This window comes from Gadus morhua, chromosome 12 (genome assembly GCF_902167405.1).
Source record: "Gadus morhua chromosome 12, gadMor3.0, whole genome shotgun sequence".
Taxonomy (NCBI): domain Eukaryota; kingdom Metazoa; phylum Chordata; class Actinopteri; order Gadiformes; family Gadidae; genus Gadus; species Gadus morhua.
Window position 1 is genome coordinate 3,482,573 of NC_044059.1, and position 62,823 is coordinate 3,545,395.

Below are 62,823 nucleotides of genomic sequence, written 5' to 3' on the forward strand. Positions count from 1 at the left end.
AGACTCTGGCCCCGACCCGTCCTTCATGGAATCCATGAAAGTGAAGGGAAAAACCAGAGTAATAAGGTTTCCATTAGGTCCGCTACCACCGGGGGCGGAGCTACGGAGTTCGACTCTCCAATAAGGAGCTTCTCTCGTCCGTTTCTTATTTAAAAAAACGGCGGGAGTGCCATACTGGCAGACAAAACCAACTCGTCAAACGGTGAGCCAATAGGAACCTCTCTACTCCGCTTTCCATTTGGAAAACGGAGGGAGAGAAATACTGGCATTCAAGTCCAACTCGCCATCCGGCGAGAGAAATTTCAACGATGCCGCTTAAAAGAACATGCCTTCATTCCTAAGCCGTAGAAGGGGCACCAGACTCCAACACAGAGTTGCAGAGTGAGCCCCTGGACATGTAGAAACAAACAAAGGGGCCGGGGGAAGACCAAGACACAGCCGCGCAAATGTATTCCACCGGAACGCCTCTGAGTAGAGCCGTTGAAGCAGCCACGCCCTGTGTCGAGTGAGCTTTAACGCCCAATGGTGGCGCTAAGCCTTGCCGAGCGTAGGCTAAGCAAACACCCTCACATATCCAGTGAGAAAACCACTGTTTAGAGAGAGCCCGGCCCCTGCTAGCGTCGCTATAACACACAAACAACTGTTGCGTGGAGCGGAACGCGGCCGAGCGTTTCACGTACATAGCCAACGCCCGCGCAGGGCACAGGAGATGCAACTCCGCCTCCGCCTCACTAGAATGAGGCGGGGGGTGAAAAGCCTTAAGCACAATATCTCTCGACCGGAAAGAACCATTAATGTTCTTCGGGAGAAACGCAGGATTAGGTCTGAGCAGCGCAAAGGAGCTGTCCTCGTTAAACAACAAGCAGCTCGGGCTGACAGACAGAGCGGTCAGCTCACAGGCCCGCTTGGCAGAAACCAAAGCCAATAAGAGCACTGTTTTAAAGGACAGGGCATCCAAAGGGGCCTGAGACAGAGGCTCGAAAGGGTCTCTGGACAACCCCTGCAACATGGTGGGTAGATCCCAGCGTGGTGTAAGCACGCGCGAAACAGGCCTAACCCGTCGAGACCCACGCAAGAACCTCTTGACCAGTGGATGGCTGAAGATCGGTCCACCATCACAGCCCGCATGGCCAGCCGAAACAGCTGCCGCATAGACCTTGAAAGTGGAGAAAGCCAAACCTTTCTCCAACAAGTGCTGTAGAAACGCAAGCACGCTTCCCACCTCGCAATGGGATGGGACAGCTTGGTTCCTGTCACACCAATCAGAGAAAGCGCACCACTTCGCCGAATAGAGGGAAGAAGTAGAAGGCGCACAAGCACCCTGAATAGTGTCGATAACCGCTTCAGGCACACCTTTGCCCTGCAGGATCAACCTCTCAGGAGCCAGACCAACAACCGTCCCGATACATCGGGCGGGTGGTGCACCGTCCCGTGGGCCTGTGAAAGGCATACAAGAGAACCCGCGGCCAAGGTGTGTGCGCCAACGCATCCACCCCCAACGGGGGAAGATCCCGGGGGTCGAGAGAGAACCACCACTTGCAGAGTGTGTTCTCCCTGCACGCGAACAGGTCCACCTGCGCTGTCCCGAACCTCTGCCCCGTCAGTCTGACAATGTCGGGATGCAACCGCCGCGAGACATGAGGTCCGCCCCGAAGTTCTGGGCACCTGCGATATGCAGAGCTCTCAGACTGAGGAGATACTGATGAGCCCAGAGCCAGAGCTCGACCGCCCTTTGGTGGACAGCAGAGGAGCGCACTCCCCCCTGTTTGTTTATGTACGCCGCCACCGACACACTGTCTGTCCTGATCAGAACGTGGCGGCCACGCACCAGGTGAATGAAATGCAACAGCACTTTCCTCACAGCGACGAGTTCCAGCACATTTATGTGGACTGTAGGGGGCGTGCGCCACTCGCCTCCCACCGAGTGAGAGAGGCACGTTCCTCCCCAACCCGTCAACGAGGCGTCCGTGAAGACCACTACGTAGGACGTCACTCTGCCGAGGGGAACGCCCCTGAGAAGGGCGGAGGGGTTTCCCCAATATTCTAGGTCTGGTGACACTGAACGGGGCGGGAGGAGCACCCTGAGCTTGTGTCGCACGGGGTCCAACCGTTGGCGAGCAAACCACCGCTGGAGTCTGCGCATAAAGAGCAGACCCAGGGGAACCATGGGATGGGCGGCCGCCATCAACCCTAACAGGCGCATGGTGGACAGCGCGGTCACGTTTCTGAGAACGCGAAAGCGAGAGAGCGCCAACAGGACGCCTCCTCGCCGAGGAGGCGATAGCATCGCAGTCATGGTTGCTGAGTCTAGGCAAAGCCCCAAGTAGACTATCTGCCGGCCGGGGAGCGGGAAGCTCTTCTCCCAGTTAACCCAAGAAAGAGAGATGGTTTATCACCGTCATGGTGTCCCTCGCAGTTTCCTCTGAGTCTCTCAGAATAAGTAGGTCGTCGAGGTAGAAGAGAACCCTCTTTCCCTGACGCCTGAGCAGTCCCAACGCCGTCTCCTCACACTTCGAGAAGGTGCGCGGGGCCAGGGAGTAGCCAAATGGCAGGCACTGGTACTCGTACGCCACCCCCATAAAGGCAAAACTGAGAAACTTCGAACAGGGACGGGGAAGTAAGCATCCTTGAGATCCAGGGATGTGAACCAGTCTCACACATCGGAGCAGTGCTCTGATAGTGAGCATTCTGAATTTCCTCGCGGCAACGAATCTGTTGAACACGTGAAGATCCAGAATAGGTCTAATCCCCCCTCCCTCTTGGAAACCAGGAAGTAGCGGGAGTAAAACCCTGATGTGACTCATGGGGGGGAATGACAACGATGGCTCCCTTCTCCAAGAGACGGGCCACTTCCGCTGCCAGAGCCGCGCTTGCCGCCGGATCCCGTAGCCTGGTCTCCACCAACCCCATAAAGGGTGGGGGACGGCGCTTGAACTGTCTGGGATGACCCCATCTCACCGTGTTGTCCAACCACGATGGTAGAACGCACCGCTCTAGCCAACACGCGTAGCGGTCGGAGAGAGGGCGAGCTGACAGCTGAGAAACGCTGTCCAGGAATAACCCGTATTCCTCGGCCCCTACCGCCTCCACACAGTGTGTGGACCAAGGGGGGCATCCCATGAAAGGGAGGAGGCTCAGCGAGCGTGGTAGACGTCACAGAGCTAGTCAGCGAGCTGTCTAGACGCCGCGTTCGTGTCCGCTGAACAGGCGACGAGCCGTCTAGCCGTGGCACTCATGACCGCTGGCTGTAACCACAGCGCGCAGACCCGTCTTCTCGTCTTCCACAGACTGTAGAAGAGATGTAGAGGGGATTATGTAGGAAACTAGGAAACTAGTACAAGCGTCCGTATCCACAGGCTCGTTTAATGAGACTCCAGCCCGCCCACGAAGCTCAAAGGGACGCTGCTTCTTAGAAGCAGGTGAACCAGAGGTTATGTAAACACGCCGTCCGGCCGCCTGCTGGTGGGAGGAGCCCGTGAGAATCGCCCCGAACCGGGAACGATTCTCACAGACGGCCTGCTGGTGAGCGAGCACCTCCGAGAACCGGGGCCCAAATAGTCCATCCGCAGCTAATGGGCCCTGGACGAGGCCGGCCCGCTCTCGCTCCGGAACCGCGGTGTGAGAGAGCCATATGGCCCTCTGGATCATTGTGGCCCACGCCATATGCCGGCCGGCCGAAACGGCTACCGGCTGGCACAGCTGAAGGATGGCGCTGGAGAAGCGGGAAACCGCCAGCCATCTCGCGGCCTCCTCCGGGCCGTAAACCTCCCTGCAAGCCGACAAGGAGACCAGGGCAGAGGAGAGCAGGGCAATGTTGTTGACCGCCGCCGCAGACTGCGAGGCACAGACGAACACCCTGTCCATCAGGCCGGTGTCACACCAGATTTGTACCGGGTGCCAAATTTGTACCGGGCACGTCATCCTTACCTAATCCATTCCAAACCTGCCTGGCAACAGACGATCATTCATTGAGCTCGTTCATTGAGCGCGACAAGACAGATAACACTTATTTTACAAATTACATTTATTAGCGTTCCTAACTTTATATTTGTATTGTATGCATCTATTTCCCTACACAGTAATAGCTAAATGTTATGGGGATAACGTGAATAATAATAATAAAAAACATTTACCAGTTAGTAAATGCCTGCTCACCTATCTACCCATCTATCTATCTATCTATTATCGGCGCAGGAGGCGGGGGCAACCAAGGCAGCCACGGCGTGTTCAGCGCCGAGGCACCTTAAACACGCCCGGTGTCCGTCAGCCGGAGGGAGGGGAGGCGGGACAGGAGGCGCACTGAGGCCCTGAAAAGGGCCCGCCAGCTCTTACAGGAGCGCTCTCCATTGGCCCTGAAAAGGGCCGTTGGTCCGTGGCCTTGCCCACGCCGCTGCCACCGGTCATCTTAATGGAAGTCATATCTTTGTTTTCCGTTGATCAGTACAAATGCTGAAAGAAAAGGGAGGATGGGCGGCGGTTTGCGCCGCCTTATATACACGGTGCCGTGGGAATGTGGGCGTTGCCCATGTTGATTGGTGCATAGTTGACATTTTTCAGTGCGCGCAAGCACGCGCACGGGACAAGCCCATAAGGCGAAGCCTAGACGGCGTAGCCTACATGAAATAGAACCAAGCCCCCGGGAACAGTGCATACTTACCATACTTGCATACCGCAATCCACCAGTGCTCAGCGGCCAAGCCTGGTATTGCAGCAGTTTAAGCGGGCTGTGGACGGGTCCCTCGGTTCAATGGAGCCAGAAGTAGATATCTCAGTTCACTCCAATACAAGTGGGGAACAGGAATGTGTCTGCAAAAAATGTCTGGATATCAATCAAAGGCTCATAATTATCTTTATGCCATGTCCTAAAAAAATGCATGTTTTTTCTTTTCAAAACGCCACCTCAAGCGTTTTATTAGCCGTTCACTCTAATTATTTTTTGCTGGAGAAGGAGGGGTGTGCAGCTGAAAGGAGTCGTAGTGAAACATATGTTGTTTGGCATCTGAGAGGGCCTAGTTCAGTGCTCCTGCTCAATAACTCTCACGGTCCTCTGCTTGCATCATTTTGATTCACCATATATTGATCCATTTATTCAAAAGATCCAAAGACAAAGAACAGTTGCATTACGGTATCATTTTATATTATTGTTAATAGTCTAATTAACATTTCAGTAGCGTTGGTACTTTGCTTGTTTAGCTATGTATGACAGTTAACAATGTTGGTGTATTACAATTATTTATGTGTGTAGGCCACTCCAACTTCGTTGCTGGTTGAAATGTAACCATTTATTTGTACATAAGTACCGTAAGTAGTTATCGTAAATAGTTAGTCGGAAGGAGTATGTTTCTTAAGCATTGCGACACTTGGAGCTTGCATGACGGAGCACAAGTTGGCACAAGGTACTCAAAACTGAAAAAAGACATTGTTCAATTGCAGACTTGGAGCTTGCATAACTGAGCACAAGGCATAGTTTAATCGTGCATTTCTTTTTGAACAGCACATACGATCAGCGACCTCTGTAATTTTTGTACATTTAAATGTATGCCCATCACTAACTGAGTTTAGCTTTATCTATTATTACTTTTATTTTCTTCCCTTCTTTTCTTAATGTTATGTGTATTTAGTTTTTAAGATAAAACAAGAGAAACCCAAAAATATCTTATTGTCTCGTATTTATGTGCAAGTTTCATGTATTTATATGTTTTTTACATGTTGTTACTGTCTGAGTTTGTGAGTCTTTGTTCTATGTTCCCACTCTTGGCCTGCACCTTGACGTGGTGAGTGGGCTTTAAACTAACACAGGCCTTTTATATTTTTTTGATTGTTATTGATTGTTTGTCACAGTCTATCTTATTAATGATACAAAGCCTTAACTAAACCCCTTCTCTTCTGTTTGCAGAAACTGGAAACTTTAGAGTATATTATATTTTATCTTAAGTTAGAAAATCTTTTTTGTTTCCTCCCAGTCCATCATGCTCCTGTACTTGTCTGCCGTGCCACCATCATGCCTCATGCATCACCTCTCAGCGCCCTGCCCAGCTGCATCTTATTCCATTACTCCAGCTCTTTCCAGCTCTTTCACAAAAGTTACAAACATGCTCCACCCAAGGTTTTTTAATCTTTTATCAATAATACATGCAAGGTGTGCTTAAGTGGCCTGAATGGTGGCCATCAATAAAATGCATTTTATTATTATTTTTATTGATAGAACATTATGGCTCCATCAAAAGCAAAGTACACCTGCCATTTACAGTTATCATTTATACTATCCTAGACATCTTTAATCTTATTTACATAGGCCTACAGTAGGCCTGATTTTCCTTTGAGATTCCGTTCCTGTATTACTTGTTTTTGAAACCTGACGTGGTGGTACCATCATATCTGTTATTGCACCCTAATAGGTCCATGATATGATGTGGGGTCATTTCAGACTCCTTTGCTTCCTAACATCTTGTGAGTTCCCTGGGTACACCAGCTGATGGGTCTGTGTATATATTGGGCATTTGATTCTCGTTTCAGAAACAGAAATATATTAAAAAACAAGTGGTAATTATGATTTCTGTTTTAACATTCAAAAAGGTATATACAAGGTGCTTTTCTTATAAAGTAAAAAAGGAGCCAACTAATCTAAAATAATAATTGTTAAACATATAGAGAATCATCGGGGAATTAGTAACGTGTAGGGCCTACTTCCATGTTCGGTAAACAATGCGACGGCAATCACTCAGACCTCTCGCTTATGATGCTACAATGCTAAAAAACAAGAATATTTCTGCATCCGGTACGTCATGAAGTAGGACGTGGCTAGGGACCCATGATGCGGAAGCATATCTCTCCTTGATGTTAGCCTGCGCCATTGAGCAGTTTACATCGGAATGAATGGGCGCCATTTTGGAATCCATTGTCCATTTTATAATATGTTCATGCAAAAAACGCAAGCCCCCAGGAACAGTGCATACTTCCCCAATCCGCTGTGGACGGTTCCCTCGACTCAAGGGGCCCAGAAGTAGATATCTCTGTTCACTCCAATAAAAGTGGGGAACAGGAATGTGTCTCTGCAAAAAAAACTCCTCCTCAAGCCTTTTATTAGCCGTTTTATGTTATTATTTTTTGCTGGAGAAGGAGGGGTGGGCAGCTGAAAGGAGTCGTAGTGAAACAAATGTTGTTTCGGCCCGGCCTTCGAGAGGGCCTAGTGCACGGCTCCGTTAACTTCTCGTGTCTGAGGTTTTTCCTTTTACTTAACATGAATTACGTTGATGTTTTTAGGCGCTGTGGTGACTCTTTATCACCCAAAGTATTTTAGTGACAAAGGGATTTTTTAGACTGGTTCAGCTGCTGCTCAATGACTCTCACGTTCCTCTGCTTGCGATCATTGCGATTCACCATTTATTGATCCATTTATTCAAATGATCCAAAAACAAAGAACGGTTGCATTACGGTATCATTTTTATAATATTGTTAATAGCCTAGTAAACATTTCAGTTGTGTTAGTATTTAATTTTTCATTTCCTTGTTTAGCTATGTATGACAGTTAACAATGTTGATGTAGGCCTATTACAAATATTTATGTGGTTAGGCTACTCCAACCTCGTTGCTGATCGATATGTAACCATTTATTTGTATATAAATTATTGATAGCATTTTTCGTAAATAGATGGATGGAATCTGTTTCTTAAGCAATAACATTGAACTGTATGGTTTTCTAGGCCAACATACATTTAATATGTTGTTGGTATTATATGTTATATTGAGCAATCTTTCATATTTATGAAGTTAACTTATACTTCCATGGTCAGTAAACAATGCGACTGTGATCGCTCAGACTTCTCGCTTATGATGCTACAATGCTAACAATGCTAAAGAACAAGGATATTTCTGCATCCGGTACGTCATGAATGTGGCGTGGCTAGGCTCCCATGATGCGGAAGCATCTCTCCTTGATGTTGCCCTGCGCCATTGAGCAGTTTACATAGGAATGAATGGGCGCCATTTTGGAATCCGGTGTCCATTCTATAATATGTCCATTAAAGAACGCTACAACGGAGTCCAATGGAAGTGTCGCCACTCTGTTATATCTATCACTCTGAGTTCTGTTCGCTTTGCATTGGTTGAAGTGAGTAGGGGGAGTGGTTAAGTAGAGCATTCAGATTGGACGGTTTGAGTTTAGAGTTACCGTCATGCTTTGTATAATTTTTTTTACCATTATTGTTTTATAGGGACAAACATTAACAAATTTCTCCTACAGGGGATTGATAAAGTTCTATCTATTGAACAGAAAGAAACACTTGGTCATACTTTACAGATTTTAGCAAAGCATTGGCCTACTGAATGCCATATTTTAAGCATTGGACTAAATGCCACATAAATATATAATTATGTTTTTGCACGTTTGCAACGTTTAAAAGTTCAGCGAAAAGCATATGCCTCTACTGGTGTTGCTTAGGCCAATATCCATTTGAGGCAGTGTCGTTCCTGAATATTAGTGTTAAGGGCCAATAATGCTTACTATCATACATTAGTCACATTTGTAAGCAGTCACATATTGTGAGGCAGACGAGGTATTAGTGACCCCGGCCGCGGCGTTGTATCTCCAGAAGGACTGTCCACGCCGGGTGGTTGTCGATGACCCTGGGTGGAGATGGGGGCGGAGTGGGGGGAGACAACAGGCTGGTGGAGACAGGCTTGACCTGGGAGACGTGGAAGTTCGGATGTACACGGAGCGATGGGGGAAGTCGGAGACGAACGGCACAGGGGTTAATAATAGTCTCGATCTCAAAGGGGCCGATGAAACCGGGGGAGAGTTTGGGAGGAACTCCCTTCAAGTTAAGGTCCTTTACGCGAAGCCACACCTTCTGTCCGGGAGCGTACTGGGGGGCAGGTAGACGGCGTTTATTGGCCTGCAATTGGGAGCGGGAGGATGCGCGGAGATGCGCAGCGCGTGTGCGCTTCCAAGTGCGCTGGCACCTGCGCATGTGGACCTGGACCGACAGGACTGAGATCTCGTCCTCCAATTCGGGGAACAGGGGTGGTTGGTAGCCAAGCGAGGCCATGAACGGGGATAAGCCGGAGGATGCGTAGACTGGCGTGTTGTGGGCATACTCGACCCAGGGAAACTGAGAGTTCCAGGAGGAGGGACTGGTGTGGGAGGTACAGCGGAGTGCTGCCTCCATCTCCTGGTTGGCCCGCTCCTATTGTCCATTGGACTGGGGGTGGAACCCGGAGGAAAGGCTGGGTGTGGCCCCTTGAACCGCGCAGAACGCACGCCACACTTGAGAGTTGAACTGGGGACCCCTGTCGGAAACGATGTCCGCAGGGATGCCATGAAGGCGGAACATGTGTCTAACCAGGAGATCTGCGGTCTCTCTTTAGGAGGGAAGCTTGGGAAGAGCGACGAAGTGCGCAGCCTTGGAGAAACGGTCGATCACGGTGAGGATGGTGGTGTTGCCCTCCGACATGGGCAGACCGGTGACGAAGTCCAGGGCGATGTGCGACCCAGGCCGGCTAGGAATGGGTAGGGGCCGAAGCAGACCGTAACGGGGACGGGTCGAGGTCTTGCTCCGGGCGCAGGTTGCGCACACCGCAATTAACGCACGGACGTCTGCGTCCATGGTAGACCACCAGAATCGCCGGCGGATGAATTCCAAAGTGCGGGTGATCCCCGGGTGGCAGGTGAGCTTGGAGGAATGGGCCCAGACCAGTACCCTGGACCGTACAGCGTCCGGAACGAACAAGCGATTTGGGGGGCCGGAACCGGGGCCTGGCTGCTGCCTCTGCGCAAGGCTTACCGCGGACTCAACCTCCCAAGTGAGTGTGGCGATCAGACAAGCGGGGGGCAGGATGGTATCGGGATCAGTACAGGGGTCCTCGGGGGAGTACAGGCGGGACAGGGCATCCGGCTTAACATTCTGGGACCCGGGACGGTAGGTGAGGGAGAAATTGAAACGACCAAAGGACAAGGCCCACCTGGCCTGTCGGGAATTCAATCTCTTAGCAAACTGAATGTCAGCCAGGTTGCGGTGGTCGGTGCTCCGCGCCCTCTAGCCAATGTCGCCACTCCTCCAAGGCGAGCTTGACGGCCAAGAGCATGTGGTTGCCGACGTCATAATTTCTCTCCGGCGGGGACAGCCGGCCGGAGAAGAAGGCACAGGGGTTGAGCTTGTGGTCGGAGGGGGAGCGCTGGGAGAGGACCGCGCCCACTCTGGTGTCAGAAGCATCGGCCTCCACCACGAACTGGAGAGAGGGATCAGGTTGAATGAGGATGGGCGTGGATACGAAGCGCTTCTTAAGGCCCAAAAAGGCGGTCTCAGCCTCTGGCGTCCATGAGAAGGAACTCTTGGTGGAGGTCAGGGTCGTGAGAGGTGCCGCGACTTGACTGTAGCCTCGTATGAACCGCCGATAGAAATTAGCGAATCCAAGGAACTGTTGCAGTCTCTTGCGGGTTGAGGGGGAGGGCCACTCGGCCACCGCGGAGACCTTGGAGGGATCCATCTCTTTCTGGCCTTGACCGATTATGTAGCCCAGGAAAGAGATGGACGGAACTTGGAACTCACACTTCTCCGCCTTGACGTAAAGTCGATTCTCCAGCAAACGTCTAAGAACCTGTCGGACGTGAACCCTTTGCAATCCGCGGATCTCGAGGAGATCAGAATGTTGTCGATGTACACGAACACGGAGCAGTTTAACATGTCCCGGGAGACATTGTTGACCAGGGACTGTAAGACAGTGGGGGCGTTGGTGAGTCCGAAGGGCATAACCAAGTACTCGAAGTGGCCCTATGGGGTGTTGAACGCGGTCTTCCACTCGTCTCCCACCAGGATGCGGACCAAGTGGTATGCGTTGCGCAGGTCTAATTTGGTGAAAACTAAGGCTCCGTGGAGGGGAACGAAGGCGTAACTAATGAGGTGCAAGGGTTACTTGTTTTTCACCATGATATCGTTCAGACCGCGGTAGTTGATACAGGGATGAAGCCAGCCATCCTTCTTCCCGATAAGAGCCGGTTGACCGGAACGGTACGGCTCTCCACCCGCGTGAGTGTCCTCCCGTCTAGCGCCTGGGTCTCGATTGGTCAAGAGGAACGGTATCGATCTCGATCTTATCGATGAACCAACTACCGATCAATGAAGTTCTCATCCGCTCCGGAGTCCAGCAGGATAGAGAGCGGGAGGGTCTGATCCTGCCACAGGAGGACCGCCTCCAGGAGGGGACGGGAGACCGAGGGATTACGGGAGCGGCTCGCCAGGATCCCTCGGGTTACTGGCAAGCCCGTTCTTTTCCCGAGAGTGAGGGACATCCTGACCGGGGATGGCCTGATAGACCACAGTAGAGGCAGGCACCGGAGCGCATACAGCGTTCCCTCTCCTCGGAGGAGAGATGCGTGCGTCCGATCTGCGTGGGCTCAAGAGAGGGTCCCCGCTCGCGGCAGGGTGTAGCGGAAAACGAAGAGGAGGGCCGAGGAGATGCAGGCGGCTCGAAAGAGGGCATGGAGAACGAGCGTAGACCCCTATCTCTGCTGCGTTCGCGTAAGCGATTGTCCATCCGTATGGCAAGAGAGATCAGCTGATCCAGATCCGCAGATTCCTCCCGGGAGGTCAACTGGTCCTTGATGTCACCGCTGAGCGCGCTCAGAAAAAGCCCCTGCAGAGCCTCCTCGTTCCAGCCGCTCTCAGCCGCAAGGGTGCGGAACCCAACCGCGAAGGAGGCGACGCTACGGGATCCCTAGCGAAGACGCCGAAGACGTTGAGGCCTCTCTGCCCAATGCAAAGCCTCACCTCGCAAGGAGCCGATCAGGGGCTGCAGCTCGAACACCAGAGAGCACTGAAGAAGAAAGGACCGACAGGATCCCTGGTCCCCTTCGTAATGTTCGGGAGCTGGATGAACGGCTCCCGGGATGAAGCCAATGGACCCAGGACTGGGACTGCTGGTTCCGGGGTGACGGGGCGCTAGGAGTGTACCGATAAGGACAACTCACGGAGGTTGGAGGTGATCTCCTGCAGCATCTGGTCGTGTTGACCCAGGAGAGTCCCCTGGCGGGAGATTATCTGCCGGAATGCCTCTGTGTCAGCTGGGTTCATGTTGGCCAGTTCGTACTGTTAAGGGACAGGGCGAGGGGACCCAAGCGCCCGACACAGTGTAACATAATTCACACATTCATACCAACAGGCCACATATGCCCTTGCTCATAAAGGAGGCCATTCATCATGTGTCAATTCTAGAGATACGAGCGGTCAAGATGTTCGAGAGACCCAGAAGCTCAAGGCCACAAGAACAAGTGTAATTCCCGCACATAGCCACAAACAAAGTTGCAATGCCAACACATAGCCGCAAGGGACAGCATAAAGACACATACGGGTATCCAGGGGGGCGGGAGTTCAGCACCATGCTTAGCCAATCAGAGCATATAACTGAGTCCACGCCTGCCCAGTAGATAAGTCACAACACATAGCCCAGGGGGCTAGAACGCTCCAGGTAACGCATCCTTCAGATGCCCTACTAAGTGTATCTCCATGCATGCCCATACAATTCCCCTCCTTTTGCTTCATAGAGACTAGTCAAAAACATTACCAAATAAAGTGAGTTAAAGCGATCCTGATTCGGCAGACTTTTTCCAAAAAGAACACGGCAACAGGGAGGCAGAGACGGGGTAAAAGGAAACAGGGTTTATTGGGACACGGGGTAGGTGACAAGCTTGGGCGAAGTAAGCGGTAGTCAGGCAGGCAAGGGTTCGGCAACAGGGAGTCAGTTAGGCAGGCAAGGACTTGGCGACAGGCGGGTAGTCAGGCAGACAAGGGTTCGGCGTCAGGCAGGCAGTCAGACAGGCAAGGACTCGACGACAGGCAGGTAGTCAGGCAGGCAGGGGTTCGGCGACAGGCGGGTAGTCAGGCAGGCAGTGGTTCGGCGACAGGTAGGCAGAGTGACGGACGGAGAACTAGGGAAGAGGGGAGAGGGTTTTCAAGAGAACGGGAACATTGAACTGGGACTACAAATGCTGGTAGGACCGATACGAACTGGGTAGTTCTAAACGACGAACTGGCGCCGGCTGGATGGAGATCCCCGGCGGAAGAAGGAAGTGGAGATTGATGATTGAGGACAGGTGTGACGGAATGAGGTACAGTAGCGTCAAGTGGCCACTAGATGGGGGTGATGGACAGCGTAGCAGGACGCGGCGTGACAACTCAGTTCAAAACTTGAGAGCCCTGCATGGCATTGAGTTAGAAATACAATAACATGAATTATTTAGGAAAAAATAAAACTACAATTATATTTTTATATATTACCACAATTAAATGTAACTCTCGTAGTCGTGCGTTGTAAGGGACGCAAGAGTTGTGTCACTACTATGCCACAAAAAGTTAACAATATCTAGCAATTCTGCTCTGCCAAACGTTTTATCATTCCACTGTCAGGCTTTACAAGGACAAATGCTATATAACCTTGTTTATACATTGATTACAATGCTGTAGTCGCAAATGTAACCACAATAGTTTGATGTATGTTAATATAACATAACATATTGTCCCCTGGCTGCGCGTGTTTGTTAACAGGATACCCAGCCCTACCAATGAAATTTCTGCAATGCTCAGGTTATTTTTTTGGTCTGAAACAACCATTTTGAACCAACCCCTAAGTGGGCGGCGACAAAAAACACGACTTGTTTTGCTCTGGTAGTTTTATGCACCCCAGTGACCACAACTCATCAAAGCAAAAGGAGCTGTTTTCATCCCATCACAATCGGTAGGCGCTGGTATTACTTCTTAAGTTTACAATAGCTGTGTGCCAAGTGAACGCGGCATGCATATTGTCAGTAACGTGTTTATTCGTATATGTGTGCACCGTGAAACAGCGACTTTTCTGTAGGCTTAAGTGGTAGGCCTATAGGTGAATTCATTTTTATTTTTATCTTGCAATCTTGCTAGATTAAAATCTTGTCGCTGAAATAGCACGGCGAAAATTATAATCATATTCACGGCCAAAAACATTGTAGTGTTCTCATTAAATAAGCATGCATTGCATTCAATTCATTTATTGACACGGTTTTCTATTGCTTAATTTGGCTCTAAGTAAAAGTTTGGGGGAACAATATTGATCAACCTACCATGGCTCGCCGTGTGGCCGTGATTGGAGCAGGGAGCTCGGGCCTTGTCTGCATCAAGACCTGCCTTGACGAGGGCCTGGAGGTCGTCTGTTTTGAGAGCAGCGATGACATCGGTGGTCTGTGGAGATTTAAGGTACAGCATACTCTCGAGCTCCTTACATGTCCTCTACGGTCGCATTTACCTCTAGGGATGGGCAACTGGCGGCCCGCGGGCCACATGCGGCCCGCGGCCCGCATGCCCACTCAGCCCGCACATAATTATAAAAAAAAAAAAAAAAAAAATTATAATAATAATAATTATTGATCGAGTTACAGAAAACTCGTTCAAGAAAGATGAGAAGAATTGATAGAATTCAAAGGTAAACCCATGCGTCTAGTTTGCTTAGAAGCGATATCAGTCATTAAAGATCCACTTAAGTGGCCACTACAACTACTACAACTTTGTTGGGTTTGAGTTCATTGAGTTGTTGCACTTAATGTTGGGACACTGTTTTTCAGTTTTTTGACTTCATTGAATGATGATGTATGTGAGCCCTTTGCACTGATAAAAATACTGACCATTCATGTGGCTGTTTGAGCATGGAAAACATGAAATTAATGTATGTTGGTTCAATTAACATACCGTACATAGGTTATGATTCTGGACGATTTTTTAGGTAGTGGCCATCGCCAAAATGCACCAGAATACTGGAAATCATCTACCAAATTCAAAATTATGTAGCTTCTCTCAGCTCACGTTTAGTTGAAGTGTGCAGTCATGTGGCCCTCCGATGGTTATGATAAAAAATGTGGCCCTCTTTATCATGAAAGTTGCCCATCCCTGCTCTAGAGAATAATTATTTTAATAGAATATGAAAAACAATTCCAAAATTACTGAAAAAAATAGGAGTATTAGAAATGTAGTCCATTCAAGTGATGATGATGATGATGATGATGATGATGATGATGATGATGATGATGATGATGATGATGATGATGATGATGATGATGATGATTCCGATGGTGGGGGTGAGACTTATGGTGGTGTGTTGGTGGTTATGACGATGTCCACAGGAGAACCCAGAGCCAAATAGAGCCAGTATCTATCACTCGGTCATCATCAATACCTCCAAGGAGAAGATGTGCTACAGTGATTTCCCTATCCCTGCTGAATACCCTAACTACATGCACCACTCCCGCATCATGGAGTACTTCAGGATGTACGCCGAACACTTCCAGCTCATCAACCACATATGCTTCAAGGTGAGTAAGATCCAGCAAGTTTCATGCTTGCAAACATTTGATTAAGTGTTTCTAAGGGATGACTGCAATGATACTGAAGCCCTTGGAAATTTTGGGAGAACAATGTGCTGACCTGAATATCAGCATTCAAGTAGACATTCTTTACTACAGTTTTCAAGCTTGCGTTGCACACGCTGTGATGGAAAAACCACATGTTACGTTTTTCTTTATGAACTTAGGTTTTGTTTACTATTCCGTGTATGGTCTTGCCATCCTGCTCTTCTTCAGGGTCGGCTAAAAGATAAGATAAGATAGTCCTTTATTAATTCCCCTTGGGAGAAATTCACAGGTGACCAGCAGTACAGTGGGAAAAGAGAAGTGCGAAAACAGTATATATACAATAAATGTACTAATTTAAAATAAAATTATAGTACAAATCTATTTGAATAAGATAAAATAAACATTCTATATACATGTAACTGTCCGTTTGTAGGAGACCTGTGTGTAAATAAATAAATAAATATGATGAAATATGATGTATAACAGTATGTATGATGTATAAAATGTAAACCTTTGTGTTTTATTTGATGTAGGCCTAATCTGTTTTCACATTCTCTTCCCGTACTGCCTTTGTTGGTTTGGGCCTGTTTCCTTGACCCCCTGGGGAGCATCAAGAAGCAAAGGGTTACATGGCACGGCCACGGCCCGCGACCCACTTTTATGACATCCTAAGGAACTCTAATCAATAGATTACCATCTGGTTAACAAAGGCTTTTGGTTTATTGGGGGACAGCTGCCCTCAAGAACCAGATCTAAGGCCCCGTCCACACGGAGCCGAAACGGGCGAAAACGATCCGGTTTCGTTTTATGCCGTTCAAGAATATCTCCGTGAAGACGGAGTCATTGCGAAACCGCATCGAGCTGTAGAAACACTGTAGTAAATATTCAAGGCGCTGGTTCTCCACAGAAAAAAGTGGAGCGCATCAAGCCTGCGTGCAGTCACGAGGAGATTCAACCTTTTAAATTGAGCAGAAATACTTTTTAATGTACACATAGTAATTACATTTATCAAGGGGCTTTATTTAAAGCTACAAAAAGAATACAAAAAAAAATACTAAATAAAAAATTCAACGCAACTCTGACGTCCCCCAGCAGGTGGGGGGCTAATGACGTCATCGTTTGCGTTTCAGGCGTCTACCCGAAACCTAACACGAATCCGCATAGGTCCGGATAGATTTGAAACCACCTCCGAGGGTGGTTTCATAAATGTGTGGTTTCGGGCACCGGATTCGCCGGCTCCGTCTGGATGGTCGGCCGAAACGCACAAGACTTACGCGGTTTCACCCAAAAATCGGCTCTGTGTGGACGGGGCCTAAGTGTATAAGAACTCCTGACTTTAGCCACTCACTGGACTTCTCCTTGCGAACCTTTAGAGAGACGCAGGGCGAACTTCCATCTGAGGCCTCAGTTTATTGTATGCCTGTTTTATTGTTTGTTGATGCATGTTGTGATGTATCTTTGTTCGTACCATTATTACAAATATATGACCAGCAATTGCCTGCAAGTATTGTTTGCTTTTTGCATCTAAATATCTCATCAGTCTTAGACACAATATCTGATAGAAGAACTGCCACGACAGCGCTCAACCTCTAGTTGTAATTAAACCCATAGCAATAATGTGGAAACCCCAGTCGATAATTTAACAAATTTCTGAGCGCATAATATACTCTTAAAAGCAGTGCCAACATTTAAATATCTTTTAACCATTCAGCGAACAAAAGGCAACAGGCTGATTATCATTTAGGGGGCCACTCAATGACATGCAGAAGCATCATCAACACGCCCACTGAAGTGGTATGAGAAATACAGACTTTCTGCTCCTCATTCACATATAAGGTACGTAATTAACATTTCCTACGGAGAAAATAGTACTACCAGGGGTAGTATTAATCAGGAGATTTTCAGGGTACAAATGTCAGGGATCTATGTATGCGTTCGCGCAAGCTTTGTGTGTGTTTGTGTGTGTGTGTGAGCTGCAGGCTGCTTGGCACATGCGCACATGAGGAACTTGAGTAACTGGTGCGACAGGCCTGCTTATAGGCCTGCAGTAGTAAGATGACAACGTGCATTTTACCCTCTCTGTCTCTCTCTCTCTCTGCCTGTGGTTCTCAGACTACAGTGCTCAAGGTGTCGCAGAGACCTGACTTCTCCCATTCTGGTCAGTGGGACGTGGAGACGGAGAACAGTGAAGGGAAGCAGCAGAAGCACATCTTTGATGCAGTGATGATCTGTATTGGACACCACTGTCACCCAAACATGCCCCTGCACGACTTTACAGGTATCGCCTCCCCATTCATCACAACACTGTTCAAACACCACTCCCTTAACACCGCCCAAATCGGGACAGACGGTGCCTGACTTCAATAACCAAATTGTGCAAGTATGCATTTAATGTACAATTTGTATAAATTGAGGCATATTATGTGTGACTGCATTTTGCTTTTTGTATGCAGTATATTCAACGTTTTCAAACTATATCGAAGAGTACATAGTCTATGAAAATAGAATCCCAACAAATATTCATTCAATACAGTCATAGTTGTTGGGTGTGCCATAGTTTCCAGCATTGATTCAGAGCACAATTTAATCTACAATTTAATCTGTTTTCAATATTATATTCAATATTATATTATTATAAGCAGATACAGTCATTCAGACCTTTATCCAAAGCATATCAATACAGTGTATTTAGTTTTTTCACATGCATGTCATATAAGATAATATAGGGGTTAGGAATCTTGCCAACTAGTAGGCCTAGATTACGGAAAACAAGTCAGTTTAGTCTTTGATTTCTGCGTCCTTAAAGTATGAAATATTATACTCCTAGGAATTGAAACGTTTAAGGGAGTGTACTTCCACAGTCGCAACTACAAGACCCCTGAGCAGTGGAGGAACAAGAAGGTGGTAGTGATTGGAATAGGAAACTCGGGAGGAGACATCGCTGTGGAACTCAGCAGGGTCACCAAGCAGGTTCATCACACGTGTCCTTTATAGACCCATAAACGCGAACTAAACCTAAAATGGAATATCTAAATGTGTTACCTATTTTCGCTAAATCACATTGGAATCTTTTATTCTTAATCATCGTCATCCATTTGAATGATTCATGGATCTCTTAACCTGTTGACCCGTCCCTTCAGGTTTACCTGAGCACTCGGAGGGGGGCTTGGATCCGAAACCGAGTTGGAGACAATGGCTGGCCCTGGGATATGACTGTCAGCAGGGCCTTGATACGTTTGAGATCACTCCTCCCATTTAATCTCGTCTGCAACATGGTAGAGAGAAGCCTCAATCAACGGTTCAACCACAGGCTGTACAATCTAAAACCAAAACACAGGTATTCAGTACATGATGTTGTCTGCCCTGAGTCATGTTTTAACAGTCTTGTGTCAACTGTTTGCTTCGTGTATCCAAAGTCGTACTTTGGATAGATGAAGGCTTTTGGCTGGTTTGCTAAGACCCCAGGTTCATGGCTGACATTGTCTATGTTGACCGATGAAATATTCAAAAATCTCAAATTATAAGTAATAAGAATCGATCCGGTATTTGCAAGCACTGCGCATGCTCATGGACTTGGAGACTGAGAGGCTTCTAGATACATTCATACAACCGGGACCTATGCCCTTCCTTTTTTATTAAGAAGTCAATGCTTTTGCTGCACTCCATCAATTGCCCTCTCCTACACTGACCCTTGCAACTAATTGAAATGTTGCTCTAGTCTACACTCATCATTTTGAACTATCACATCACCTCAAGCGAAGCCAACATCTTTCGCTCAGAATTCCAACTGCGTGCCTCAGTCACCAGTCTGCGAGCATGTGGCATCCAAACATCTAATCTTATTTTTTTAATTTGTGGGCAATATTGGAGAAAATTACCTAGCTAGGGCAGATTGCATGCACTCACTTGTGTTGGATAAAGCAAACGTAAATCTATGGGAGCTAAAAAGAAAATAGAATGGAATAGAATAGAATAGAATAGAATAGATGTAAATTGCTTGCTTCCCAATTTCAGAATGCCAGACACCACGAGAGGAGATAAATTAAACCAAAATCATCATCGACATTGATAATGCCAACAATTAACCAATGGGCTTCGCAAACCTGCCAGAACCTTTTACTAAAGCATCCACACTCAAATGGCAGGTTGTTTAGTCAACATCCAACCGTCAGTGATGATCTGCCCAACCGCATCCTGTCCGGAACAGTTCAGGTGAAACCCAACATCCGCAGATTCCAAGGATCCAGTGTGGAGTTCGACGATGGCAGTGTAGTAGAGAATATTGACCTAGTGGTAGGGGTGAATACAATCACACACAGTACCTCAAACACACACACACAGTGCTATTTCCCAATTCCGTATTCTTTATCATATCATCAATGTGATCCCCTTGTGTTGCAGGTATTTGCCACTGGGTACAGCTTTTCATTTCCGTTTCTCGCCTCCAATGTGCTGCCAGTCTCTGGGAACAAGGCCTCACTTTATAAGTACGTGTTCCCTCCGGATTTGGAGAGGAACACGCTGGCCGTCATCGGACTCGTGCAGCCGCTGGGAGCCATCATGCCCATCTCTGAGATCCAGGCCCGGTGGGCCACCCGTGTTTTCAAAGGTGACACGTGCTCTATTTGTCTAAGCGTCTCAAGTAACCCTGTTCTCCACCTACAATGGAAACCACTCAAACTCAACGATATTCTTATTCCAAACAGGATGTTGTAAGTGTCCTTCAGTCGCCGCCATGCTGAAAGAGGTTGAGTGCAAGCAGGAGACCATGGCCAGAAGGTATTGCGATGAGTGAAGTCTACCAATGGTGCTGGTTTGGTTAAACATGTGGTTTTAACACACGTTTCTGTCTCAGGTACGTATCCAGTCCAAGGCACACCATCCAGGTTGACTTTGTCGACTACATGGATGAGGTAGCAGACCAGTTTGGGGTGCGACCCAGTATTCTCAGGCTGTTTCTGACCGACCCCAGAGTAGCACTCAGTGTACTGTTCGGCCCCTCCACCCCCTACCAGTACCGTCTGAGAGGTCCAGGAAAGTGGGCCGGGGCTCGTCAGGCTATTCTGACACAGTGGGACAGGGTGATCCAACCCATGATGACCAATGGATGTAATCACCCTGAGCCCAAGCGCTCTGTCCTAGTGCCCTTGGCTCTGCTGGCTGCTGCGCTGGGTGTGGCTTCCTATTATAACAGGAACAGCCTCCCCTCCATACTGTAGGACCCGTCTGCATTTCTTAATCAGGGCTTTATGCCTTCATGGGGAGCTGGAAATAGTGTTTAAAGACAAGGTGCTATGCTCCTCCTAAAATTTAAGGCTGATGTCATTTTGGTGTTTCAGGGTTTGATTCAGAGTAATTGCTTCAGTCGATTTGGGTCATATTTAAATATTAAGAGGTAGTTTATCTATCTTTAGAGGTGATAAGATATATACATGTAGCAATAACGTATGAAGATATTACATGCTTATTGTATGCACTTGACATGATCAAGAAAATGCCCAAAAAACTATTAACAAATCATCCTGACACAACGAAATTGATGATGCAAGGTTTGGATTTTTCTAACGTTAAATGATGAAATATGCTGTAGAGATGGTTAGAATAGGTTTTTTAAACAATGAAATACACTATAGATATGGTTCAAATATGTGCACATATCAATTGAAAGGATTAACTCTAAATAATCTCTTGCTAAATCATTGTTTTTGCCTAGACTTGATAGGACCGATCACTAGAGTCCCTCAGTCAGCTCATTAATAATTTAAACGTTTTTGTAAGATGTATGTAGATACATAATTTAGTTATTATGTAGGAGTATACAGTTGTTCCTTGTGTTAAAACATACTGCATTGAGATAAACTAATCCTATTCGCTCTATTAATAACATGCTATTAAATCAATCGTTGAATATAACGTGTGGTGGTTTATTGTCAATTATAAACATATTAATATGGGCTATTTGAACTGAGGCCCCTTACACTTCCTTGCCAATTGATTTAAATTGTAATAGAAGTTGAGAACTTCACTCACTTAATAAACAGTTTCTATCAACAAACTACTACTACAAACACATCAACGTACACAAATATACCACAGGGTGGAGGATAAATTATGAATACATGGTCGGAATAAGATAACACATTTATAAAAAACTAAAATAAATCTGCCAATTGCTTATGTAGTATGAATAAGGCATGGTCAACCACTGCAAGTCAGGTATAAATGCTATAAGGCAGATCTGGTAGAATACATATATTGTATTTAAGATCTCATGAATTGTATTTATTAAACCAAGCCAACAAGACCAAAAATCACTGCATTGTATCCAAAACATGGATCTAATATATTACTTTCTTTTAACAATGGTTTAAATTGACCAGGTTTAAGGAAGGTATCCCAAACATCAATAAATACATTAAAACTTGGATAAACAATTTTAAACAGATCATTCCAAATTGTATCATGTCAAAATGTAACCAAAATGTGATTCTGCAAGATTGTTCAATAAAGCCTGTTTGTATTCCCCAGATAGACAAATGTTCTAAGGCAAGGGAAGGAAAATCATTTGCAGCCTCACTCTTCCATCAACAACTGCAAAGATTATAGTTTAACATATTGAACTGCAATAGTACTGGTGTACTCAGGTTTAAAGATAAACTAAATTATTTTTTAATCTTATGATGCCAAGCTTCACGTTTCGTCTACATCAGACCAAGTCAACAATGAAACTGCTTTTCTCAAAGACATGCTAAGATATTCAGAAGGAGGAGGCGGTGTATCTATCTATATGAAACGCTTGCCAGAAGTGTTACCTTAAACATCCAAAATATATGTGATGTTCCCATGTTATTAAAACAGGCAAAAGAAAGAGAGCCAGCAAACCAACCATCCCATTCAACACCAATGAGACACTTAAAGAGCCCTCCACGCGAGGAGTGGAAGGGGCACAGAACAGAAGGAGGATTTTGCGTGGAGACAGAAGCAGAACAGGGCGGCTACACCCGATAAAGCCATCATCAGCCCCATTTTGTGATCCGGACTAGGCTCGGGTACTGGTGGTGACACTCTGGTCTTGAAAGGCTGGGCCACCCGCTCCCACTGGGTGAGGATGGTTTCACGGGCCCCGACCCATTGTCCCGGCCCACTCAGACGAAACTGATACGGTGTACAAGGGCCCAGGAGCACTTGCAGCCCCAGACGGACGTCCTTAAGCAGGAGCCAGAGGATATTCGGTCGGACCCCGATCTGCTCTGCCAGAGAGTCCATATAAGGTAGATAGGCAACCTGAAGGGGATTACGCTCAGAGACGGCAAAACTAGGAGAGGGAAAGGCATGGCAGAAGAAATCGATTAATAAAAAATAAATGATTTTTCCATCCTGCAGAGCTGACAGTATCCTATTTTATAAGGCCTATTGGTAAGTAGACTAGCACACACACACACACACACACACACACACACACACACACACACACACACACACACACACACACACACACACACACACACACACACACACACACACACACACACACACACACACACACACACACACCTCTGATGCATGGTGGCTGTTTCCTTCTCAATGCTTTGCAGCATTGTGTCCTGTGTTGGAAGTGCTATCAGATCTAAAGGAAAAATCAATCAAGAGTTATAGTTAGTGAACAGCTATTGTAGCATTCTTGTTTTTCTTGACATTGCTGGATATCTATTAAGTATATCAGTATCATCAATGATATTCTGCAAGCCATCTGATTCAATCAGATATGGAAACAGTAGTGCAAACAGTAGTAGAGTAGGCCTATGGTCTTGTTTGGGCCTGGAGCCTGAACCCGAGGAGCCAAGTGTACCTTTAAATACACGTGTGACCCAGCGAGCCTGCATCTCAGCCAGGGGGTTGATGGCTCCTAGAGCGTGGATGAAGCCCACCACGGCCAGCGTTGGTCTGGACATCCCAGGAGGGAATACGTGGCGGTAGAGTCGCAGCCTGTGGCCGCTCTTAGCCTGCAGGTCTCGGGGCAGGAAGGGGAAGCTGTAGTGGTAACCCGTGGCGAACACCACCACATCCACCTGGGTGGAAAAACAACATGTGCTTTAACAAGTTTGGTAGGGAAAATTATACATTTGTGGTGTCGCCTTCACAGTGCAAAACAAAAAAACAAAAAAGCAAAAAAAACTGGCTACTTAATAATAGCAGAAAAATATATGATAAGATGATCAAAGCACACCTTGTCTATAATGCTTCCATCCACAAAGACCACACTGGAATCACAGAACTCCTTCACGTTTGGCCTCATCTGAACCCGACCTGAGATGATCCGACCTGGGAGCTCATCATTCACTAGCGGGATCTGTGCAAAAAACCTGCCAACAAGACGGTGGATGCTTAAATTACATAATAATTAATAATTGAAAAGATACCTCCGTCCATATGGATAATCGCAAGTCAAGCATTGTTTGGAGTACAGTTAACAAACCACGATATCTAGTAGATCATCAACTAATGTATGCAAAGTCATCTCTGACCTTAGCTCTCTCAAGAGAATTCGGCTCACAACTGAAAAGTTTAACAATTACGGTCCATGATTGGGAAGGTAAGAGCTGAGCTGAGAGGGAATCAAGAATTGTAGCGTTATCCCGGAGTACTCCAACACAATTCGCATTCTCCATCTCCCCCTGAGCTGTGTAAGCCAGTTAATGGTTCTCTGAGTGAGAATATTATGAACATGGCAAGAAGAACAACAACAAGAATATAAAATAAAGAGAAGAGGGAATAAATATGGAAAAAACTGTGATGGAAACGATTGTCACTTTCTCGCCTTGTGCTGCAAAACCCATGGAACTGAAACGGAAATCCCTCCTTCCGAAGCATGCTCAAAAGACCTGCCCTCTCTCTCTCTCAAAAATAACCAACATTTTAAGTTCCAGGCATTCCCTCTTGAGATCAGAATGCCTAGGAATGAATTTAGAGATGGACCTGTGGAAGCTCTTAGCATCTAGCTCTTCTGTGCACTGGTTACCCGTGTTGAGGCTGGAGGCCATAGAGGCTGTGGTTTAACGCCCGGTTCAGCTTGGTCTCAAACGCCTTGGCGCTCCATGTAGGCAGTAAGCCCGCTAGCGCTAGGTCGAAGCGCGAAGTGCCCACCAGGTCACAAGGGAGCCCCCCTTCTGCCACACGGCCGACCAGCCACGCCCCACTTCTGGAGCTGAGATACACCTATAAAACCGAAAAAAAAACATTCCCTCTATTCAATACTACTAGGCATTCCCCTGATAAACTGTCATTGAACTCCTCTTTTACTGCAGATTTTTCATTTATTTACCTTTTCTGCAACTCTACTTATGTCGACTGCAATATCGCCGCCAGAATTTCCAATCCCAATCACGACCACTCTTTTCCCTTGCAGACTGTCAGCATTGCGATATTCCCAACTGTGGAAGTATTTCCCATCAAATCTCTCAATGCCTACAAAACACAGCAAGGAAAAGTATACATGTATATTTTTTTACCAAAAAACATAAACGGGTTGAATCATGGATCTGATTTTAATGCATGTTTGAGGGCCATTTTGTCCTTGATAGGGTACCTGGGAAGTCGTGAAGTGGTAGATGAGGCTTTGTGAAATGCCCAGAGCCGACAATCACAGCATCGAAGACATGAGTTTCCCTCTGCCCTGGTTTCTCCTCTGTTTCTATCTCCCACTGGCCTGTCACAGGAAAGTCTGGCCTCTGCCTCACACTCACCACTGTTTTCTGAAAATAAACACAATGGGACACAAAAGTAAATGCAGACACATCTGCATGAACACACATAACCCACATATAGTGCAGGTTTTTCATACTTAAACAAAATAAAATAAACCATCTATCAGCATGCTTCCAGGTTTTTTTATGAGAAATATTGTATTAGCATGAATTGAATTTTCACACAAGCAAGGAAGAATAATTTGCAGATGAATCTTCAATTTTTTATGTGTGTAACAGTTGGATGAAAACAGCAGCCATCCCTTTTGGATCCAATACTATAGTCTCAACTGACTTGACAATTCCAGCTTAAGGCCATTCCAAATGGACCAAAGAAGGCCTATTCGCCAGATTGCTCTACCTGGAAGTGTATATGTGGCAGCAGCTTGAAGGCCTGGGTGTAGAGCCGCAGGTACAGAAGCACCTCAGAATGGTGCATGTTGTTGGGGAAGTCCGCAGGGCTGGGGAAGTCGCTGAATGACATCATCTCTTTGGAGCTGTTGAGCACCACAGAGTGGTAGATGTTGGCTCTGCCAGGCTCTGGCTGTTCCTAGTGGAGGAACGATGAGATTGACGACACATAGGATGTATAAATGTTGCTATTATGGAAATAATAACGTCTGAGCAACATGTTGGAATGTGGTACCCCCTCAATCTGTCTGGGACAATTATACTATATTGAATTATTATGATTAGCATAAAAATAAGTGAGGTTTGTCACTTACCCCTACTATGAGGAAATGTCCCTAATATTAACTGTTCAGTATCACTGTGCCTAATCGAATTTCACCTTAAATCTCCACAGGCCGCCGATGTCATTGCTGCTCTCAAAGCAGGTGGGATCCAGACCCTCATCCAGACAGGCCTTTATGCTGGTCAGCCCAGAGGGACCCGCTCCAACCACAGCCACCCTCTGCACCATCTCCGCAGCAGATGTGTTGTTTTGAGGGTAAGGGATAAAATGCCAAACCTAAAGCTGAACCTTGTGTTTAACTAGAAGTCAAAGAAAAATCAAAGTTGAGGTCAAAGGTAGCTTTCAAAGCCAGAGTTGGTAAAGAGATGGTTAAAGAGTTAATATTAAATTGACTTATTTAATTGGACACTGCAGTGTTGCAATTTCGACTCACTGAACTGGGGTGTTGGATATGTTTAAAAATATATAAGCATATTGATAATCACTTTTCCCAAAATCAAAATATTGAAAAACGACCCATTATATGCATTCCCTTTTTAATTGCAGGCTTGCAAACTGCTGATGGCTCAAAAAGGGGATTATTTTTAAGGAAAATAAAGACAATTAGTGATGCACGGTGCCCAGGTCCCTTCCCATTTTCTAAACAAATTCTGTTTAAGTTACACATAAAAGATTGTCAGGGATTTTCAGACCTACTATATGAAGCATCAAAAATGTCAATTAAATAAGTAATTCTCCTGATATCAATACTCAGTTAAGTTTAGAAAGAAGAACACAGACTTGTTCAACCTTGTTCATAACAATTAGTGGTTCATCTAACCAGCCCTACAGACAACACGGCATGGGTTAGATACAAACTCTTGTATCGGCCGTGCAGGTCAATGGAGAACCGCAATGGCTAACTAAAACCTGACGTGTTAATTTGTTTTTCTATGATCGTCGACATAGTAATCTATGCCTTTTTATCTCTGTGAATGAAATAAGTCCCAAATTTAGGGAAAAAGTTCAAATCCTATGTTTTTGCTTGCCATTCTCCCTGAAACATTAAGGACACGTGTGTAGACATGGCTTCCGAGAGAAGATTGAGCTTTCGGACCCTTATAGTATAACGTTACGGTGTGTGTGTATGTGTATGGTGAAGCGCCGTCTAAGCAGCGATTCATTTCAGATCCGTGTCCGAGTGAAGGTTAGGCTTCCCACTATATCGTTATATTGTATGTATATTGCATTAAACTATGGTGTGGGGCTCATTTTACATACAACTTTGCTTGTTAGTTTTCATGGGTCGTAACCATGGGGATTACACCCCCCCCTCTTTCCTCAAACTCCCAACCCAAAATAAAAATGTTTTTATCTCAGAGTTCGAATTCCAGCTGAAACAGTAGAATCACTTACTCTTTAGGTTGACAAGCTAACCTTATCATTTGCTTAATTACTTTAAAAAAAAAAAGTTGCTTACAGTGTTTGTGTTCTCCATGCTACCTGGAAGTGTGGCTCGCAGCAAACAAGTTTAGCAGACAAAGGGTGAAGTCGTGACCCGCCCTACTCTGCCTCTCATTGACTGAGTAACTTGGATGAGGCGTAGACAACAAGTTTGGCTACCCAAGAAAGGAAAAATTGTAAAATTATTTTCTGAAAGTCAATGGAGAACATGGGTGGGAAATGAACTTTCAGAACCAGAGCAGTTCAAAAAGGGGAAATTCACTGTTGCGCTGTATAAGGACCAAGTTATGCTGTAAATTTGCATAGAATCTGAAAAACCTAGCCTACCCCATGGGACACTCAAACATAATAGGGACAGGCTGTTTGAGGATATTTTTCACCCATGTGGATAATATTAAATATTAGGTGACTGCAGACAGAATACATTTGCCTCAACAGATAGACTTGAAAAATGGTTTTCCAAAAGGCCTAATTGTATCACCCTACCCACTCAGACATGATTAAATTAAAAAGGCTTCAGGTGAGTAGGCCTATATAACAAAAAGGCATTAATCACATCAGGCCTAATCTATAGCACTTTGTTTTTCAGAATATTAAAGGCAAGGCAAGGCAAGTTTATTTATATAGCACTTTTCATACACAAGGCAGACTCAAAGTGCTTCACATATAAACATTGTCATACAATAAAATAAAATAATAGATAGGCAAAAGAAAACATATGCAAAGAAATGAGTAAAATAGTAAGTTAAAAAGGCATTTTAGTAATAAAGTAGAAAATAAAGGTAAAGTTAAAAAAGCTTTTTAGAAAGTGCAATGTATTTAAGATTTAGCAGAAAGCTAAAGCAAACATAAAAGTCTTCAGTCTTGTTTTAAAGGTGCTCAGAGTTGGGGCAAGTCTTAAATCCTCAGGGAGTTTATTCCAGCTATTGGTTGCATAGGAACTAAATCCTGCTTTCCCATGTTTCGTGTTTACTCTGGGGATAATAAACAGATTGGTCCCAGAAGATCTTAGTGGTATAGAAGGCTTATGTAGTGGAAGCATATCAGTTAAATATGTTGGGCCTAAACCATGTAGGGATTTATAGGTTAGCACCATGATTTTAAAATCAATTCTCTTGACCTATAGGAAGCCAATGTAACGATGGTGTAATATGTTCAAATTTGTTGGTCTTTGTTAGAACTCTAGCAGCAGCATCCTGAACAAGCTGAAGCTTCCTTAGAGTTTGTTTTGGGAGACCTGTAAGGAGACCATTGCAGTAATCAAACTTAATAGTTATAAAGGCATGTACAAGTTTTTGCAAGTCTTCGGTGGACATGAGCCCTCTAAGTCTTGCTACATTTTTAAGGTGATAATATGCAGATTTTGTAACTGATTTGATGTGACTGTCGAAATGTAAATCTGAATCCGTGATAACCCCTAGATTTCTGGCTTTGATTGAGGCTTTCAGGGACAGAGAGTGAAGGTGTTGGGTTACTTTAAGCCATTCCGTTTTAGAACCAAATACAATTATCTGTGTTTTTTCCTAATTTAGTTGAAGGAAATTTCGGCACATCCAGTCTTTTACTTGCTCAATGCACTGGCACAGCAGATCTATGGGCCGATAGTCATTTGGTGATAGCAATACATAGATTTGTGTGTCATCAGCACAGCAATGATGGTCAATATTGTTATTTTGCATGATTTTCCCTAGTGGGAGCATGTAGATGTTGAATAAAGAGGGTCCTAAGATCGAACCTTGTGGGACTCCACATGTCACGTTGGTTGATTCTGATACAAAGTCGCCAATGGAAACAAAGTAGTTCCTATTTTGTAGGTAGGACCTGAACCAATTTAAGACTGTGCCTGAAAGCCCCACCCAGTTTTCTAACCTGTCCAAAAGTATTATATGGTCTACAGTGTCGAAAGGGTATAGGGTAAAAAAGGCTCACAGATAATTAGGTGATATATTAGGGAAATAAATCATGAAGGCTGGGATCTCTTCTCTGCTGATGTGAAGAATATATATTTGAATCACATTATTATAATATATATATTTTGATCCTGTATACCAAGGTCATCCTGGACCCAAGGTCTTCAGCCTGTCCCTGCACATTGTCCTGCTTTGTGGATCACAGGGATCTGTCATGGGCTGACAAAGGAAGGTGTGCTGGAAGTTTATTCCAGAGACCACCACGACACACCACATATCAACATGGCTGCCCCAGACAGCAGCCAAAGGGAAAGGGCACCGCAGTTACTTGACTCTGGTTCCTGCACTGCTCTGGTCCTGAATGGCTGTTCCACCCGATCCCATTGAGTGAGGACAGCCTGGCGGGCTCCGTTCCAGCGCCCAGGCCCAGTGAGGCGGTACTGGTAAGGTGTGCATGGCCCCAGGAACACCTTCAACCCCAGCTTAGGGTCTGTCAGGAATAGGCACAGAATGTTTGGGCGAACACCGATCTGGGATAGGAGAGTCTTATTAACAACAGTTGTAGGTGAAGTACAGATAGCAAACACTTAATAAAGCATATGTAACTCTTTAATGCAGCTCATTACTGCATAAAACAATATTTGAAAAAATGAATAAAATGCATCTAGTCAATCCATTCAGAAAATGTCAATCTGAAATGAATTGTTTATTTTGGTCCACTAGCTATAATTGTAGCTACAACTTCTACTCCAACCACTAGGGTGGGAAATGGAAACACACAAAGTGCAGGTTTAAGACCATTGTATTACATTTTGAACAGTATTAAGCAACAATGGATTCGCAACCAAGCATTAGACAACACACCTCTTGAGCCATGGAATCCAGGTATGGGATATACTCCACTTGCAATGCGGCGTCTTGTGGATTACTGTGATGCGACGGATATGTTCTGCTTAGGTAACTAACAATATTTATATGGTGATAAATGACATCCTGATCTTTATGCTTGTTTTATGTTTTCCCTGTCTCATTGTTGGACCAGTGATCATGATTCCAGTTACCTTCCCATGAATATCCTCCTCTCAGAATCAATGACACACAGCATTCTCTCTTTAATGGCAAGATGGCATGAACCTTGTGAAAAGAAACATGTTATTATTTGTGTGTGAATGTGTGAGTCAGTGAGTGAGTGAGTGAGATAGAGGAAGAGTGTTAGAATGTGAGGGAGTTTGTCTATGTGTGTCTGTGTGTTGCTTTAGTCAGGCACCTGGTAGGCGTCTTTGTGACAGTGTGCTTGCATTTTGCCAGGGATCTAATGCAATTGAGTGTTTCCAGTTTGGTATTTACTTGTAAAAACCTTTAACGCCCACCGGACTTGCATCTCCACTATGGGCATGATCGGTCCTTTGGTCCGAAACAAACCCATGATGGCCAGTGTGGGCGGCTCCAGAGAAGGAGGGAACACCCTTCTGAAACATACATCAAAGAAATGAGAAGAAAACTATTTAGCAAAGGTGATACCCACTCCAGTTCTAGAGACCAAAACAGTTATATCCATGATGGATACCTACTTGTACAAGGACAACTCGCCTCCTGGCCCATCAGAAAGAGACAGGGGCAGGAATGGGAAAACAGCCCGGTATCCTGTGCAGAAGACCACAGCGTCGATGTCTTCCTCCACTGTTCCATCTTCAAACACAAGCCCGGAGGCTGTGAAGCCACACAGGTTGGTCTTCATCACCAGCCCTCCTTGTAGGATCCGGCCAGGCAGGTCATCGTTTATCAACACCCCACCATCTAAGATCCTTTGAGAGATTAATCATAAATATGGTTGTACATGATGACCCCCTCCCCTCTCCAACGGAAAGTACATTCTCCTCAGACATGTTCCTCCCAAAGCACTGCACACGTGTTACCTTTTTCTGGGCATCAGCCCGTAAAGTCTGTGATCATATTTCTGGTTCAAGACTCTCTCTGACGCCCAGTTTATCAGCCTTTTGGGGAGAAGGTTCTTTAGGGTGTTGGTGAACCTGCTGATGGCTATCATGTCCAGGGGAAGACCCCCACTGGACATCCTACCCACCACCCAGGCCCCCTTCCGTGTGCTAAGGAATGTCTGATGGTTTGAGGAAGAGAAGGTGGTGAGTTAGGCTGCACGGTTATGCCAAAATTATACGATTATTTTGAAGGATATTATGATTGGGGTTATTTATCTCTCACTGATTATTGATTTGCTTAATATTCTGTAATGTCTATGAGTAACATACACACACGAATTATACAAAGTGTTCGCTGAGTTATAAAAAGTCGTAATTTTGTTTAATGTAAGAGCCTTACAAAAACAGATTGATTTATCTCTTTATAATTGTTGCAAAATAGTACTGAATAAATGTATTGTGCAGCCCTAATATGAGTGCACAATAGGGGAAAGATATTAAATGTACTTAAAATGTATTGTAGTTAGAACTCTTATAAAGAAATATTCACGCAGAACTAAGAAGTAGAATTAACGTAAGTGAATTAATAACTATGATAACTGACAAATCAAAATGATAATAGGTAATCGATCGATGCCTGACTTTGGCTGCAGATCTGCTTATCTCCGCAGCTAAATCTCCTCCAGAGCTACCGATGCCCACCACCACCACTCTCTTCCCTCTGAAATCATCTGCGTCTTTATACTCCCAGCTGTGGAGGCATCTGCCGGTGAACTGCTCATGGCCTGAAAGTGGCAGAACATGTAAGAAATGTAGAGATTTCCTCAAATAATGTAATGTTATCGTGAAAAGTATTCTGCCTATTCAAAATCATTGGACAGTGTCACAGATATCAGAGACACACCAATTTTATTTGTGAACAACTGCAAGCACATTCACTACAATTTACCGACCTGGGAATTCTCCTAGGGGACAGATTGGCTGTGTGTAATGTCCAGAACACACCAGAACCCCATCAAAGATGTGTTTCTCCTCCAGCCCTTCCCGGTCCACTGTGATCACATCCCACTGACCAGACTGGGAGAAATCTGGCCTTGGCCTGGCATGTGTCACCTTGATCTGAAACACACACACACACACACACACACACACACACACACACACGCGCGCACACACACACACACACACACACACACACACACACACACACACACACACACACACACACACACACACACACACACACACATACACACACACACATACTGCAATTATTTATGAGCTGAAAGATCCGAGTTTTGCGGGGCTGACTCCAAAATAAGTTATTGTTATATTGAAACCAAACCCTACTGACCGCCATGTTTTTTCTTATTACACCGTTCATCTATTCAATTATACTATTCATCTCCAGATTATTTTTTTATGGGGATTATACCATAGACAACCAGACACACAGAAAACAGAATTTCCACTTACTTGAAAACGAATGTGTCTGCGCAGACCGAAGTGGTCTGCATAAAGCCGATAGTATTGCAGAAGCTGGGCATTGTGCAGATAATTTGGGTAATCAGCAGGCATGGGGAAGTCACTGAAACACATCATCTCCTTGCTGGTGTTGGTTACCAGTGAGCGATAGATACTAGTGCGCTCTGACTCACTCTGTGATTCCTGTTTGAGTAAAAGCAAACGAAAGTGAAGGAAAGAACTTCGGACATGACTACGACTATGTAATAATATTAACATAAGAATATGAGACTAGATCAACTTCTATTTTTGGTGCAGGCATACTGTGACTTGTTTTTTTACGGGAGGTAATTGTATGGCATTTGCATTTACAACATTAATACAAGACCCGTACAAACTCGCCTCAAACCTCCACAGTCCGCCAATGTCATCACTGCTCTCAAAGCACACAGGCTCCAGACCCTCGTCCAGACAAGTCTTGATACAGACCAGACCCGAAGCGCCAGCTCCAATAACTAGCACCCGCCGGACCATCGTTGTGCACTTCAATGGGAAGAAAGAGACGATCATTGAGCAGCCCATTTATACGTTTTTTTCAACATACAACTGAGATGTAATTTGCACAATAGGGTAGGCCTACACATCCCCCTTACTATAAGGTTTATTAACTCCGGTTCAGATCAGATATTCACGACGAAACGGAAGAATCCCCAGCCTATGTTGTGATCCTGAAGCTCTATGCCTCTTCCAGGGGAAGAGGCGGCTGGTTGGCCGCTTGCGCCTACGTAATTCCAGGAGTTTCAGAAGCTCACCCAAAGAAAAAAAGAAAACACAAATGGACTATATTTCCCCCGTTTCGAGACTTGATGAAGGATAACACTGCTTTTCTGTGCAGTAGGGATCCAGCCGCCATGCAGATGCAGCCTACCCCACGGTGGAATTGAATCGAGAAGTCTTCCTTTCTGAGCTCCTTTATATGAATATTAAATGAATATTATACGAAGGTTTGTCTGTAGGCCTACTTTGACAGATTTAGGTGGATGTGTATGGGGATGTATGAAGGACAACTGAAACCGAAACACTACCAAAATCTAGTTGTAGAAATTACACTCAACAAATCAGATATGGCTGAGTTGAAGTGGCATTACAATTATCCTTACTGCACATCGCTAGGGGCTTTTAAACAATAAGGTCGAGAATCTAGACCTGCCAATCGAGATTAAGAATCTAGATCTATCGTTTTGTGGTGTTCTTTTTCTTATTTCCTTTTTCTTACAAGACTGTAGTAAGCTTACACGAGTCTAGTTGCACAGCTGATGAAAAACCACCATTTAGCATTGGCAAATAGATTTTCTAATAGAAACAAATTGTTGGCCTATCTTGAACACATAGGTTTGAAACCCGTTTTAAATTAAACATTAAGCCACCTACTTCAGTCTGCGCAGTTAGGGCTTGCTGATCGTCCTGAAGTCCAAACCCAGAACAACTGGTTGGAACGCAATTGAACTCAAAGGTCAGAAAAACAGGCGAGCCGATTGAACCTCTGCCTGAGCTGTAAAGACTGTGTTGAATAAAAATAGATCTTGAACAAATTGTGCTAAATGCTTCTCATATTTTTACATAGGTAGATGAAAGAGAGCTTTGCTATATTTTGGTATTTTTACTAATTTCCATCTTTAGAAACGTAGAAATCTTCCCTTCTTCGGCAGAGGTCTCTTTATTGGAGAACACTTTCAATACTAGGTAGACTTGGCTGCATTGTTTCATTTGGTCAGATCAGTGTTGGTCTATTAGTTAGAAATGTCAAGGCTGGAAGTTGTCCAGACATCTTAAAAGTGTTTGAATGTGGTTCATGTGAACTACAGGTTTACCTTATGACAGGTCCCATTCATGAATGCAATGAATTGTATTGGTTTGGTCTCAACTGCCCTCAGGCAACAATAGCTGGGCTGTGACCTACATCAATTATGAATTATATAGCAAAGTTACGCAGATAGTTTGCCCCAGTAGACTAGTCTCATGTATTTGTATTTCGCCGTGACTCTGACAACCCGGTTTGGATGAAGGCACATCGCATTCTGCTCAACTTATCATCAACAAAGTTGTCATCCAATTAAATACAAAAAAGACCATGCAATACAACAGCTAAATTATTGGACATCCATGAGGTTCAAATTCCCAGTAATGATTATGTTCTACCGGCAGTGGACTGACTGTGACATAAATCTGATAATCATCCAACTGAATGGTTGATTATCAAGATCAAAAGAATGGGCAAACTTTTGTTTCATTTTTCTCTGGAGCATTTTTTGTTTGTCCCATCACAGAGTGCCCTTATGCGCTCCACGCCATTTCCACCCTTTGTTCAATCAAGTTTGAAAGACCTGGAGACAGAGGAAGGGGGATTTCACATGGACATGAGTTATAAAGGAGTCAGGCAGCTTCTTGGGGAGCTTGCACTATCAAAAAAGGTGTACTCTAACCCTAAACAGCAATTTACATTACTTATGTCCTGGAAATTTAAACAAAACTTGAATACAATCGACTGAATTAAATTCTGACTTTATTGCAACAGAAATATATATTTTTTTATTTCAACTTGTTTAAAATGTTGAAGGACATGCCAATGTAATCTGCATTAGTAGTTAACAATTAAGATATCATGATTAACAATCAGAAATTAATAAAAGTACTAATGTCTATCTATTAAAGACATAGTTACCAAAGACAGACATATCGAAATGATGCTGTGTTATCAAAGCCAACAAGATCAACTCATAGATTAGAGACCTCTGGCAAAGAGAACATACTGAAAGACCTAGCCTTGTTACTACGATGCTGAACTTGAGATGACTTCACTGAAGACGTCAGAAACAAAACCCCAAATGTGCTGTAGCATCTACACATGGTTTCCTATTGTTATAATGTGAGCACAGCCTTTAGACCCCATTCAGGCCATCTGTGGGCGCAGCCTGGCGATGAGGTTTGGGATGGTGTTGGGGTTGCGGGCATGGACGTAGTATGCCGCGGCTCCTCCGACCATGGCGGTCAGGCTCAACTTGAACAGCAGACCTGCAAGGGAAGTTCCCTGGTCCTGACCGTCCACCTGACGAGAGATGTAAAAAGAACAAGAAGCGAATTTGAATAAATCGCACGACCTGCCTGGCCACATTTTTAACAGGAAAAATCTTCTCTAAACCATTGTATCATAAAGGGGTGGCAGGGCAGGCTTACGGACCTTGCGGGTCTTCAGTGGTTCATACATGCGGTCAAATTGAGTGAAGATGGCCTTGCGGGCCCCATCCCACTTCCCTTTTCCCGTCACACGGTACTGGTATGCCGTCATAGGGCCCCACAGCAGCCTCTTGAACAGGGCATAGTCTGTAAAGAAGAGCCAGAGAAGGCTGGGGCGTATTCCAATTTCCCCCGCAAGGTCATCCATGTAGTCGACAAAGTCAACCTGCAAGGGTGTCCGCTTGGACACGATGAAGCTGCAGAGACATAACATTGGCAGTCAGCATTATGTAAGTATAAGGTTATTAGGAAACATTTACAAAATATATAAAACTTGATTCATACTTTTTTTGTATAACTTTGGTGTCCTTCTCGACAGACTTTATCATGGTCTGCGTAGGAGGAAGCTTCTTCGTGCCTTGGAGTCAATGTATAATAATATCTTAAGGTCAAAAACAGTCTAATTTAGTTTAGTGCAGGTGGTGACAACGTAGATAAAAAAAAAACGAAAACTCACCTTTGAAGACACTAGCTACCCAGCGCGCTTGCATCTCAGCCTGGGGCATAATGGCTCCCAGGGCATGGATGAAACCCACCACAGCCAATGTGGAGTGCTCCAGGGTGGGTGGGAAAACGTGCTTGTAAAGGCCTACGCGGTGCCCAGTCTTGTACATCGCATTTTGGGGGAGGAAGGGGAAATCATAGTTGTACCCCGTTGCGAACACGATAACATCCACCTGTGAACAGATGCAGAGATCAGGGCCGAAACTGATGTTGACCTATAGTCGAAAAACATTCAATGTATCTCCGTCCAACCTTCTCCAGCACGCTGTCATCCTCAAACTCCACCGTAGAGCCACGGATCTCCTTGATGTTTGACTTAATGACCACAGATCCAGACAGAATCTTGAGGGGCAGTTCATCATTGAAGACTGGGATCTGACTAAACAGTCTATTTGACAGGGGGGTACAGAGGGTGACACGGATAAAGGCTGGTGGGATATTAGAGAACAGATGACCATATTGCAGGACGCAAAAAATGTGGTTGATAGATAGGTAAATTTGTGAAATATGTGACTGCCTTGTTAATCTCTTAAGACTCTTCGCCACTGTGTAGCCCTGTTGGAAGCCTTATAATTTTACATAACTCCTAGACCTTCTATCGTCATCTCTCAGTACTTTAGTACTTTATTTCTATCTGTATTTGGTTCAATATATAATGCTATGTTCCTTCTCCTCATCTATACTGTCCTTTTCCATCCCTGGGTCTCCTCATTCTTCCTATATGAGTGTACTGTGCTATGTTGGGCCAATATTAACGGTGTGGACTAAACAAAAATGAAAAAAAAAAAAAAGCAATTATAATTATGAGAAATGTACCAACAAATGCTATAAAGTGAACTGAAAAACGGTACCTGTGGTTGGGCTTGATGGCGTACATGGTATGGTCGTACATAGCATTCACTTTCCCCTCACCAAACCAGTTTAGGAAGGAGACAGGCATCAGCTGGAACAGGATGTGGACAAAGCGTGTGTTGTACTTCATGTCCAAAGGCAGGCCATTGTCAGAGACCTGGCGGACGATCCAGGCACCGCGGCGAGTGCTTAGATAAACCTGCGACACCCAAATGATACCATGGTGAACACACAGTGCGACACCTGTCAGATAAAGTCAAAGTCATAGAGAGGGGAAAGCCGAGCCCGTAGATGATCTGTGGATTCAAGCTTCAATATCATGTTGTAGATGTGTGCCTGCAAAGGTATTGATATATTATACAACTAGACATCTCAAGGCAAAAGTGGGGTTATATTTTTTCCAACCTGCTCTGCAACTCTGCTCCCCTCCACAGCAATGTCCCCTCCAGAATTTCCAATGCCAACCACAACCACTCTCTTCCCCTGCATGTCTTCAGGTCCCTTGTAGTCCCAGCTGTGGAAGTACTTCCCTTCAAATGTTTCAATTCCTAAAAACACACAAACATGTGCACATACACACAACATGGTAGAAAGAGAGAGAAACAATAAGGTAGTCATTAATTTTCAATCCACAGAGATGAGAAAATGTTGGTTAGATTGGCTGATGTTGGGTTACCTGGGAATTCCTTGAGAGGCAGGTGGGGGTAGGTGTAGTGGCCAGAACAGCAGATGACCGCATCAAATACATGTCTTTCCTCCTGTCCATCTTTGCTTTGGGTCAAGACCTCCCATTGCCCACTACGGGAGTAGTCTGGTCTCTGTTTGACACTCTTCACTAGGGTCTAAGCATTACAACATAAATCATTATGTTATGGATTTAAGGCAAATTTGACCAATCAATAAAATCTAATATTACTCTCTGATTTCCTTGTGCAAGTTTCCGATGTTATACCTGATAGCGGATGTACTCCAGCAGTTTGAAATGCTCAGCATACATGCGGAAGTACTTGAGGATCTTGGAATGGTGCATGTAGTTTGGGTAATCGGCAGGGATTGGGAAGTCGCTGTAGCACATCATTTCCTTGGAGATGTTGATGGTGAGTGAGCGATAGATGCTGGCCCTGTTTGGCTCAGAAACTTCCTGGAGGAGGATAGGGTTTTTTAGGAGAGGCTTTACCTCCAACCTTTACATGGCTGGAGTTGTAGTTATAACTGTCATCTAAAAAGGTTGCCACATCAGAATGAAGCCAAGACTTGTGTCATATACTAAGGAAGACTGTCTTCCTGCCTGAAAGGTAACACCTTGATGCTTTTATTTCTCATGTTATACTACTCTTGAAAATAATTCACTCAAAAGGTTCTAGTATTTCTTAACTGCATTTTCTACTGCAATTATAATTTATATGGGACACTTATAAAGGGGGGGAGGGTGGGGACACACTAATAAAACAGAGGTTCATTCATTGATAGATTTTGGGAATGGCTCAATATTTGCCCCGACCTAGACAAGGACCTATGTATCTAACAGGGCCACAAAGAAGGGATGGTGCAAGTTGCCAATCCCTGGTTTGAACACAGTCTTGCCTTGAACTTCCACAGGCCCCCCATGTCGTCGCTGCTCTCAAAGCAGGTGGGCACCATTCCCTCTTCTAGACAGGCTTTCATGCTGGTCAGACCAGAGGGCCCTGCCCCGATTATTGCCACCCTTTTCACCATGTTAGGACCTAAAAGGGACAAATTAAAATCATTGTAAAAAGAAAGAAAATTCAAATTTATAATTTACATACAGAAATGTTTGTTAATTTGTAAGAACAGTGTTTAATTTTTGATATCAACCAATTTACTTAACCTCATGTTCTTGGATATGTTCACTAGCCTAGACGAATAAGTGAGGTCATGTTTTATTTGCTCTGGCAGATGGTCTGGCCCAATCTGGTCCAGGTCAGGCCATCACAACCATCTACCTAATATGGGGTGGCTTGTGTGTGACGGAGAAGTACCCCATCACCAATTGTATTGCTCTGATTGGTTTTAGAGCCATCTAATTGCATCCAGAGGCATTTTGGTCTGTGCCAGTTGACACAGAAACGTTGAAAGTTAAAATGAACGAATTGATCTTGTAATGTCTATAATGGCTATATGTTAACTACAGTTGGCCTAAAAATGGTGCCTCAAAGATTGTGTTATGAGCCACTTCAATCAGACCCGCTAATTGCGGGTCTTTCTTGGAATTTGATCCCCATTGTCAAAATAATTCTCTATTGGGTTGAGACCTGGTAAAAAATTGCTTTAAGAACACACAAAACACTGGTAACATTTATTTCTGTTAATTCTGAGACCTTGGAACACTTTATTATATTTACACTACCTAGAGTGGTTTTGACACGAGCACGAAAACTTTGCAAAAATGCAATTAGTTTTATTTAAAAGCATAAATATATATCACAGGTACCCCAACAGAAACAACCTCAACTGTTACATTATCATTATGGTCATTGATAAATATTGCGGAAGAATACTGACAGTCAGCAAGATATTGTGATCTGCTATAGAACAATAAAAACACATGATGAAATTGTAAGGTGTCATTAGCTCATGAATGTCTTTGGATTTAATGTTGGAAGCATAAAGAGAAATCAAAAAAAGACTTAATAATAGAAACGTAGCGGACATACTTAATTGTGTAGAGGCAGATGACTTAGAATAGAAAGATTGCAGACTGAAAACTGAAATTGCACGTAAATGAATGGCAAAATAATGAGTCTTTCATGCTACTGCTTATAAGGGGGTGTTGTTCTTTCATTTTATGAGATAACTTATTTTGGAGTGCACCTACTGAAATCAGGGATCACGCCTAATCTTTAACCACCTGGGTCGTTTAAGTTGAATTGAGTAAATTGCCTACCATGCCATGTTCTCCGCGGCCCGCTAGAGGTCGTAAAGGAAAATTGCAATTGTGTGGCTTGGTATCGTTCAATTATATTCACCTTTCAATAGAGGGGTCAAGTGTCAACACCTGTTCATGTTTCATCAAGTTCATATACTATATCCTTAAAAACCTTTTTATCTTTTCTCTATTTATCTTTATTTGCATTAAGAATTGACACCGGTTCTCATTGGATCTCACCTCCCACACAACTCAGCAGCGCTGCTGGTAAATTTGTTAATATTCTATGTTGGAATGAAACTGAGGTAAAAAGGAAAAGGTGTAGCACAATTTGGATTTTTAGAACAATATCAGTCAGTCTGCATTTTATTATTTATAGACCAACAATTATAAACGGTCCCGATTGTTTATACTGTTCTGCTGGAAATGGAACATCTCTCCGACAACTATCATGTAGGCCATCTATAAAAGCTGTGTTTCTGGTTTTGTAAATCAGGCTTTCAATTTGGCTGCTCTCGGAATGCCTTTCAAAGGATGCCAAGGCAGTCTTTTACCAGCAGTTTGATACAGTGGTTGTGTTCAAACCTAAAAAATATCAATAGTAGGCTATCCTACACTTAAATCATTGACTTCTAGATAAGGCAATGGGTGCTACGATGCTCACCAAGCAAAACATTTTAACCTCAACATATATAAACCCAGTATATAAAGTAGATAAAAATGAAATAGTAATTTGAGTTGATTAAGTGGTGCAGGAAATATTAAACTATAAAAGACAACATCAACTATGTGCATTATGCCTACACTATATTATACAATATCAGGCCACATAAAGCTGTGGGGTTTTCCTACCTTGCGGGTTGATCCGTTACCAAGCCAAATGGGAAAAGGGCAAATAGGTTCAACATTTTATACTGAGAGTGTAGACTTCCCTCTCCCCCCCCCTATCCTATCATGACCTTATATGGGCAAGCACAATGTTATATATTTACTTTGGCCAAATAACTTCACTTTGACCAAAGTGCAGAATATTTCCCAATTGACCAGTTTGGTGGTCTGGCAATAAACGTGAACTTTATTCACTCCTCTCAAGTAGCCCGATGAACAAGTATTGTGTCAGCACCTTTCATGTTTCCCGTCGATCGATGCATGTTCCATTGGTTACTTCTGATGTTAATCCGTCAAAGCCCTGAATATAGATCTCGGAATACCTCGGCCTAGGCCTACATCGCAAACCATTCATGATAAACTGAATACATATTTGATATTTTATTTAAACAATCACATCAAAGTGTAAGCTTCCAAAAGTAAAAATTTGTAATAATGGCGCCTTTCCCACATACCTCATTTGACTTCCACTGACATATATAAATCCGACAATCAAACCAGCATTCTGCTATATGCCAGACTAGACGATACAGAACAATACAATTCATAGTAGGCTATACTTTTAAACTGATGAAAATTATGTAAGTGAAATCGAATGCATTGGTAGGCTACGTCAGGTCCAGATTTGAATTAAAGTAGCCTAATGTCTAGCCTGGCTAACGGCAGACCTCATCTCAATCTACATTGAGAAGAAGTCTGGGAACCATACATTAATTTTCTCGTATTTGAGGCGTGGTTTACGATTGCCCAGAGCCGTTTATTGGGCGCTACGAATTTCTATCATATAAGGCTGTACGTAGCTCATAGCCAGCTCATATTCCCGCTAGACCTTTTCTTGGGCGGACAAATGTCCGACACTATTCCAGAATATCTGACATTTGGAATATATTCCGGACGTTATTCACTAATAATTAAAGGGGACTTATTATACCACCAGGTGTGAGTGTGATTAGCGCGGCCACACCAGACGCGTATCTCGCGTAATTTTTACGCGAGATACGCGCGTAAAATGTTGCTTGACCATTTTGTGTCAAAAATGGTCACATACGCGCAATACGCGCCATACGCGCATACGTCACTCGCCTAGATGAGTCCATGTCCATGCAAGTGAACGGAGCGTTCCCTCTTCGTCATCAAACCAAACATCCTTCACATTCACCGAGCGAACATTACGAAAGTAAAATGCACATTTCTCGCTAAAAATGTTTCCATAAACGCATTTAATGGCGTAACTATGTTACTATTTCCACCCAGAATAAAGAAAGTTGTCGGCCGTGGCTGCGCTGGAGTCCGAGGTAGGAAACCCCAACGCCGCCGTGTTTGGGTGATAGAGTTTAGATCGGGTTAGATTAAATAATCTCGGATATAAATAACAATAATCGGGTTAAATAACTTCACATGGTGTGTCTGGTGTGTTTCCCAGCAGAGAAATAGTCCGCCAAGACGTTGAGGTTGCTTAGTAACCAGAGACTCTGTCCATGCAAGTGAACGGAGCGTTCCCTCTTCGTCATAACTATCAAACCAAACATCCTTCACATTCACCGAGTGAACATTATGAAAGTAAAATGCACATTTCTCGCTAGAAATGTTTCCATAAAGCATTTAATGTCGTAACTATGTTACTATTTCCACACAGAATAAAGAAAGATGTCGGCCGTATGCTTCTGTCCAAGCTCACTACTCTCTGCCAGTGACGTCGGGTCAAGCTCAACGCTGATTGGGCAATGCGTGTCTCGTCAGACGCGTATCTCGCGTACTTCGCGTAAAAAGTTCAATTTTTTGAACTCTTGAAATGTACGCGATATACGCGATATACGCGCGTATAGCGCGTATTGCGCGTAAATATACGCGCCACATATGCGCTATACGCGCGTAAAATGTTGCTTAAAGAGCCCATGCCATTAAAATCACATTTTTCCTGTTGTTTGTTAAATAACATAGGTCTGAATAAGTTTGTGAGCTGTGGTAAGTTTGAAATCTATGCAGTGTGTCTGCTGAATGCAATAGGCAATGAAAGGAAAAAGGCAGAAGAAATGAGCCAATCTGGATAAGGTGACACTGTGACGTAGCGTTGTCAAACTATTATTCATGGCCCTGCCCACTTGGTTGGTTCGTAACCACCCACAAGAATTCTGAAGGAGTCGTGATTGAGCTAGTGCTAAATGCTAATACGTGTATGGTAGTTGCTTAGTTCGTAGTAACAGGCTAGTTACAGAATTTTGAATGCAATGGCAGAACAACATCGAAGTACATGAACTGCGACATGCTGCCTGCCGCCGGTTGCCGCGGCGCGAGGCACCACCGCCGCGAAGCACCACCGCCCGGCAGCGGGCAGCCGGGCGGTGGTGCCTTGCGCCGGCAGCAGGCAGCAGGCAGCAGGCAGCGCGCGGTTCTGTCTACTACAGATTGATGTGGAAGTGGAAGAACCAGAGACGTCGGAGAACCCGACGAAGTCCTTTGTGATTCATTATATCGTCTGGACGTGCACACAGCTTTTGGCCGTGATAATATGTATTATTTGATATAGATATCTATGTATTATATGATATTATTTAGATATAGAGCTCCAGGACTGTAACGCAAGTGTTGTACACTTCCTTGTTATTTGGATAACCGTTCTGCTGTTGGTGTGATGGCGCATAACACGTCGGACTCTCGTCTCTGGTATTTCTACAACGAGACTCGTAGTGGGGGTTATCTCAGCCATGGTTGAGAATGAATTGGGGGAAAGGAACATTGGCTTTGACTCCCTGAAGTAGGCATGAACCACAACATGGAGGAGAAAGGGATTGTTGACCGCGGTCGTCTCCCGCCGGAGCCACGCTGCCGATGGACCACCGCTTCAGGAGGCGGTGATTAGCGCTGACCGCTGCCGAGGCGGCGGGAAGCAGGGCTCAAGTGGGATACATTCGCGGCCAACAATCCCCTTCTCCTCCATGTCGTGGTTCATGTACTTCAGGGAGCCAAAGCCAAAGTTCCTTTCCCCCAATTCATTCTCAACCATGGCTGAGATAACCCCCACTACGAGTCTCGTTGTAGAAATACCAGAGACGAGAGTCCGACGTGTTGTTTAGATCCTAATAACAACTCCAGCAGCGTTACAGTCCTGGGGCTCTACATCTAAATAATATCATATAATACATAGATATTTATATCAAATAATACATATTATCACGGCCAAAACCTGTGTGCAGACGATATAATGAATCGCAAAGGACTTCGTCGGGTTCTCCGACGTCTCTGGTTCTTCCACTTCCACATCAATCTGAAGAAGACGCGGTCGTTTGATCGTCTGGAGGCTCACACAGCTTTTGGCCGTGATAATATATATTATGATATAGATATCTATGTATAAAATGGGTTTCCAAGAGCCATTGCGATACATCCACCGTAAACAGAGCGCATGGTACCGTGGCTACAAGCTGCTCAGGGCCAGGTGATAATATATATTATAGATTATATGATATAGATATCTATGTATAATATGGGTTTATAAGAGCCATTGCGATACATCCACCGTAAACAGAGCGCATGCAGGGCCAGGTGATAATATACATCATATATTATATTATATTATATAGATATCTATGTATAATATGGGTTTCTACGAGCCATTGCGATACATCCACCGTCAACAGAGCGGCGAGCGCATGGTACTGTGGCTACAAGCTGCTCAGGGCCACACCCCCACCCCCCTCCTTGACCTGCCTTGACACGCCCACCGTAACCAGAGCGCATTGTACTGTGGCTACAAGCTGCTCAGGGCCACACCCCCACCCCCCTCCTTGACCTGCCTTGACACGCCCACCGAAACAGCGCGTTTGGGGGAAGCTCAATGTGCGACTGGTTTGGAGTGGCTGTAACTCTGCACCACGGCTGAATTTCGGGGACGTCTTTGAATACTGTGTTTGTAGCCAACTAATACCTATATTAAAGCATCCATAAATAGCATGGCATGGGATCTTTAATACGCGTAATACGCGTAATACGCGTAATACGCGCGTAAACCAATGGTTCCCTATGGAAAAAATGGCGATTTCATACGCGAAGTACGCGAGATACGCGTCTGGTGTGGCCGCACCTTTACAAGCCGTTTCGAAAATCTGCCTAATATGACATCACTAGTGGGTGTGTCCACCTAGATCTGTGCTGGATAGATGAGCAATGTTTACTTCAGTCCACTGGGTAGGCTGGTAGATAGATTTATCCAGCACAGATCTAGGTGGACACACCCACTAGTGATGTCATATTAGGCAGATTTTCGAAACGGCTTGTAAGGCTAATCACACTCACACCTGGTGGTATAATAAGTCCCCTTTATATAATCACCAGAAGTCCACATTTAAACGACAAACGACACAAACTAATTTGCTTCAATAAATGCCATTTATTAAATTAGCCTAGGCAAAAAAAACATAACAGCCATTCTCGGCAAAAATGGTAAACGGGTAAAAAATAACTAATTCGATAATTGCAATTCTTGCAGGCTACTTTCGGCGCAACTTCATGGCATGGAAGTGCTCCGCTGCTCGCGGAAAGTTGAAGTCTTTCAACCCCGGCCCAGGGCTCGATATGCGCATCAGGCCCGGCCCAGGGCTCGATATGCGCATCAGCCTCGTCACCTTTTCCTCAGCTAGCCGGTTTCTGATAGATGTTTTAATCCTGTTTTGGAGAGAAAAGGCTTGTTCCGCAGGAACACTGGACACAGGGATTGTACTGGTGATTTTGGCCAGCTTTGCCCAGTCGGGAAAGATTTGTGTGTTCACACCAAACGCGACGGGGCGACAAGATCCCATACAAAGTGAACGCAGAGACGCGCATCGGGCAAATTTTTCGTGAGAGAAAACCGTCAACAAGTTTTGATTTGTCGCGCCACACTTTCGCCGTGCACAGGCGAGCGCGTTCACGAGGATTTCTGCCGCGTCAAATTCGCTCGAGTTGAAATATTTCAACTTTAAAGCGAATTTCGCCTGATGACAGCCAATTATCAGCGTTCAACAGCGTGGCCACTGAGTGACATGTTTATGCATGTGCGGGTGCACTGCGCACATTCATGAAGGCACGTTCGTGTTTGCCTCCCTGGTGAGCTCGGCCAAGAACTACTACTGGTTTTCATATGCTACTGATTAATTCATACATAAATGCGAACTTCTTTATTTTTTTTCTCGGACATGTGGGCCTTTTACATTTTATTATACCGGCCATGCGTGCGTGCAATCGGCCAATGTCCGGCTATATCCGGCTAACGTGAACACTGCTCATAGCCGATCGTATCAATTATACCAGATGACGTATGTAAAGTTACAGAAATTCGATGAGAAAGAAGACGATGGGTGTTTCGCATAGACGTCGTCATCGTCTTGCCGTCCCTCCCCGTTCTGTGATTGGTTCCCTATCTCAGGAGAAAATCGGATCCATGGAATCCAGGCTACCTAGCAGCGCAAAAGGGTATGGGTATGGGTATACCGAGGCTACCGAATGTCATGTCCATGAGGAACACGCCCTATCAGAATGTTCGTAGGTATTATGGGTTGGGTGAGGAAGTTGTATTCAATTAAAATACGCACTCAGCAAGCAACGGAGGTTTCTAAGTGTGGTCCATATTATTTAGATTCAATTCTGAAATCTCTGTTTAATTCAGAAGTAAAGTAGAGATATAAAAATGGCGACGAGGATTAATTTGAGTTAGCTAGTTGGAAACTACAGTTTAGTTCGTTAGCATGGAGAAATCCGGGATTCAGCATTTTGCATGCTACACCGAGCCAGCCACACTAGGTTCCAGATGGAAGCGATGGCTGACGTCGTTCCAGCTGTATGCAGACGGCAAAGGGCTTATCGTAGCCGCGGATTCACCTAATGCTACGAGGCAAAGGAGACGTGCACTGCTACTTCATCTTGCTGGACCAGACGTACAGGACATCTTCTCAGCTCTTCTGGACACGGGTGAAGCAACCCAATACGACGAGGCAGTGAAGGCGTTGAATGCATACGTTGTACCCCAAGTCAACACAGCGCTGGCATGGCACGCATTTCAAAAAATGCACCAGAAGCCAGGTGAGATGGTACAGCAGTTTGCTACACGTCTGAGAGACACGGTGTGAGACGGGGTGGTTACGGGGGAGAATCTGACAGGGATGCGATAGGAAAGGAAAGGAACGTCGGAATATGTGAGACGGAAACTTTTAGAAGAGGGTCATGGATTGATGCTTACATCTACACTGGAAATAGCTGCCCGTTGTGAGAGCATCGATGAACAAATGGCGGACTTGTCATGTTTATTGGCTAGACCTTTCAAAGACGCTCTTAACCAAATTGCTCTTAAAAAAAAAAGGGAAAGCATGGATATGGGAACACAAAAGGTAAACCAAACAGAGACAATAAAAATTATGGGAAATGCTACAGATGTGTGAATACCGATCATATTGGCCGTGATCCGAAATGCCCTCCAAGAGGGCAAGTGTGTCACAAGTGCCAAGGAAAAGATAACTTTGCAAAGGTATGCCACAATAAAGGCATAAGGGAACTAAGGAAACTAAGGGAACCCAAAACAAAATGTGAACAATATTGATGAACGTGAGGACTTTGCATTTGCCATTGAAGATTTCCACATGCCAGAGAGACTCAAATTGAAAGCAGAAAGCATTAAGTGCCACTCCTACGTTCCTAAGACAGAGAGGAAACTTGACTCATATTCTTCGAATCAGCCACTAACAGTCAAGGGGGCATCCACGTGTGAGGTGTCCATAGGCAAGAACACGGAACAAGCTGAGTTCATCGTAATCAGGGAAAGTGGTGAGCCACTGATGGGAAAAGAGACAATGAAGGGACTGGGGGACCTAAGGGGGGTCCTAAGAATAGGTGCCAACATTGCTGCCATCACAAGCACTAAGCAAAGACTCCAGCAGCAGTACCCCGAAGGTTTCAGTGGAGTCAGAAAACTAAAAACAAGACAGGTCAGTCTACACATTAACCCAGAGGTGAAACAAGTAGCCCAGCCACTCAGGCGCATTCCATTCCACCTTAGGGGGGCAGTAGAGTCCAGAATTGAAGAATTGTGGACTTGAACATCATTGGCCGGTAAACGGACCCACCCTGTGGGTGAGCGCGGTTGTGATTGTCCAAAAACCTTCGGAATGATGTCCAACTTTGCTTGGATATGAGACCGGCCAATGAGGCCATAGTGAGGGAACGCTTTCCAATACCGAAAGTGGATGAGCTACTTCAAGGCATGAATGGCTTAATCGTATTCAGCAAGTTAGATTTAAAATGGGGCTACCATCAACTCGAACTGACTTTTGATTCACGTGATATCACCACATTTGCTGTGCACAACGGAGTGTACAGGTATAAAAGACTGTTGTTTGGTGTTTCCTCCGCCAGCGCACAATATCAGCACGAGATAGCCAATGCTTTAGCTGGTATTGAAGAAGTGGAGAACATATCTGATGACGTGATCATACACGCATCTGACCAAGAGACGCACAACAGACGGCTGCACGCAGTCATGGCAAGACTCAGAGACACAGGATTAACACGGAATCCGGAAAGTGTCTGTTCAACATGGACAGATTGATTTTCATGGGCATTCTGCTGTCTGAAAAGGGCATTGGCCCGACAGAGGAGAGAATGCGAGCTGTGACAGAAGCACGGGAGCCGGAGACCGCCACAGAGGTGCGTAGATTCCTTGGGCCTCGTTGGATACAGCAATAGGTTTATCCCGCAGTTTGGAACTCTGTCAGAGCCACTGAGGCGCCTGACAAGGAAAGAAATGCCTTTCAATTTTGGCCCCGAGCAAAAACAAGCATTCAGTGCTCTGAAAGCAGGTCTTGCTGAAGCAACCACCCTTGCTTACTTCGACAAAGAGGCACCCAGGTAATAGCGGATGCAAGTCCTGTGGGGTTAGGCGCAGTCCTAGTGCAAAACCAGAAAGGAATTAAAGTCCCTGTGTGCTATGTAAGCCGTAGCCTAACTGATTGCGAACAGAGATACTCTCAGACAGAGAGAGAGGCATTAGGTCTAGTTTGGGGCTGTGAGAGACTACTGTACATCCATACCTGTATGGGCGACAGTTTGACCTAGTCACAGATCATAAGCCACTGGAAGTAATATATGGTCCCCACTCAAAACCATGTGCAGGAATAGAGCGATGGGTTCTTCGCCTACAGTCGTACCAGTTCAAAATAGTACACATAGCAGGTAAAAACAATATCGCTGACTCGCTATCAAGACTCCTGCCAAACAACGTGGAACAGGCGAAACATGTGCACAGAGCTGTGGAGTACATAAGGTTTGTGGCAGTGAACACGACTCCAAAGACACTCACTACTCGAGAAGTGGAGGAGGCATCTGCCACTGATTAAGAGCTCCAGGAGGTGCGCAAAGCCATAGGAACTGGACACTTTGAGAAGTGCCAACCCCCCTATGCTATCATTGCAAATGAGCTATGCAAAATAGGATATCTTGTTCTAAGAGGCGCACGTATAGTGCTGCCCCAGGCCTTGAAAACACGTGCACTTGCACTAGCCCACGAGGGAAATTTGGGCATAGTGGGAACAAAGCAACATCAGAGGACTAAAGTGTGGTTGCCTGGCGTGGACAGGGCAGCTGAGAGACATTGCAAAGCCTGCCACGGATGCCAGATAGTTGCTAGACCTGACCCACCTGAACCACTGAGGCCCACAACGCTACCTGATGGACCCTGGCGGGGCGTTGCAGTTGACTTACTGGGACCTCTCCGTCCAACCACTCCATACTGGTGGTAGTAGATTATTTCGGTATTATGAATATGATGCCATGACCACCACCACAGCAGAGACAATTATCCGTCCCTCCAGAAAAACGTGATTATGCGATCGATGCGATAATTCAACACATAATTAGCCAAAGTCTGCATATTCATGCGGGGGCCGCATTTTTTCTAATATGCCGCACTTTCACCGCATAAATTGCCCATTTCGTCATCGAAAAGCTGCATTTTTTGCAAGTTCCCGCATTTTTTCCAAGTTCCCGCAGTTATTGCAAGTTCCCGCAATTTCATTTCATTTATTTTTGGCCACAACAATCACCAAAAAATGCTGCATCTTTCTGGAGGGACTGAATTATAGACAGTCTGGAGTCAATCTTCAGCAGACACGGATTGCCAGTCACGTGTAAGTCTGACAATGGTCCTCAGTTCTGATCCGAATAATTCAGACTGTTCTGTGAAGAAAATGGCATCAAACACTCGAAAACTACTCCAAAATATGCTCAGGCCAATGGAGAGGTTGAGCGTCAAAGGCATAACTCATGAAAAGGATCAGGATTGCTCAATCAGATGGACTTGTTTGGAAAAAAGAACTGAGAAAGTATGTGACAGTTTACAGGACCATCATCCATCCGACAACAGGTAAAAGCCCTGCTGAATTGCATTTCAACCTAAAAAGTAAGAGGAAAGCTGCCTGAACTGATTGAAGTGCACACTGATCAGGTAGTTTGTGATCGTGACAGAGAAAAAAGCAAAGAGCAAGCTGTATGCAGAGGAGCACACCTATCAGAGGTCGGTGTTGGTGAAACTGTGCTCTTGAGACAAGACAAAACGGACAAATTCTCCACCACATTCAATGCAACACCACACAAGATAATCAGCAGGACAGGAAACAAGGTGGTAGTGGAATCGCCAACAGGAGCGAGGTATGCGTGAAACACCACTTTTGTCAAGAAGTACGAAGGGAATGGACTGAAGCAAGGGACATTCCAAGAAAAGGGGGAAATACAGGAAGCTGAGGATGATGCCGGAACCAGCGAGGCGATAGAAGAACACACACACACCATAGACACTCAGAGTCAACAAAACAGAAATAACGTTGACACACAGATAAAAACACACATGCTTTAAGGTTTCTTAAAGGAAAGCAATATGTTTACTAAGTAATGAGTTCTGACTAGTATAGTACTAACCAAGATGTGATTTTAATTGATTGATTGATTTTTGAATAGGTATACGTTCCTTTCTGGTGGTTATGTTACAAATCTGACCGTTCAGAAAGTAGAAGAAACAAGAATTCCTGGAATGCGAATTAAAGTCTTGAGTTATGTTTTCTGTAACTGAAAAGACTTTAATTCTAAGAAATGGAGGGATGTCATGTCCATGAGGAACACGCCCTATCAGAATGTTCGTAGGTATTATGGGTGGGGCGTCGAGGAAGTTTTATTCAATTAAATACGCACACGGCAAGCAACGGAGGTGTCTGTGGTCCATATTATTTAGATTCAATTCTGAAATCTGTTTGATTCAGAAGTAAAGTAGAGATATAACACCTAATATGATGTAAAGGGCACTACATCAAACTCAAGTATGATATAATTAAATTAGAAAAAAAAAAATTGGAGCCCTCATTCCGAGTTCCAGTTCTAGTCTTGAAACCTTAATTCCATTCTGGGTCTTAAAGAGAATAAAATATGTTGTCTATGAACATGCTTACACGTCCATCTATAAAAACGCCAATTACTTTTCAATTTGTCTGTGAGCATTGTGTCTGCCCGAAACTGTTTTGGTTCTCATTAGAAATTGGATATTTATGAGTTTATGAATAAATGTACAGATGGGTAGAACCTATACATTAGGGTAGCCTACAGGTTTGGCGAAGTTAAGGACAGGGAGGCATATTCTGCAGTGCTAACAAGGCTAGGACTCGAAGAGTAAAACGAACTGACCCTATCCTTGCCTACAGTCGTGCAGTGCAAGGACATCTGTGATTATTAAGACAATAAGAATTATATTTATTATTTATGATTGAGATGTCCAATTCACAGCCATTCTACTTGGCAAGCAAGCGTGCAAAAGGACACCCCTTCATATTTTGTGAATTGTTGAGAAGTTGTTTGGGTGACAAGTTAAAAGATCATAAGTTTGTTTAGGCAGGTTTTTATTTTCTTGCACCTTACTTTAAGTATTTCCATATCACCACTATTACGGAATCTATCTATGCTTCAATATCCTGATTCATCAATTTGAGGAGGCACTAGCCTATACAATTTCATACCAAGGCCAACAGCGAGGTAATTTCAGCTTCTTCAATTTTGCAAAAGAGAGCATTTAGGGAACCTTTATGGCAGAAGATCATAGCACAGATTATAGGACAACAGAAAAAAAATTAAAAACCCATCAAACCAAAGGGTGAATAAGTCAGTATTTCACCTACACGCATCCAGCAGTGGCGCAGCGCCGCTTCTGGAATACTAGCGCCACTGCAATCAGGCATGAAAACCATACCTATATATAGTAATAACAAATTATGTTGGGCGTCCCAAAAGCTATTTGTTTTATTGAAAAACTGTAATATCATAGTTGCCCACTACTGCACCGCCCTGAAGAGTTGCATTGTCTTTATTATTGTCATTGGAGAAATATTGTGTAAAAATACTGACCATAACGAAAGACAGATGATAATGTATGTGGCACTAGTCCATGAATGGCTTACGACTAAATGTAGGAACCATTAAGGGATGCAGTTACCCAACAAGCGCCATATTATAAGCTGGCCTACATATTTGGTTGTGTAGAACAGAAGCAACCGAACAATGAAAACCTGATGGTCAGAGGACAAATTGCAGACAGAAAACAATATTTCTGCTAACATTAATGCAAAAGAATGATTGCATTAATGGACGGATATCAGCACTGTGCACATGCACATCGGCACTGTGTTGACGACTGCACGAACATATCAGTACCTTGCACACTGTCAAACACATCAACATAGCGCCCCGAACAAACAGTTCTGCACCGTAGATGGGAAAAATCTCAGGGGAAACATTGAAAATCCATGAATATCACCACATGTTAATCATTAACATCACAAACATATAAAATCTCTGGGACATTAACATTCATTGATCCTTCATCTCTCCGTCCCTCAATAAAAAAAAAAATCTTGGAACAGCATTGTATTGTATTGCTTTTGAAACAAAGGCCTACTCTGAGATTGCTTATAACTCCTTAAAATGACCGGTCTACAGTGTCTAGACTCTGCATGCAAGTCATATTACAAAACTGTTCTCTAATTATTGACAGAACATAGCATTAATATGGTCAATCTCGTACCATATAACAAGTTATTCTTAAACAGAATCACTATATTCAGACACTGACAATTTTCAGTTGTCAAAGTACACAGGACATATGCAACAGATTTTTTCTTTTATTAATTGGTCAGTCTTTAATGCCTCCTAAAGAATACACCAGGCAGGTTATAAGACGATGGCTTTGTATTTTTTTAGATGCTACTCAAAAAAGCATGCTACATGCAATGTGTTGGCAGAAATGCTAATTGTGTTCTGGGCACTATTTTACAGGCTGGAGATGGAATCTGTCTGGTTTAAGGAAGTTCAATAGGTGCAAAATTATAATCTTGACCTTGTTCAGGAGTTGAATTATTTGATTGATTTAAATATATATTATATACAATAAGTCCATACTTAATACGGTACAAATTGTGCCCCTATATACTGCAAAAATAGAAACAGAGTTCCACCACTGTTAATTAATTACTTTTGTCTTTAATCCTATGATGCTCATGCCGGATGTATAGTTTATTGTTAACTCTTTTTTGGGGGGGGAGCTAACAATTATAATGAATAAAAAAAAAAGAGGTTTTTTTTATGCTTAGAACTTCATGGAATGTGAGCAATATTGGTCTATGTACAAATTGTATTCTCATATGCAATAACTTGGCTCAGATTTGAGGTCTAGTCAATATGCACCTACATTTCTTCCTGTTATTTAGAAAAAGCAAAACTAAAACTATTGCTATTTCACAGGCTGGAATGATGAATGCATTAACTTGAAAAACAAAACACTGGCTTCAGCCGGTGAAAACCACCATGCTCCCTGCTGTCCTACCCTTGGACCCCTCTACTCTCTAACCCTCATTACTCCAGCTGTCCCAGAAGCGCCTGCAGCGCCTGCGGTGAGAGCCACAGCATTTCCACCAGGTTGTACTGGCAGTAGCCCATCCAGAAGCCAAACAGCACGTCCGTCACGTTGTGCCTGCCCAGCAGAACACGGCTCAGTCCTACAGTGCCGGCCCACAGCAGGACAAGCACCCGCAGCGGTGCCGCCAGCACCAAGTGGGCCAGGAGAAAGCGGCCACACATGGCGGCACGCGTGGCGTGGCCGGAGGGGAAGGAGTAGCGGTCAACGGAGAAAGTGGCGAACATGTCCATGCGGTTGTGGACAGGCCGGCGCCGGCGTACCGAAGCCTTGACGATGCCCACCAGGACCAGGTCCAGTAGCAGGGCTGTGAAGGGAGAGCGAGAGAAGAACAATGTCAGTATAACCAATAACAGGCAAATGGCAGCAATGAAAGCACAAAATGGTAGACATTGTTGTACATGGTAACAAGGTTAAGGGCACCTGTTTAGATTTATAAAGAAGCATTCACTTACATATAGCAGGTCATACTGGACCACAGAATAAGCTAATCTTATTGGGACTCTTCTTGGAGCCTGAATTCTACGTCTCTAAAATAGTCATAACACATCTTCTTTAACTTAATCAGGTAAAACTGGAGACTGAATGCAGAATCCATTACCCCTTTCCTTCCAGATCTTGGCTTTCACTTTACTATTTCTATTTATGGATGTAATGATTTATTCAATACAAGGAAAAACCTTGACGTACCAAAATGACCTGCTTTTTGAGACGAAGGATTATGTTGGATTTAAAAAGTCCATCAATCTGTACGTTTAAACAAATGTGAGAGAACCTACTTTGCGTTTTTATTATTATGATCAACACATTTCTTCACAAATTGTCCTTTGACCTCTGAGAACGTTAGACCATCAAAGGTATATAATAGGTAACTAATTTCTGGCAATGAAAGGCACTGGCTTGATAGTGATATAACTTGACCATTGTAGTTCACATCTCTAAACAGAACTCACAGGCAGTAGGCCTCCAAATGTAGATGGATATTGCATAATGTGATGTTATAAACTAAGATACAATTTGAATGTATAGGCCAGGCACATATATAAATGTATTACGTATTAGTATGTATCGATGTATGAGAGAATGTAAGGCTCCACCGAATTCCTACAATATACAATACAACCAAGTTGGTTGGTCCCACTGTGGCACAAAAAATGACTGACGACGATTTTAAGTCGTTGATAGTTGACAGATTATATCTACATTTGATTCTTAAATTGGTCTTGGTTAGGAAAAGTTTGGTCAACATCTCTATCGCTCATGGAAGATGTGGAGAATACACAGCATTTCCTGAGAATTGACTCAATGGCTGCACTAATGGCTATTCCTTAAATTCCATTCAACATTTTCGACACTGACGGTCATTCACAACAAGCACAGATTGCAGCTACGTGAAGTGTGCCGCATGTTAAATTCCCAAAGATCTTGTAAAATAAATGTTTAATATTTGGAATCGTAGGCAAGGCCAAAAGTATAAGAACAAAAAACGGGTTACCCATGAAAAGGTTTAACATGACTTCTTGTCCTGCAGTACTGTCACTCTTATAGATGCAGTAGGCTGTCCCAACCAGCCAAGGGATCCCATGGCCGGAGATCTCTATCAATTTCATCAACGGTCGAATACTACCCCATGAGGAATCTTCACAGGCGCAAACCCCAAGGCATTTGGAAAGCCACAGGTCTATGGCAAGAAGAGAGCTAAGCGCTATTCCTAGGATAGACGGGTTGAGCCGCATACAGTCCTCTTCTGGCATCCCCTGGCCGCTGGTTGAACCGGTGGAAGAACCGGAGCCGCGGCGCCGTGTGGGGCTCTCCGAGGCTCTTAACCGGGCAGTAGTAGTGTCGGAGCCCTGCCTCTGGATAAGGTGCGGTGGCGGTGTTCGGTTCAGCGACATGAACTCGAAACGGCCGTTGGAGTTGCCAAGCACAGGACTACCACCGCTCCGTAAAGGGTTTTTCGCTTTTGGAGAAGGCATTTGTATCTCTTGGAAAATACACAGTTTTCTCTATTCCAAATGCACCACGCTTTTCGGTATTCTGCGGTGACTTGAGCGCAGGATGTCGATTTATTTATTTATTTAAATTCATTGCTTCACATTTGACCATTCCTGTCACGTCCCGAACGACTTCCTCAAGCCGCCATTGTTGTTGTTCCTACCGCAATGGTAGATGGGAAATACTGTATTTTCAGAGGCAGGCTATGCACCTTCCGCTACAGTTCCCTCGAGTAGCCAATATATTTGCTCAGGTTTTTTAGAATAGGTACCTTGCTAGTCAGAATGATTTCCATAGTGTATTTTCAATTCGAAAAATAAATAAAATCAACATCTTTTATCGAATTACGTAGCAGGGAAAATCACGCCTTCTTCCGGGTTCACACAACCACTCAGATACTTTGTGGCCGTTCATATGGTGCGGTTGAACTTCACGAGCGAACCAATACTACTCTCGCCATTCATTGTCCAATTTTGCCTATCGGTGAGACAGGACCATGCCCGGGGTTTTGCTTGGAGATGTGTTCCCCAACTTCGAAGCCGAAACCACCATCGGCAGGATTAAGTTCCACGACTTCCTAGGAGACTCGTAAGTTCGTTGGTCTGCTCTAGTTCTCGCTTAATTGACTGTATCATTTTGCATCACGAGGCCCATCTGCGTTGCATAACCGGCCTACATCAGCTAACGTTATGAATAACAAGAGCTTTTAATATACGTTTTAGGGATTTCAGATAAAGACAACTACGGAGAACTTTACAAGTGTTCTGTGGTTATTATTATAAACAAATGATGCAGGTAAACACATTTTTAACAACATATGGATTATGGAAACTTTTTATACATAATATATGAGGACGGAATACAGAATGGGTGCTATTCAACAAAATGGTAACACACAGCACTCACCCAACTTACTCCCCCTAACAATTACTGAAGTTACTGAATCAGTCCATTGGTGGGGAAAGTTGGTTTAAGTTTAGTGATGATCGTTGATTAACCTGACATTCTAAACCACTGGTTCTCAAATGGGGCTACGGGTGGTGCCCCTAGGGGTACTTTGGAATATTGCAGGTGGTACTCATAATGTAAAGCTTACTATAACTATAAATTCTGAAAGCTGGAGAATAGAAAATCGAGTGGTACAAGTGGTTCAAGTGGTTGAAACGTCTCCCTTTTTAATGTTCATGTTAACACTGACAAATAAAACGCACATAGATTATTTAATATTGTTGCGGTGAAGGGGGGTACTCACTTGAAAAAACATCTTAGAGGGGGTACACTAGTGGAAAAGTTTGAAAAACACTATTCTAAACGATAATGCTTTATTTTGAAGGTGGGGGATCCTGTTCTCCCACCCAAGGGACTTCACTCCCGTGTGTACCACTGAGCTTGCATGTGCGGCCGGCATCACCGGTGAGTTCAAGAAACGAGGAGTCAAGATGATTGCGCTGTCCATCGACAGTGTGGAGGACCACACCAACTGGAGCAAGGTTTGAGTCATGCACTTACTCTGTGGTTTTCAATTCCTGCTTTTGGTAACTGCTCCCAAGGAAATGAGTACCCCCAGGTAATACAATGAGGCCGATGCTAAATAATGAATACCCCTTTCAGTAAAGTTGAGGAAGAGAAAGACCAGTATTTCAGGTTTATTGAGGAGTGTCAACGTGAGGGAGTGTATGAACTTGATAAGGTGTGTGTGTGTGTGTGTGTGTGTGTGTGTGTGTGTGTGTGTGTGTGTGTGTGTGTGTGTGTGTGTGTGTGTGTGTGTGTGTGTGTGTGTGTGTGTGTGTGTGTGTTTTTGACCGTTTGGTTACACAATATCCCGGTGAACTCTGACCAGCTTATGAAGCGGAAGCTTTTACCTTATTTACTCAAGTTTCTCTTTCTTTCTTTTTCTGGATAAATGCAAGGTCCACTTGGAATGGCCACATATAAAAATAAAGCTACCTTTTTATTTGTTTTAATATGCTCTTCAACTGTAAAAGCAATACAAAAGTGGGAATCTGCTGCTTTACATTTTCATAAAATCGTACACTTTAAGGCGAAAAACGTAATGTTGACTACTCAGAACCTAAATGTATAGTTATGCATGCAAGTGAATGAGTGTTGAAGGTTAATGTTATGGCAGGCACATCATTTTAGCCCATGTCAATCAATAACACATTATTATTATATTATGTCTACGGCACGAATAGGCCGAATACAATACCCCTACATTTAATTATGTTATATGTCATGTCATCCTTTCAACCATTTTTACCATAGTAAACTATAAATATATGTTTTATTGTCAAAACATCGCTTCATTACTTGTGACCCTGCAAATTTAAGTCAACCCCCCTCTCAGAGACGTACACGTATCATTACCGCCAAACAAACATGAAACAAGATGAACATCAGAGTTCAGTCAAAGTCTATATCTTAAAGAACGACGCTGATCTTATGTTAACAGAGTTTAGCAGTGCTTCAGGATACAGAAAAATGGCCACGAACACAAACATACATGCACGCACGCACACACACAGTAACAATTCAACTGTACACCGATATGTTATCAAATTGAACATATAGTCACTTACCGCATTAAAAATAAACACAACTGAGGGGTTCAGCTGCTTTTTCTATTTCTTCTTAGACGGCTTAATTACTACAAAAAAATTCACCGTTATCACGGTACATTTTATCGCGATTGAAATGAATATTGATTTTTTTTGTCCACCCCTAAACTCAACTCAATCCAATTGAGGAACCCCCCTTTTGAAGGGATGGGGAAAGGCTCATGTATCTCCTTAAGGTGACAGTATCCCTGTTGTTCTGTTGGATAGGATGTGATGGCCTTCAACGGTGAAACTGGCACCCCATTGCCTTTCCCCATCATCGCCGATGACAAGAGATCGCTCTCAGTCCAGCTGGGCATGTTGGACCCGGATGAGATCGACAAGGATGGGATGCCTCTCACTGCCCGCTGTGTAAGAGTCTTCCTTAGCCGCCCATCCTCATTTTCTAAAGGTCGATGCCGTTACGGCATGACCCACCATTTCAATACCCTATAGTGACTCCACATGTGGCCTTGTCCGCTCAGATGCATGCTAAGTTCTCATGGCTAATTAACATCCCACCGTGTGGTAACATAGGGGGCCCTTTCATAACCCATGGACAATCTTTGATGTCTAATCCCTGAGCAGTGGGGATATCTTCTACTTAACCCAACTCACTATGTCCCCCCCAGGTGTTTGTGATCGGACCGGACAAGAAGCTCAAGTTGTCCATTCTCTACCCAGCAACAACTGGAAGGAACTTTGATGAGCTGCTGAGGGTCATAGACTCCCTGCAGCTCACCGCTCAGAAGAAGGTGGCCACCCCTGTCAACTGGAAGGTACAGATATGCCAAGATCCACAGATAGAGTAACATTTATATTAGAAGTCAACTTTTAATCATAGGGAATTTAACTAGTTAATAGGTTGAACACTTCATGAGAACAAAAAAAATGTGGTTATAAATGGTTTGTATAATTTTGTCCTGACGAAAGCTGCTGTCATTTTTTAAATTGTAATTATTGTTATGCAAATCAAACCTCTCTTCTACTTTTTGTTTTCAGCCTGGTGATAAAGTAATGGTCATCCCCTCTCTTTCTGAGGCAGAGGCCACCGCCCTTTTTCCTAATGGGGTGACATGCAAGGAACTGCCTTCTGGGAAGAAATACCTGCGCTTCACCCAGCCCTGATCAGCCAATTGGACTACCCAAACACCAATTACACTAATCCAACTCACCATGGAGTTCACTACTCTCATCATGTTTCAGATATCCCAAGATTTGTATGCAAGCACTTAGAATAAACCGCCAAATCAACTGAACTCTAGAGTTTTCAAACATGTAACGTTATACTCTACATGCATGTTATTGAATGACAACAATAAAGACTTATTTCTTTCAGAGCACACTTCTGCGTACTGATTGAAACTGTGGGCATATATGCCGTTAGAATTAATATAAACATCCCAATTTGAAGGGAGTTAAATTAGGGAGGGGGGGGGCTGGGTGAAATAATGCATTTTACAGTTTTCCTCAGTCACTTTGGTACATTTCTCGAATCATCAACATTTGCAAAAACAGTAAATGCATTTCTCGAAACAATTCGTACAAATAGCAAAACACCATGGATTACCTGCAAAAGCAAGTCTCTTGCTAAAAATCCTTAGTTCATCTCTCAAAAGTAAATATCTTTGTCAATGAACATTGACCATCAGAATGTCAAGTCATTGTGTACGGATAAGACAGTCAAATTAGTCATGTTGTCAATATAAAAGTACTCTGGAGGGATGTTCTGATGTAAACTAAGGCTAAAGCTTTCAAGAAAATTATTGTCAATTGTAGGCTACACCTTAGTGTATGTGGGAGATTGATTGCAAGAGACTGGAAAAGATTCGCATTTACGCTTTGACTGTTTGACTGTCGACTCTACATGCATTGCTGTAGGAATTACAAGGCAGTCTTCCTACACTACCTGACGTCTGTTGGGCAACAAATTCCCATTCTCACACAGCCTCACTCCTCTTCCTCTTCATCTTCTCTCTGGCTGTTGACCTTGTCCTTCCATTGTAAGAGATTGTAACATTGTGTTGTGCTCCAGCTATGTATATACTTGCCAGTTGATGGTTCATGAGATACACCATTGAGCTATTTCAGTAAACTGGTTGATAGTTTGTTGATCTAAAACTTTACACATTTCCCTTCTTTAGACAAAGGGAAGATTCACCTGGTAGCAACTTACAGGGCAGATTTAGAAAAAAAAAGTAATATGTAAATGTATAGAAATATGCTTGACATATTATGACAACTTGTTCAACCATTTTGCATGTAAAGACTCATGCAATGAACTAATGCCTACATGTTGTTGGGGTGACACTATTCAATAGAGACTCATTACAATACATTTTTATCAACCTGACATGATAATGTAGGAAAGAGCAGAGAATTGTAAATAATCCTTAGCATGAATGTACCATAGCATTTGCAACTTGTTCAAAGAAATTAGACTTAAACTGAAATTAAACTGCCTTTTTGATGTGCACAAGTGACACAATATATGTGAAGATTGAACAGTTAGATCAGAATTTCAATTCTGATCTGAGAAATACACCAAAGCGACTGAAAAAAACTAATTGTTCCTAATTGTTCAAGCTGAACCATTTAGAGATGTTTAAATTATGCACTTTTAAAATGGGGTGAATAGTAATTTCCACATGGTGACTCGACTACAATTTTTTTCCTAATAGCCTTTTTGCCTATGTGCTATACAGTAACAGTAACAAGACAAAATGTTTTCAATTAAAAACAAATGTAAGCAGCTTTCCCAATGCTCAATATTTTAGTGTTCCCCTTTGACCAGTAGATGTCCTCCTCGTTCTCTTCAAGCCCAACAACTCTCAAAAAATAAAAAAAAATTGTACTATAGGCCTATACCACAAACAGGGGGCGGCACATACACTGTAATGGTCCTACAACTCATGTTTTCAAAGCATAACATAGCATAACATAACAATGCAAATCACGTTGATCTATTTATTAAGCATTTAAGTACTGAAAAACGTTTAGCTGCTACTTTATTCTACATACCATCAGGTGTTCCCATTGGTCTCCCTGCCTCGGAAGTAACATAGGTAGGCTTACTGCTTGAACGGTCCTACTTACATAGGCCCATCAATGCCGACGTACATTGTAAAATAAACTGCTTCAGTACTCAACGTTTTGGGGGAAAACATTTACTGTTTCTACAAAGCTGTGAGAGAATCACATGAATACTTAAAGTAGTCTGTAGGTAAAAACAATCATGCCCATGACACACACGCACACACACACACACACATGCTGGACAGGAATGCACTCTGAAGATAGCCAAAGAAAACAGATGGGATTTCCTACAAGTGTGGGGAAGAGCATAGTCTAAGCGAGGCCAGATGAAATATATTTTCAGACCCTCCCTTAACTAAATTCTGTTGTCTCCACCTACTGTCCACCACCACAAAGGGAGGGTTTCTTAATATATGTGTGTTTGTGGAGGAATGAGGGCGTTCATCCCTTCACTAAATCCTCCAGACCATACACAAAGCAGGTCCCTGATGTTTTATCTCCCAATGTAATCTAGTAGTTCACCGTTTTGTTTTGGTCTGTGTTGATGTGTTACTGGGAATCAGCCTGCGGTGATACTCCTTTATAAAGACAATGCAGTGCCACACACTGACTCATAGTTGGATCTCACTCTGATCTCTTACATTCACTATCACTGTGATAATCAGATCCAACACAAAACCCCTACTTCTTTCTATCTAAAGATCTAGTACCCATCTGCATTGACTGCTTGACTTCTAAGTGTCACCCAAAGTGACTCCCAGAGAGACGCGCCACAGCGATCAAATACATTGCTCAAATTCCAGACTACAATGCCCAGTGTCAGAGAATGCATGGCTCTCTGGTTGTTAGACACTGGCTTAAAGGCCCACTACTGCCCTCCCACACCAGCCCCTCCCCAACCCCTCCTATTCCAATCCCATGCCAGCTCCGACCCCCCCCCCCCCCCCAATCCCCACCCATTTCCAACACACTCTAGCTGGGAGTAACCGAACACCAGCATTGGCCACAACTATCAGGGGAAAACACAAACACTGTACCAGCTGCTGGTACACCACCGCGTTCTCCCTTTCTCCCTCTGTTCCTCTCTACATCCCTCCCTCTCACCCCCTGCTTCTTTCAGTTTTTTGCTGATGCACATAACCTATGTATGTACATACATGTAAATGGCTTGAACATGCAGACACACAGCATCACAGTTTAATACACATGCATATTTATCCATCCAAAATCAAACTCTAG

General features: G+C 44.1%; 6 protein-coding genes across 21 annotated transcripts; 2 read left to right on the forward strand and 4 right to left on the reverse strand.

Annotated features, from left to right (window-relative positions):
• The first annotated feature begins 13,608 nt into the window (after positions 1–13,608).
• LOC115555603 (dimethylaniline monooxygenase [N-oxide-forming] 5) lies at positions 13,609–21,283 on the forward strand. Of its 4 annotated transcripts, none has more exons than XM_030372561.1 (10): positions 13,610–13,728; positions 14,056–14,222; positions 15,143–15,331; positions 17,483–17,648; positions 18,198–18,340; positions 18,511–18,707; positions 19,516–19,669; positions 19,772–19,979; positions 20,077–20,149; positions 20,226–21,283. In XM_030372561.1, exons 2-10 carry the CDS (start codon positions 14,091–14,093, stop codon positions 20,587–20,589), a joined length of 1,626 nt encoding a protein of 541 aa, XP_030228421.1. In that variant the 5' UTR covers positions 13,610–13,728; positions 14,056–14,090; the 3' UTR covers positions 20,590–21,283. The 4 variants fall into 4 exon arrangements, with proteins under 4 accessions (XP_030228424.1, XP_030228421.1, XP_030228423.1 ...); XM_030372563.1 differs by having other exon boundaries at positions 19,516–19,663; positions 20,226–20,589; XM_030372562.1 differs by lacking the exon at positions 13,610–13,728 and adding an exon at positions 13,856–13,872.
• Positions 20,971–27,857, reverse strand: LOC115555602 (dimethylaniline monooxygenase [N-oxide-forming] 5-like). 2 transcript variants are annotated; one of them, XM_030372560.1, is made up of 10 exons: positions 27,267–27,857; positions 25,904–26,106; positions 25,475–25,657; positions 24,957–25,122; positions 24,693–24,835; positions 24,390–24,586; positions 23,598–23,733; positions 23,220–23,439; positions 22,925–22,997; positions 20,971–22,685 (listed from the first exon to the last, which is right to left on the reverse strand). In XM_030372560.1, the coding sequence occupies exons 2-10, from the start codon at positions 26,033–26,035 to the stop codon at positions 22,283–22,285; spliced, it is 1,653 nt and encodes a 550-aa protein (XP_030228420.1). In that variant the 5' UTR covers positions 26,036–26,106; positions 27,267–27,857; the 3' UTR covers positions 20,971–22,282. The 2 variants fall into 2 exon arrangements, with proteins under 2 accessions (XP_030228420.1, XP_030228419.1); XM_030372559.1 differs by having other exon boundaries at positions 25,475–25,663; positions 27,267–27,853.
• Positions 27,858–28,729: 872 nt separating this feature from the next.
• LOC115555623 (dimethylaniline monooxygenase [N-oxide-forming] 5) lies at positions 28,730–34,135 on the reverse strand. 12 transcript variants are annotated; one of them, XM_030372591.1, is made up of 11 exons: positions 33,993–34,135; positions 32,964–33,104; positions 32,574–32,765; positions 32,051–32,216; positions 31,740–31,882; positions 31,077–31,276; positions 30,732–30,965; positions 30,508–30,629; positions 30,222–30,294; positions 30,025–30,121; positions 28,730–29,650 (listed from the first exon to the last, which is right to left on the reverse strand). In XM_030372591.1, the coding sequence occupies exons 2-11, from the start codon at positions 33,093–33,095 to the stop codon at positions 29,633–29,635; spliced, it is 1,377 nt and encodes a 458-aa protein (XP_030228451.1). In that variant the 5' UTR covers positions 33,096–33,104; positions 33,993–34,135; the 3' UTR covers positions 28,730–29,632. The 12 variants fall into 12 exon arrangements, with proteins under 12 accessions (XP_030228451.1, XP_030228453.1, XP_030228447.1 ...); XM_030372587.1 differs by having other exon boundaries at positions 28,731–29,690; positions 30,508–30,626; XM_030372592.1 differs by having other exon boundaries at positions 28,731–29,650; positions 30,025–30,088.
• A 971-nt stretch (positions 34,136–35,106) lies between these two features.
• Positions 35,107–41,053, reverse strand: LOC115555622 (dimethylaniline monooxygenase [N-oxide-forming] 5). The gene is made up of 11 exons (XM_030372583.1): positions 40,951–41,053; positions 38,796–38,935; positions 38,164–38,352; positions 37,888–38,053; positions 37,617–37,759; positions 37,211–37,410; positions 36,612–36,747; positions 36,313–36,532; positions 36,141–36,213; positions 35,800–36,052; positions 35,107–35,667 (listed from the first exon to the last, which is right to left on the reverse strand). The coding sequence occupies exons 2-11, from the start codon at positions 38,925–38,927 to the stop codon at positions 35,512–35,514; spliced, it is 1,668 nt and encodes a 555-aa protein (XP_030228443.1). The 5' UTR covers positions 38,928–38,935; positions 40,951–41,053; the 3' UTR covers positions 35,107–35,511.
• A 10,820-nt stretch (positions 41,054–51,873) lies between these two features.
• plpp6 (phospholipid phosphatase 6) lies at positions 51,874–56,110 on the reverse strand. Its single transcript, XM_030372431.1, has 2 exons — positions 55,452–56,110; positions 51,874–54,263 (listed from the first exon to the last, which is right to left on the reverse strand). The coding sequence occupies exons 1-2, from the start codon at positions 55,930–55,932 to the stop codon at positions 53,896–53,898; spliced, it is 849 nt and encodes a 282-aa protein (XP_030228291.1). The 5' UTR covers positions 55,933–56,110; the 3' UTR covers positions 51,874–53,895.
• A 48-nt stretch (positions 56,111–56,158) lies between these two features.
• prdx6 (peroxiredoxin 6) lies at positions 56,159–59,893 on the forward strand. The gene is made up of 5 exons (XM_030372432.1): positions 56,159–56,539; positions 57,285–57,441; positions 58,777–58,920; positions 59,181–59,327; positions 59,551–59,893. Exons 1-5 carry the CDS (start codon positions 56,448–56,450, stop codon positions 59,674–59,676), a joined length of 666 nt encoding a protein of 221 aa, XP_030228292.1. The 5' UTR covers positions 56,159–56,447; the 3' UTR covers positions 59,677–59,893.
• Positions 59,894–62,823: the final 2,930 nt, after the last annotated feature.

Bases quoted from the DNA above. Each gene is read 5' to 3' on its own strand.
- LOC115555602 (XM_030372559.1), bottom strand. From the start codon at position 26,035: ATGGTGCAGAGGGTGGCTGTGGTTGGAGCGGGTCCCTCTGGGCTGACC. The intron at 25,664-25,903 runs GTGAAATTCGAT...TTCCTCCACTAG, and splicing joins GCGGCCTGTGGAGATTTAAG to GAACAGCCAGAGCCTGGCAG. The intron at 22,998-23,219 runs GTACACTTGGCT...TTTTTCCTTTAG, and splicing joins GGTCACACGTGTATTTAAAG to ATCTGATAGCACTTCCAACA.
- plpp6 (XM_030372431.1), bottom strand. From the start codon at position 55,932: ATGCCTTCTCCAAAAGCGAAAAACCCTTTACGGAGCGGTGGTAGTCCT. The intron at 54,264-55,451 runs GTAACCCGTTTT...CTCCCTTCACAG, and splicing joins CATGTTAAACCTTTTCATGG to CCCTGCTACTGGACCTGGTC.
- LOC115555622 (XM_030372583.1), bottom strand. From the start codon at position 38,927: ATGGTGAAAAGGGTGGCAATAATCGGGGCAGGGCCCTCTGGTCTGACC. The intron at 38,353-38,795 runs GCAAGACTGTGT...ATCCTCCTCCAG, and splicing joins GGGGCCTGTGGAAGTTCAAG to GAAGTTTCTGAGCCAAACAG. The intron at 36,533-36,611 runs GTTGGACGGAGA...ATCTGTTCACAG, and splicing joins ATGACAGCGTGCTGGAGAAG to GTGGATGTTATCGTGTTCGC.
- LOC115555623 (XM_030372584.1), bottom strand. From the start codon at position 33,095: ATGGTCCGGCGGGTGCTAGTTATTGGAGCTGGCGCTTCGGGTCTGGTC. The intron at 32,217-32,573 runs GTAAGTGGAAAT...TGTGTGTTTCAG, and splicing joins GCAGACACATTCGTTTTCAA to ATCAAGGTGACACATGCCAG. The intron at 30,295-30,507 runs GTAAATACCAAA...TCTTTTCACAAG, and splicing joins GGCGTTAAAGGTTTTTACAA to GTTCATGCCATCTTGCCATT.
- LOC115555603 (XM_030372561.1), top strand. From the start codon at position 14,091: ATGGCTCGCCGTGTGGCCGTGATTGGAGCAGGGAGCTCGGGCCTTGTC. The intron at 17,649-18,197 runs GTATCGCCTCCC...TTATACTCCTAG, and splicing joins GCCCCTGCACGACTTTACAG to GAATTGAAACGTTTAAGGGA. The intron at 18,341-18,510 runs GTTCATCACACG...CCGTCCCTTCAG, and splicing joins TCAGCAGGGTCACCAAGCAG to GTTTACCTGAGCACTCGGAG.
- prdx6 (XM_030372432.1), top strand. From the start codon at position 56,448: ATGCCCGGGGTTTTGCTTGGAGATGTGTTCCCCAACTTCGAAGCCGAA. The intron at 57,442-58,776 runs GTTTGAGTCATG...TCTGTTGGATAG, and splicing joins ACCACACCAACTGGAGCAAG to GATGTGATGGCCTTCAACGG. The intron at 59,328-59,550 runs GTACAGATATGC...TTTTGTTTTCAG, and splicing joins CCACCCCTGTCAACTGGAAG to CCTGGTGATAAAGTAATGGT.